The sequence below is a fragment of the Triticum urartu genome, chromosome 1 (genome assembly GCF_003073215.2).
Source record: "Triticum urartu cultivar G1812 chromosome 1, Tu2.1, whole genome shotgun sequence".
Taxonomy (NCBI): domain Eukaryota; kingdom Viridiplantae; phylum Streptophyta; class Magnoliopsida; order Poales; family Poaceae; genus Triticum; species Triticum urartu.
Window position 1 is genome coordinate 483,192,899 of NC_053022.1, and position 72,089 is coordinate 483,264,987.

Below are 72,089 nucleotides of genomic sequence, written 5' to 3' on the forward strand. Positions count from 1 at the left end.
TAAGGATCTAAACTACTAAAAGAACTACGCAAGAGACACAAGATTTATACTGGTTCGGGCCACCGTTGTGGTGTAATACCCTACTCCAGTGTGTGGTTGGTGGATTGCCTCCTGGGGCTGATGATGATGAATAGTACAAGGAAGAACAGCCTCGCGAGGGCCTGTTCTTGTCTGGGGTGATGAACTGCAAGGATGAGTCTAGTCACTTCTCTCTCTCTCTCTCTGTCGACGATTCGGAACCGAACCAACCGAACCGACCCCCCCCAAAAAAACACACACCCCTTGCTATGTGGGTGGCTAGTCCTATTTATAGAGGCCCTGGTCCTCTTCCCAAATATTGAGCGGGAAGGGAGCCAACAATGGCGGGCTAATTTGAAGGGGGACAGCGAGTACACTTATCCTGACAAAAGCAGTCTCCGCCTGCCAAAGGCTCTGGTGATGACGCCGCGCTGGGCTCCATGGTGACCTCCATCTCGTAGTCCTCCTGGTCTTGGTCTCGTTGCACCGAAGTGGCAACCTTTGCCTGATGCCTCGATACTCCGCGGCTGCGCTTGCCCCCTTTGCACCAAAGGGGAAAGAAGGACGCTGCGCGCGCTGGCACCCGCCAGGTGCCCTGAGTCGTCACGGCTTATGTCATGGGCACCTCGCGAGGTACCCTGCCTTGAACTCTCCGCCTCCTCACGAGCCAGCCTGATGAGGCTCCGCCTGAGGATGCGCCATGTCGGCCGCCTCACGAGGCTTGGCCCCTCGCGAGGGTCTTGAGTCTTGTGTTAATGAAGATGGGCCGCGCTGGGCCCCCACTTGAGCCACGCCGCAGGCCGCAGGCAGCCAAGTCTGGGGACCCCCGTTCCCAGAACACCGACACATGCCTGGCAGTTCTTCTGGAAACACATCAGGGTATTCACTGACCACAGGAAGAAATTCCAATTCAGCCACAACGGTGCAAACTAGTTCTGGCTTGGGTATATTCTTGCGAGCGTAGAACTTGGTAAGTTGCCCATTCAGACTGGTCAAAGTGACTTCCCGGGTTGCGCAGTTTATGCAAACTTGATATCGGGTCAACCAATTCATACCCAATATAATATCCAACGTTTCAGACTCAATGATTATCAGAGATGTTGGAAAGTAGACCCCGTTGATATTGATCTCCAGATCACGGCAGACCAGATTGCTCTTGATTATAGATCCCGGAGTTTTGTACCAGCATATTTTTGCCCAAAATCGTGCAAGGAAAATTGTTTTGGGTAGCAAAACTCCGAGAAATAAAAGAATGGGAAGCCCTAGAGTTAAATAAAATTACGCAGGTATGTCAATAACAAAAAACATACCAATGACGACTTCGGGCTTTTCTTGGACTTCATCGGCGGAGATATGATGCACGTGCCTAGTGAAGTTTTGCGGGGTTGGCCATGACTCCATAAAGTTGACTTGTGGCCTGCCTAGGGCATTCATCTTGTTGTTCTTGGGGCACTGTTTGGCATAATGTCCGTGCTGCCTGCAATTGAAACAAGAATTATTGTGCTGCCGCTCCTCATGTGTTGGGTTGGTCACAACATTCTTGACTTGAGTGGTGGTCTTGTTAACATTCTGCTGCCAATTTGGCTTGAATTCCACCTGAGTCTGCTGCCAGGTACGAGCCTTTTGCAGTGGTTGCCCTTCCTTCTTTGGCTCAAACTTACGCTTGTTGTCGTTGTTAACAGTTATCCGCTATAAGCTTGTGCTACCGTTCAACAATGAAAGCCTTGTTCACCAGCGTTTGGAAGCCTACGAAATCAAGCATACTGAGAGTACACCGGAGTTGTGGATTTAGACCTCCAAGGAATTTGTCAATTCTCCTTTCTTCGGTGGCCACGTCATAAAGAGAGTAACGGGCCAGATGATTGAATTTTTGCAAATATTCTGCCACAGACTGATTTCCTTGGACGAGTGTAGGAAATTCATGCTGCTTAGTCTTCATAACTCCAGTAGGGATATGATATTTTTGGAATCGATCCTTAAAATTTTCCCAGGTGATTTCCTCATCAGCCGGCCACATGGCCTTTGTATTTTCCCACCATATGGCAGCTGTGCCCTCAAGATAATGGGTGGCAAAGGGAACTTTATCATTTCCTTCAGTACGAGCAATCGCAAGCTTTTTCTCCATTGTGCGCAACCAATCGTCTGCATCCAATGGGTCAACAATCTGACTGAAGCTGGGTGGATTGGTCCTCTGAAAATCTGACAGCTTTGAGTGATGACCATTCTGATTTCCATTCTGTCCAACCATAGCTTGCACACTTCTCAATATTTCAATCAGATCATTGTTCCTTCTTTCTTCGAACATACGCATAATTTGCTCAGCGGAGGGAGGATCAGGCGGTGGAGGTGGTGGCTGAACGTATGGCTCGGAAGAATGTCCTGCCTGTCGTGCGGAACAACGAACAGGAGTTCCCTCATGAAGGTTGCTACTGCTGCCTCCCCGCGTCATCCTATTGTGGATTTTTTCCAAGACAACACAATCGAGATGAGAAACACCCAAGAATAAAATTGGGGAAAAGCCAGCGACAAATCCCAGAAGAAAGCAGGAGAGCGAAGAAAAACACAGCGAATAAAGTCTCAACATAATTATACATAAACTCATACATGAAAGGTAAACAACATGACTGGCTCACTACTATCATACATGCAACGAAACATCATGACTCATACGACTACATCCGTACATCATCCAGACAACTGCGAATACTCGAAGATACTACTGCTCTGCTGGTGCTGCATCGTCCTCCCCTGAAGCGGTCTCGGATCCCGAACTGACGTGGTTAACGGAAACCTCCGGGTTAAAGGTAACACGACGGCGCTGCCTCAAGGGCTCTCCCTCAGGGGCAGGGGTAGGATGAAGCATCGGGGCTACAGGAGTAGCGAGAAGTGAGACCCACTCGGCAGGAGTACTGAGAGGGTTCACGGCCGAGACGCCCGAGCTACTCGGGGGAGTAACCGGTGAAATAGGGGAGCTAGAGCTGACTGGGACATAAGGGATAAATCCCAGTGAAGATGGAGTAGAGGCGGATCTAGAAGTGACCAAAGTAGCGGCTAGAGCAGTACGGGTACGAGTCAGCTCTCGGGCCAGCTCGTGGATCATGAGATAGCTAGCAGTGACATAACGAGCAAGATGGCTAGCAACACTATCAGACTCCGGATGAATGAGAGGGAAACGAACACGACCGTTGTCATGTAGAGATGGGTAGTAGTAGAAACCTGGGTGGTTCTGCATTTGGACCTCGTTGTAGCGAAGCTCGACAAGGACCTCGAATGCAGCAAACTGGACAGCCTGAGAAGCGGTGGAGGTGTAGCCGCTCCGAGAAGTGCGAGTGTGAGAGCTGGAATCAGAACTAGTGTGCAGAGTGACCACTGCGTGATACTCATACACCGAATCAGCTAGATGCTCCCGGTACACACGATAGACTGGGTCGTCTCCGAGAGGGTACAACCGACGCCACACGTTGTGAAGGAGGTGCGGTGACGTGTACGGCATCAGCTGCAACTGGCACGGATACGGCACCGGAACCATCTACACCCACAACCATTAGCGGGTTAGCATAAAAATATATAAACCGAATGCATGCAATGCAGCAATCAACACAAATTACTATCGGCACTCAACTTAAACTCATATCTAACGTCCAGTTAACGCGTCGCAGTCTAACGTGGCCTATAGTCAGCGGGCTCTGATACCAAGCGTTGTGGCACCCCGACTCAGAGCGACCGGTTTGCCATGCATTGCCAGCCTAGAGACCATGTCTTCTGGCAACACACAACATCTTGGTATAGAAAAACAACCACTTTATTGATGCTAGCGGAACAGAGTTTACACTACAACAACTGTCGAGGCCAAGCGGCACACCCGGTGCGGCTGAACAATATGTACATTATTTAGTGAACATAAAGGGGCCTCGATCCGAACAACTACGTGGCAGCGGAATAACGTCATGGCGGAAGCTCCATATCACAGGGACACCGATGTGGACACGATCTAGACTCGAGCAGCGCTCCTCTCCAATGATACTTTCCTGAAATTTGGCATGACATGCCAGGTCAGTACATTGAATGTACTTGCAAGATCACAACATGCATAATCATAATGGCAAACAATATCATGATATTTAACCAATTATTAATAATGCAATACTATATGTCAACATGCTGTGATCATGCTCGAATGTTCCTCGGGACAGCTTACCAACTATGATAATCCCTGGATCACAAACAAACCACCAACGTGGTCTTTCACAAGAACAACTCGTGATCCTTACGGCGATCACAACCACGACCATCATCTGGTCCCAAATTCCTCGATGGTCTTCCTGCCATCCATCACTAATGCAAAGTTCATAGCTTAGGGTGCAATTTTTATTAAACGTTGACTCATGGTGGACCTACTATGAGGTGTCCGTGACCGTGGACTCGGCTATCGATAGATTATACACTCTGCACAGGTAGCACACTGTACCCACACCACGGAACCCATGGCCTCACACTCCCATTCGGGTGGACCAACGACATTCCGACAAAACCCTCCCATTGCCATGGCACTCTTCCGGCCACTCCGACCCACTCCCCAACGGGCTGGTCCTGGGTGGCCCCGTGTCTACCAAAGACACCCCGACCACCATCGTGGTCAAAACAATCCCACTCGGGGACTCGGTACCATAATCTCATCAACGAGCACACAAGATTATGCCTGCTTACCAGGCTAGGGCAAGCACGGCATAACCTTCCCTAGTTGGAGGCACCGACTAGAGGCCATGTCAATGGACCGAATCAAGGCCTTCCCAAAAAGGCAAATGTGGTTGCACTGGGAAAGAAACTCGATTCAGCGACACCATGACCCAGTCAACGGTATATTCAAGTTGAGTTATATTCAGGTTCAACTTCAAAATGAAAATTACCGGTGTCATAGCATGCCATGAAATGCAAAGCCACACATGCATCACATAATAATAAAAATGACCGAGGTCATCCATATACACACCAAGAATAAACATCAACAACTCATATCACTTTACCGCTCAAAATGACTCACAACTTAACCAAAATATTCTACAACAAGTTTTATTAATTTCTCACACAAGAAAGTAACTCCGATAAATTTCTCATATGCTTGACAAAAGATTTCACTATCAACAACTCTTAATTTCTTTATCAACTAAGTTGAGTTCAAGCATTCTGTAAGACAAGTAAAATGATTAGACAAGTATTTAACAGAATATTTTCTAGCAAATTTTATCAATTTATTTAGGCAAGAACAAAGCTTTAAATAATTTCTAACATGCATAACAAAATCATTTCTAATATCACCACAAATAAACCTTAACTTGCCTTACCCACTAAACTAGTTTCAATCATTATGTAAATCAAGCATAACAACTAACCAATATTTAACAGAATACAAATAACACAATAATTATTTAAATGCATGGATTAATCATTTCATTCAAGTAAGAAAATCACAAATATTGAAATGGCACCATGAAGATGTTGCTGTGTCTTGCCTTAGTGCAGATGAGGTTCACAAGCCTTCTGGTGATCCTCAAGACAAGCCTCACCCTCTAAAAATAAATTTAAACACAAAAAGCAAATATCAAGAACACTTCTGAAAATCACCAGAAATTCTAAACAACTCAGAAAAATCTCATCTTTGGCGAGTTGCTAGATTTCTTTTCAAAGAACACAATGCAAAAAAGAATCAATTCATTTGGACTTATGGTTGAAGAGTTATAACTGTTTGAAGTTCTCTGGAATATAAATGATTTTGAATTTAAATAAACAGCTGTGGGGGGGGGTGACGTCGAAGGCGAAAAACCTCAGGGCGCCACCACTTGTACCGCTTCACGCGCGTATAGGGTGGCTGACTAGCGGGCCCTGCTAGTCAGGTGGGGGAAGGGGGAGAAAGAAACAGTGAAGGCCGCGGCTTTGCCGGAGCTCTCGCCGGCGACGAGGGCTTCTTGGCCCAAACGAGAGGGGACGATGGCGCACATGCCTGTACCTGTAGCGTGGCTAGGGGTGGTCGGACGGCGTCGGAAACAAGCTCGCAAGCAGAGGCAGAACACGGAGGTTGCCGGAGTTGAGGAAGACGGCGAACGGAGGCCACTCCAGGGGCTCCAAGCGGGCGAGACGGCCTCACCGGAGAGAGGCGGAAGCCCTGGAGGGGTTGCCCTGGCCTGGGAGAGGCTAGAGCTTCTGCAGCGAACAGAGGGGATCGCCGGCGAGCTCGAGCTCGGGGACGGCGGCCCGAGGCCTGCCCGGCCGGGCTACGGCTTCCTACGCAGTCGTGGAGTGTGTGGGAGTGCTGGATGGTGCTCGAGGAGGCTGGGGGTGGCCCTATTTATAGGCAAGCGGCGAAGGGGCTTCGGGCTCCGCCGGTGGACACATGTCCACGGCGCCCTACGATGAGCGGCGTCAGTGAGAGGGGGAGAAGGCGACCAAGGTCACCCGACAACTGTGGGCGAAGGGAGACGAGCACATGATCGAGAGGATGGCGACGAGCACAGTGCGCTCCGCACTGTTGGGCTGGCCGGACCTTGCCCGTGAAGGAAATATGCCCTAGAGGCAATAATAAAGTTATTATTTATTTCCTTATATCATGATAAATGTTTATTATTCATGCTAGAATTGTATTAACCGGAAAAATAATACATGTGTGAATACATGGACAAACAATATGTCACTAGTATGCCTCTACTTGACTAGCTCGTTGAATCAAAGATGGTTAAGTTTCCTAGCCATAGACATGAGTTGTCATTTGATTAAACGGGGTCACATCATTATAGAATGATGTGATTGACTTGACCCATTCCGTTAGCATAGCACTTGATCGTATAGTTTGTTGCTATTGCTTTCTTCATGACTTATACATGTTCCTATGACTATGAGATTATGCAACTCCCATTTACTGGAGGAACACTTTGTGTGCTACCAAACATCACAACGTAACTGGGTGATTATAAAGGTGCTCTACAGGTGTCTTCGAAGGTACTTGTTGGGTTGGCGTATTTCGAGATTAGGATTTGTCACTCCGATTGTCGGAGAGGTATCTCTGGGCCCACTCGGTAATGCACATCACTATAAGCCTTGCAAGCATTGCAACTAATGAGTTAGTTGCGGGATGATGTGTTACGGAACAAGTAAAGAGACTTGCCGGTAATGAGATTGAACTAGGTATTGAGATAACCGACGATCGAATCTCGGGCAAGTAACATACCGATGACAAAGGGAACAATGTATGTTCTTATGCGGTTTGACCGATAAAGATCTTCATAGAATATGTAGGAGCCAATATGAGCATCCAGGTTCCGCTATTGGTTATTGACCAGAGACGTGTCTCGGTCATGTCTACATAGTTCTCAAACCCCTAGGGTCTGCACGCTTAAAGTTCGATGATGGTTATATTATGAGTTTATGTGTTTTGATGTACCGAAGGAGTTCGGAGTCCCGGATGAGATCGGGACATGACGAGGAGTCTCGAAATGGTCGAGACGTAAAAATCGATGTATTGGACGACTATATTCGGACATCGGAAAGGTTCCGAGTGATTCGGGTATTTTCGGGAGTACCGGGGAGTTACGGGAATTCATATTGGGCCTTAATGGGCCATACGGGAAAGAAGAGAAAGGCCTCAAATGGTGGCTGCACCCCTCCCCATGGGCTGGTCCGAATTGGACTAGGGAGGGGGGGGGGCGCTCCCTTCCTTCCTTCTCCTTTTCCCTTCCCTTTGCTTCCCTCCTACTCCTAATACTTGGAAGGGCTCCTAGTTCTAGTAGGAAAGGGGGAATCCTACTCCCGGTGGGAGTAGGACTCCCCTAGGGTGCGCCATAGAGAGGGCCGGCCCTCCCCTCCTCCACTCCTTTATATACGGGGGCAGGGGGAACCCCAAAGACACAACAATTGATTTCTTGATCTCTTAGCCGTGTGTGGTCCCCCCCTCCACCATAATCCACCTCGATCATATCGTAGCGGTGCTTAGGCGAAGCCCTGTGTCGGTAGAACATCATCATCATCACCACGCCGTTGTGCTGACGAAACTCACCCTCAACACTCGGCTGGATCGGAGTTCGAGGGACGTCATCGAGTTGAACGTGTGCAGAACTCGGAGGTGCCGTGCATTCGGTACTTGATCGGTCGGATCGTGAAGACGTACGACTACATCAAGCACGTTGTGCTAATGCTTCCGCTTTCGGTCTACGAGGGTACATGGACAACACTCTCCCCTCTCGTTGCTATGCATCACCATGATCTTGCGTGTGCGTAGGAAAATTTTGAAATTACTACATTCCCCAACAGTGGCATCCGAGCCAGGTTTTATGTGTAGATGTCATATGCACGAGTAGAACACAAGTGAGTTGTGGGCGATATAAGTCATACTGCTTACCAGCATGTCACACTTTGGTTCGGCGGTATTGTTGGATGAAGCGGCCCGGACCAACATTACGCGTACGCTTACGCGAGACTGGTTTTACCTCCGTGCTATGCACACAGGTGACTAGCGGGTGTCAGTTTCTCCAACTTTAGTTGAACCGAGTGTGTCTACGCCCGGTCCTTGAGAAGGTTAAAACAACACTAACTTGACAAACTATCGTTGTGGTTTTGATGCATAGGTAAGAACGGTTCTTGCTCAGCCCGTAGCAGCCACGTAAAACTTGCAACAAAAAAGTATAGGACGTTTAACTTGTCTTTGCAGGGCATGTTGTGATGTGATATGGTCAAGACGTGATGAGATATAAGTTGTTGTATAAGATGATCATGTTTTGTTGAAGTTATCGGCAACTGGCAGAAGCCTTATGGTTGTATCTTTATTGCATAAGATGCAAGAGCCAAATAATTGCTTTACTTTATCGTTATGTGATAGCAATAGTTGCAAGAGCAATAGTTGGCGAGACGACCATGTGACGACACATTGATATAGATCAAGATGATGGAGATCATGGTGTCATGCCGGTGACGATGGAAATCATGATGATGCTTTGGAGATGGAGATCAAAGGCACAAGATGATGATGGCCATATCATGTCACATATTTTGATTGCATGTGATGTTTATCTTTTATACATCTTATTTTTCTTAGTTCGATGGTAGCTTTATAAGATGATCTCTCACTAATTATCAAGGTACAAGTGTTCTCCCTGAGTATGCACCGTTGCAAAAGTTCTTCGTGCTGAGACACCATGTGATGATCGGGCGTGAAAGGCTCTACGTTCAAATACAACGGGTGCAAAACAGTTGCACACGCAGAATACTCAGGTTAAACTTGACGAGCCTAGCATATAATAGATATGGCCTCGGAACACTGAGACCGAAAGGTCGAGCGCGAATCATATAGTAGATATGATCAACATAGTGATGTTCACCATTGAAACTACTCCATCTCACGTGATGATCGGACATGGTTTAGTTGATATGGATCACGTGATCACTTAAAGGATTAGAGGGATGTCTATCTAAGTGGGAGTTCTTAAGTAATATGATTAATGGAACTTAAATTTATGATGAACTTAGTCCTGGTAGTATTAGCATATCTATGTTGTAGATCAATAGCTCGCATTTAGCTCCCCTGTTTTATTTTTGATATGTTCCTAGAGAAAACTAAGTTGAAAGGTGTTAGTAGCAATGATGCGGATTGGATCCGTGATCTGAGGTTTATCCTCATTGCCGCATAGAAGAATTATGTCCTTGATGCACCGCTAGGTGATAGGCCTATTGCAGGAGCAGATGCAGACGTTATGAACGTTTGGCTAGCTCAATATAATGACTACTTGATAGTTTAGTGCACCATGCTTAATGGCTTAGAATCGGGGCTTCAAAGACGTTTTGAACGCCATGGAGCATATAAGATGTTCCAACAGTTGAAATTGGTATTTCATACTCATGCCCGTGTCGAGAGGTATCAGACCTCTGACAGTACTTTGCCTACAAGATGGAGGAGAATAGCTCAACTAGTGAGCAAGTGCTCAGATTGTCTGAGTACTACAATTACTTGAATCAAGTGGGAGTTAATCTTCCAGATAAGAGAGTAATTGACAAAGTTCTCTAGTCACTATCATTGAGTTACTAGAACTTAGTGATGAACTATAATATGCAAGGGATGACAAAAGTAATTCCCAAGCTCTTCGTGATGCTGAAATCGACGAAGGTAGAAATCAAGAAAAGCATCAAGTGTTGATGGTTGACAAAGACCACTAGTTTCAAGAAAAGGGCAAAGGGAAGAAGGGGAACTTCAAGAAGAACGGCAAGCAAGTTGCCGCTCATGTGAAGAAGCCCAAGTCTGGACCTAAGCCTGAGACTGAGTGCTTCTACTACAAAGGGACTGGTCACTGGAAGCGGAACTACCCCAAGTAATTGGCAGATAAGAAGGATGGCAAAGTGAACATATGTATATTTGATATACATGTTATTGATGTGTACTTTACTAGTGTTTATAGAAACCCCTCAGTATTTGATACTAGTTCAGTTGCTAAGAATAGTAACTTGAAACGGGAGTTGCAGAATGAACATAGACTAGTTGAGGATGAAGTGACGATGTGTATTGGAAATGGTTCCAAGATCGATATGATCATCATCGCACACTCCCTATACTTTCGGGATTAGTGTTAAACCTAAAATAAATGTTATTTAGTGTTTGCGTTGAGCATGAATATGATTGGATCATGTTTATTGCAATACGATTATTCATGTAAGTTAGCGAATAATTGTTGTTCTGTTTACATGAATAAAACCTTGTATGATCATACACCCAATGAAAATGGTTTGTTGGATCTTGATCGTGGTGATACACATTTTATAATATTGAAGCCAAAAGATGCAGAGTTAATAATGATAGTGCAACTTATTTGTGGCACTGCCGTTTAGGTCATATTGGTGTAAAGCGCATGAAGAAAATCCATGCTGATGGGCTTTTGGAATCACTTGATTATGAATCAGTTGATGCTTGCGAACCATGCCTCATGGGCAAGATGACTAAGACTCCGTTCTCCGGAACAATGGAGCGAGCAACAGATTTGTTGGAAATCATACATACTAATGTATGTGGTCCGATGAATATTGAGGCTCGCGACAGGTATCATTATTTTCTAATCTTCATAGATGATTTGAGCAGATATGAGTATATCTACTTGATGAAACACAAGTCTGAAACATTTGAAAAGTTCAAAGAATTTAAGAGTGAAGTGGAGAATCATCGTAACAAAAATAAAAGTTTCTATGATATGATCGCAGAAGTAAAATATTTGAGTTACGAGTTTAGCCTTCAGTTAAAACAATGTGAAAGAGTTTCACTACTCACGCCACCTGGAACACCACAGTGTAATGGTGTGTCCGAACGTCGTAACCGTACTTTATTAGATATGGTACGATCTATGATGTCTCTTACCAATTTACCACTATCGTTTTGGGGTTATGCATTAGAGACAGCTACATTCACGTTAAATAGGGCACCATCTGTAAGTGCATCTAGTGCCACCCCTAGTTGGTTTTGGAGTATTGATGACAAACCTAGTTGAGGGACTAATGTGTTTGTGAGAATTGCAGGATAACACAGGTAGAAGTCCCTCATTGATTCGGTTTTCCCTCCAGAGATGACCCCTAAAAATGTATGAAGACATTGATGTCAAAGGTGGTATATGAAGATATTCACATTGAAGACTATGACAAGAGAAGACACCGCATGAAGCCTATGGAGCTCGAAGACTTAGATCTTTCGTAGTTCTTTTTCTTCTGTGTTGAGTCATAGGAACCACCGTACTGTTAAGTGGGGTCCAAGAGAACCAGTCAGAATGACTGAAGTGATGCTTAAACAAAAACCTATGTCTTCGAGTGAAGACTATGAGAGCAAATCTTGTCCAGAGTCGGACAAGTCAGCTTTGCTTGTAGCCCAAGTAAAGTTGCCGTGTGAGTTTGAAATCTGACCGTTGGAACACGTGTCAGTTCCTTAGTGACCCAGGGTCATTTCGGACAAATCAGGTCGGGTTGCCTAGTGGCTATAAATAGCCCACCCCCTACAACCATAAACGGTTGGCTGCTCAGATTCAGAGTACGGCTTTTGTCGTTTGAGAGCAACCCACCTCGAAGCCTTTGAGAGAGAATTCCTTGCGAGGATAAAGCCCTAACCACCTAGAGCCAAAGAGAATTAGGCATCACTTAAGTCTTCTTGTCTGAGTGATCTGAAGACTTATTACACGTGAGGACTGTGCATCCTCCAGCCGGTTAGGCGTCGCGTTCTGAGCATCCAAGAGACATTGTGGATTGCCGGTGAACGAAGTCTGTGAAGGTTTGGGAGTCTACCTTGAAGACTTACCAGAGTGATTGGGCGAGGTCTGTGTGACCTTAGCTCAAGGGGAATACGGTGAGGACTGGGTGTCCTGAGCTGCGTGTTCAGGACTGGGTGTCCGTGACTGTGTGTCCTTCAGTTTAAATACCTAGCCGCCCTAACCAGACGTACAGTTGTCACAGCAACTGGAACTGGTCCAACAAATCTTTGTCTTCAACGGGTCACTGGTTTCATCCCTCCCTTCTCTTTACTTAGTGTTACTCTGTGTGAAGTCATTGTATGTTTGCATTATCTTTTGTCTTCACTGAGTGACTGTGTGATCTGTTTGGCTTCTTAATATCTTCCTACCTGATCCTTACTACCTAGCTACTATTAGTCATTGTCCTTTCACTCCATTGAATACATGACGATGGTTTATCTAGTGTAGTCTAACTTCCGCTGCATGGTAATAGGTTTATTTTTGTCATTTGTCTTCGAAACTTCCATGTTTTGTAGACTTTCATAAAAATCGCCTATTCACCCCCCTCTAGTCGATATAACGCACTTTCAATTGGTATCAGAGCAAGGTGCTCCCTTGTTCTGTGTGATTCGGTTTAATCACCTGGAGTTTTAGCTATGTCGACTGCAGGGATAATTAAAGTCTCCGCTGCGTGCCCCGTCTTCGATGGAACTGAATATCCCTACTGGAAGAATAAGATGCGCATGCATCTTGAAGCCATTGACGTTGACCTATGGTATGTCGTCAAGAACGGCATTCCCAAGGCTGGAGAAGGTGTCACTGCTGCTGATGTTAAGAAGTTCGTTCAACTGGACTCTACTGCCAAGAACATTATCTGTGGTCATCTGACCAAAGGATAGTATGGCCATGTGAGCGCTTTGGAAACATCTAAGCTGGTCTGGGACTGACTCTCCAAGGTCAACGAAGGCGTCTCAACCCAGAGAGATCAGAGAATCAGCATTCTTCGCAACCTCTTCAACTGCTTCAAGAGAAATGACAATGAGAATGTCCAGCTCACATTTGACCGACTCACTGACATCACAAATGAGCTTAAAGCCCTCGGCGCCACTGAGATCACCAAGCATGAAGTCGTTAAGACACTATTGAGATCACTTGACAGTTCGTTTGACACCCTAGCCCTGATGATTCAAGAACGACCTGATTTCAACACACTCGATCCGTCTGACATACTTGAGAGGCTCAACACACATGAGTTTCAGCTTTCTGAGAAAAGAGATATCTACGGTCCAAACTATGGGCGAACTCGTGCCCTGAAGGCAAAAGCTGTCTCCTCATCTGAAGAAGAATCTGACAGCAGCTCTGACGATCCTGAAGACATTGGAAAGGAACTTGCTATGCTTGTAAAGAAGTTCCAAAGATTCACCAAGAAGAAAGGCTTCAGAAAGTCTTCACGATCAAGCTCAAGGAATGATGAAGCTTCTGCTCATGACTACATGAAGAAAACATGTCACAAGTGCAAGAAAACTGGCCACTTGATCTCTGAGTGTCCGCAGTGGGACAATGAGAACAAAAAGAAGAAGAAGAGCAAGGAATATGACTCTGACGACAAGAAGAAGAAGAAATACTCAAAGTCCTCTTCCAAGTCTTCCTCAAAGTCTTCATCACACAAGAAGAGTTCATCCGGCAAGGCACGTGCATTTGTTGGCAAGGAAATGGATTCAGAGGAGGAATCCGCTTCTGAGGAGGCGGAGGTGGAGTCTGAGGAGGAGTCCGATTCTGGCGTTGCAAGTCTGGCTACAACATACGTTGCCAAGTCCATCTTCAACACTGAAGACAATGACTTCACCACCGACGCTGATGCAAATGACAAGGACGACTCTGCTCCTACCTACTGCTGCATGGCACGCGGTGCCAAGGTAAACACACACACTACTCACTATCAAACATCTAGTGACGATGACTCTGATTGTGATTCAAGACCCAGCTACAAAACACTTGCTAAAATTGCAACTGAAAAACAGAAAGCCATGGAACATATTCAAAAACTGTTAGACAAAAGCGATGATCTGTTGGGTGCTGAAATGACTCGATCTGAATCCTTAATTGAAGACATAAAAAATCTTCACGTTAAGTATGAGGAACTTGAAAGTCGTCATGAAACACTCTCAACAACTCATGAAAAGCTTTCCTATGATTATCTTCAAAGGAAGCAAGATCTTGAGAAATTGAGAGCGGCTCATGAAGATCTTCAAAAGGAAAACGAGTCACTTCGCGCCGAACAGATCAGTTCTGCTCAGGAAGGATTTGAACCACCATGTCTTAAATGCATTGAGCGTGATAATGCTGCTTCTGTTGCTGAATGTTCTACTGCTGCTACTGTTGCAATATCTTCAACTGTTGATGTGGTAACTAACCCCTCTTCTAAGGATACTACTGCGATTGCTGATGAGAATGCTAGGTTGAAGACATTGCTTGAAACAGGGATGTACAAAAGTCTTAAAGGGCATCATACACTATGTGATGTCCTCAAAAGGCAGATTCTGAACCGAAACCCGAGGAAAGAGGGTGTTGGGTTCATAAGGAAAATGAATGCTGATGGCTCTTACTGGAAACCCGAGCAGTATCCCAAAACCACATGGGTTGCTGCAAAGGAACCTTCAGCAGATCCATCCAGTCTATCTGGCTTCACTTGTGCTAACCCCATTGTCATTGATGAATCCTTTAATGCAAACTATAAACTATTTAAGAATCAGAATGGTGAAGTGTTTGCCAGGTACATTGGTACTAACTACAGGAATGGGCCGCCTATGAAGAAGATCTGGGTGCCCAAACGGTGTTTGGAAAATCTTCCTGTGAATGTCATCATGACACCACAGATGAAGAAGACAAACCCCAGACCACAGGCTTCATATGGCCCAAAGGCTTCATACAGGCAGAGGACTCACCTGATTCGCACTAATGCAAATGTTTTGCAGGGAAACCATACTCAGGCCTATGAATATGAGCGCGGTTCATCGAACCGCCATGTTCATAAGACCAAAAACTATTCTGCTTATTCTTATGAGTATTATTGTCCACCTGCAAGACTTTTTGCTAGAGCCCCAAAGCCAAAGTTTTCAGACGCTGCACTTAGACTTATCGCTTCTAAGCCACCCTTGAAGATGTGGGTGGTTAAGAAGGCTTAACTCTCTTTTGCAGGGAAAGGTCTCCAGCAGAAAACCAAAATCTTCTGACGCTATCGCTGTGGACCTTAAACATCTTATAGGGCGCAAGATCAAATGCCCGAATGGTCTTACTATGTACTTCGTTCCTGAATCGCTTGCTACTCTCCCTATCAGTCCTAATCTGGATCTAAGCTTTCATAACCCACTGGTTCGTCAGATGTTTTTGCTTCACAACTCTCTTCATGAAGCCTATCCCCCTAACTGCACTGTAGGGTACGACACCAGCGTCTACAGAATGGATTATTGATAGTGGGTGTACAAATCACATGACTGGCAAAAGAAGCCTTCTGATGGACTCAACCTTACGTCCATCCGACAAGAGCCACATCACATTTGCTGACACTGGTAAAAGTAAGGTATTGGGTCTAGGTAGAGTTGCAATCTCAAAGGATCAACACATGGATAAAGTCATGCTTGTTGAATCCCTTGGTTTCAACTTAATGTCTGTCTCAATGCTATGCGATTTGAACATGATCGTAATATTTGGAAAATATCGTTGCCTTGTTCTAATGGAATCTGACAAGTCTCTAGTGTTTGAAGGGTATCAGAAAGATGATCTGTACGTGGTAGATTTCTCAGCAGGACCACAGCTTGCCGTATGTCTTCTAGCAAAAGTTTCAGAATGCTGGCTCTGGCATCGGAGGCTTGGGCATGCTGGCATGAGGAACCTCCATACCCTTGCAAAGAAGAAGCATGTCATAGGCATCGAGGGCGTCAAGTTCAAGAAAGATCACTTATGCGGTGCCTGTGAAGCAGGAAAGATGACGAGGGCCAAACATCCCTCGAAGACAATCATGACTACTACTCGACCCTTCGAACTGCTTCACATGGATCTTTTTGGTCCCACTCATTACTCAACTCTTACTACTACTGCTTGTCTCTATGGCTTCGTCATTGTTGATGATTATTCTAGATACACTTGGGTGCATATAATCCTTTACAAGACTGAAGTGCAGGATGTCTTCAGACGCTTCGCCAATCGAGTAATGAACAACTATGGCGCCAAGATAAAGCACATCAGAAGTGACAATGGCACTGAATTCAAGAACACTGGCCTTGATACATATCTTGATACCTTGGGCATCACACATGAATTCTCAGCCCCATACACGCCACAGCAGAATGGCGTCGTCGAACGCAAGAACAGAACACTCATTGAGATGGCCAGAACAATCCTAGATGAATACAAGACTCCAAGAAAATTCTGGCCTGAAGCCATTGATACTGCATGCCATACAATCAATCGTGTTTATCTTCACAAGCTTCTGAACAAGACATCGTATGAGCTCCTCACTGGCAAGAAGCCAAATGTCAGTTACTTCAGAGTATTTGGCACAAGGTGCTGGATCAAGGACCCACATCACACTTCAAAGTTTGCCCCAAAAGCACATGAGGGTTTTATGCTTGGATATGGAAAGGATTCGCACTCCTACAGAGTCTTCAACCTCTTTCATTATAAAGTGGTTGAAACCGTGGATGTGCGGTTCGATGAGACTAACGGCTCACAAAGAGAGCACCTACCAAATGTGCTAGATGAAGTTCCATCCAGTGAATCAATCAAGCTAATGGGAACTGGAGAAATCATACCTTCTGAAGCTCATCCTGAAGAGGAACTCATCATCTCCGCACCAGATCAACCTGAAGACAATGCTCAACCTGAAGACAATCCCTCCAACAACGACAATGATCAGCAAGAGCAAAGTCTTTGCCCTGTACATCCTCGTGTTGCCAATGAAGTGCAGATTGAGAGAATAATTGATAGCATCAATGCACCTGGTCGGCTCACTCGATCAAGGGCAACTCAGCTGGAAAATTTCTGTGGGCACTTCGCATTCGTCTCAATAACAGAACCCAAGAAAGTAGAAGAAGCCTTCATGGAACCTGAATGGATTCAAGCTATGCAAGAAGAGCTTCAACAGTTTGAGCTGAATAATGTATGGGAACTGGTTAAGCATCCTGATCCTCGGAAGCACAACATAATAGGCACAAAATGGATATACCGCAACAAGCAAGATGAGCACGGTCAAGTTGTCAAAAACAAAGCTCGTCTCGTTGCTCAAGGATATACTCAAGTGGAAGGCATTGACTTCGATGAAACATTTGCTCCTGTGGCTAGACTTGAAGCCATACGCATACTGCTGGCCTATGAAAATCATCACAACATACTTCTTTATCAAATGGATGTGAAGAGCGCCTTTCTCAATGGAAAGATTGAAGAAGAAGTGTATGTTGCACAACCACCTGGCTTTGAAGATCCAAAACATCCTGATATGGTATATAAGCTCAACAAGGCACTGTATGGCCTCAAACAAGCCCCTCGAGCCTGGTATGACACACTCAAATACTTCCTAAAGAGCAAAGGCTTCATACCTGGTTCCCTCGACCCCACTCTCTTCACGAAGACATATGATGGTGAACTGTTTGTGTGCCAAATATATGTGGATGACATTATCTCCGGCTGCACCAATCAGAAGTACAGTGAAGAGTTTGGATATATGATGCAAGAGCAATATCAGATGTCCATGATGGGAGAGCTGAAGTTCTTCCTCGGTCTTCAAATACGACAGCAATGCAACGACATCTTCATATCTCAAGAAAAGTATCTCAAAGATTGCCTTAAGAAGTTCGGTATGCAAGACTGCAAAGGGTTCACGACGCCAATGCCAGCCAAGCATCATCTGGGTCCTGACGACAATGGTAAAGAGTTCGATCAAAAGGTATACCGCTCCATGATTGGTTCTTTGCTTTATCTATGTGCATTTAGGCCAGATATTATGCTTAGTGTTTGCATGTGTGCTCGATTTCAAGCGGCACCAAAGGAGTCGCATCACTTAGCTGTGAAGCGAATTCTTCGATATTTGGCTCACACCCCAACTCTAGGATTATGGTATCCAAAGGGCTCAGAGTTTGATCTGGTTGGATTCTCGGATGCTGATTATGCTGGTGACAAGGTGGATCGCAAGTCTACATCAGGCACATGTCATTTTCTGGGACGATCACTTGTGTGTTGGTCTTCAAAGAAGCAGAACTGTATATCTATCTCCACTGCTGAATCTGAATACATTGCTGCTGGATCTTGCTGCGCTCAGCTTCTGTGGATGAAGCAAACCCTCAACGACTATGGCATTGATCTGAAGCAAGTGCCACTCTACTGCGACAACGAAAGCGCCATCAAGATTGCCAACAACCCTGTTCAGCACTCGAAGACAAAGCACATTGAAATTCGTCATCACTTTCTCAGAGATCATGTTGTGAAGGAAGATATTGATATCATACACGTCAACACTGAAGAGCAATTGGCACATATCTTCACCAAGCCCTTGGATGAGAAGAGATTTTGCAAGTTACGGTGTGAGCTAAATATCCTGGAATCCTCAAATGTCCTGTGATCAGGCACACATCCTAACCCTTATGCATATTGATGACTTAGATGTGCAACACACGAAGTAAAGTATATCTTCAATCAATGAAGACATACATTCTAAGTGTGAATACATTAAAATGGAATTTGACTTCGGAGCGCCACGATAATTGTGCGTCGTGTCTGGGTCTAATACTTCCTATACGGTGGGTAACGCCACCACCAAATGTTCTATTTGAAGTGTTTCACTCATGGCGTTACCTTGCTATGTCTTCACATTTGTTTGGTTTCAATCTCAACATGTTTTCATGATTATCTTCACTATGTTGATTATATATATATACTAGTGTTCTTTCCTCTACAGCATTCACTTATAGTTATGTATTATTGTTGAATCTTTTGATCTAAGTGAATGTGATCGGACCCTAACCTCTCTGTGCTCTCTATCTCAAACTCTATCTCTCCAAATCATATGCATTCTATTGAAACTGTCGAATGTCTTCTCTGCGTCCTTGTCAGCAGAAGATACAGAGACAAACATTAAGTCCGTTTTCAATGCTCATTCCTCCACATGAAACCCGGAGAAGTAGGAACGACCACCCGACAATCCAGGCGTGCGTGGGACGTGGAAAAAACCCCAATATACTGCATGATGGCCACGTGTTCCTTAGATGTGAATCGCCAGGGGCACCTATGTAATAACGCAGTGCCGCACCTGTACCTATAAATACACCCTTCACAGCGGTCATTATCTCTTCTTCCACTCTCGCATGAACCCTAGCACCACCGCTAGCCCTCGACGACGCCGGCGACGAAGCGCTTCACTGCCACAACCTCTCCGACGTCGTCTTCACGCCGACCGCGGACATCGTCCTCTCCGCCATCGCGTAGGTGTCCTCCGTCGCCAAGTTAGGGCATGGAAGATCGAACTGCTCGGCCTCCTCTTCCACTCCGTCTAGCAGTTCCCAGTGTGGTAAATAAAACTTCCTTTTACGGCCCCTTTTGATCCTATGGATTTGTCACTTTCTACCACAAGAAGTTTCTATTCACACAAGTTGGATCTCTTTCATACTGCATCTCATAACATGCCTAGTATATTCACTTATGCTTCACAAGTAGTTAGATTCCTCACTTGTACTGATCTCTGGATTCGTACAAATCTGGAACCAACTCCTTATCTATGAGTGAATGTCTTCGCACGATGAGGTCAATGTCTTCTAAACTGATTTATCTTCAAAATCTTCTGAGAATGCATATGACCTCTTCCCCTTCCCTCGCACCTTAATGCTGTCACAGGTACATGTCCGTGGGAGAATCCCTTGGTTCTCATAGTCTGCATTCATTTGTAGAATTCTTACAGCATCATATAAATTCTCTCGAAGCCAGTTCCTATTTGTCCAGCAAGAGAAAACTTTTGAAGCCTTTGAACATTTTGAAGCCTTTCAGTTTGAAGTTCATGGCTGCAGAGAAATCAGTAAGGAAGGGTGGCAGACAGCGTCGTGGGGGAACATCAAGAGATTTGCCTGATGACCTCTCAGAGCTCTACAAGACAGATCCTGAAGAGGATTACAATCAGCGCAAGACCCGAATCCAATGGATTCGAAGATATTGGGCAAAACAATGGTTCAAATATCGGTTTGTGACCCAGGAATATGCTGAGAAAAATGCCGTCAAGAGACCGTGGGGAGATATCCTATACAAGAATCTTCAACCTAGGTCCAGAGAAGAAGCCATTGAACAAGGCTTCTATCCTTGCATGGTCTGTGGGCCACAGCCTGCAGATGCACACCCATCGTCACTACTATGGTGTCGTGATGACAATCTGTTCAAGCGCAAATTCCAGTTTGCCAAGAACTCAGCGAAGCAGAACAAGAAGTCTTTTGGGTTAGACTTCAACCCTGGTCCTTCTGCTCCAAGGGCTGACGGCACACGCGATGCAGAACCCAATGTCGTCGGTCCTTTCTACAACCTTGCAGGTCTCATCACCCATATCTTGGTTCAAGGGACAGCCGTGAATGAGCCTGCAGCTGATGCTGAATCAGATGAAGTGCCTGCAGCACCGACGCCAAAGAAGTTGAAGAAGCCCAAAGCTTCAAAGCCTGCCCCTTCACCAAAAATCTCAAGGGCGAAGCCACTGGCAACTGCACCTTCTGAAGACAGTGTGCAGTATGAAGACTTGTCACGCGTCTCCAAGCCCCAGAAGGTCAAGATGCCTCTGACACACACTGGCTAGGAGCTAACTGCTGCTGCCATTCTGCGCAATGAAGCCATCGATCTATCAAGTGATGAAGATCTTGCAGATGACGCTCTTGAACAACTCATCAAGAGCAAAGAAGAAGCAGAAATCTTCAATGATCTGCCTCTCTTTGATGTAACCATCATCCACAACTTCATTGACGAGTGGTTTGACACGCCAAACATCAGCTTTGATGATCTGCAGCTACCCATTGGCCTCAGTGTCGCCTTCCAAGGCGCCATTGCTTTAGAGCTAGCCATCGCCCAGCGCGTTGTTGAACTGAAGCAGAAGATTGACTATGAAAAGGCTCAGTTCAAGAAGCATATGGCCAAGCTCAGTGTGCAAGAAGTGAAGAACTTCAAGATCATGATGCACGAGCTCAAGGAAGCCTTTCTGAAGAAACGTGCAGAAGCTCAGGGTTCGCATGAGCGCATGAAGGCTCTGGCTGACAGATGTGTGCAAGCCTACAATGAGGCTGAGAAGCGCAAGGCCCTTGGGCATCCTGGCATTGACCCCAGGATGGCCGCAAAGAAGAAGAAGAAGCCTGCTACGGCTGAACCCGATGCACCAAGGCAGGAAGCAGTTCCGATTGTCTTCCCAACTAGACTGACTGGCTCGAAGCCAAAAAGCCGATCAACCGCTTCAGAGCTCAAGAAGACAAGGACTACTGAGGCTGAAGCCAGGAAGAGGAAACATCCTGAAGCCTCTCCTACTGCCCCCTCCAAGAAAAAGAGAAAGACCAAGAAAGATCGGGCTGCTCCCACAGAGCCCTTGGTTGTTGAACCCATTTCCATGGTTCACCCCGACGCCAATCCCCAAGAACGCCAACTGACAATCCATGTGCCTGCTTTCACAGAGGCTCATGAAGCTGAAGACTTTCCAGCAGCTGATCCCATCGCTGCTGAAGACATTGGTCAACATGACAATGTAGAAGATGGTGTAGTCCTTCCTCAGTTCGAGAACAGCGAACTCATCAGCATTGGTCGTCCTCTGACACCAATCGCTCAGGATGCTTCATGGGCGGATCGCCCACAAGAGGAAGAAGACTTCGAGGCCCAGCCAACTCCAACTACACAGGCGTCGCCTGCATTGCGCAGGCTTCGCAAAGGTCCAAGGCCTCAAGTCTCTGCTGAAGACAATCCGGCTGCATCAGCCGCGGAAGAAGAAGTTCCACAAGCTGATACTCCCCTGCCCCACCAAGAAGCGGTTCTCGAGGAGAACGTGATCATGACCGACCCTCCAGCTCGTCAAGTGGAGGTTGAAAATCTAGAGGCTGCCACCAACAACACCACTGAAGCTAATGACGCTGTCATGGCTGAAGCTAATGTGGAGCCCTCCCCAACAAAAGCATCAGAAGACGGCGAAGCCACTGATCCCGCAGCTTCTGTTCCTAAGTCTGCTTCCGGTCCACAGTTCGACTATCATGTTGAGCACATGCCTCAGGTACAGAAGCCAATCCCAAGATTGCCAAGGTTCCCAGGTCCTGCATCAGCACCTGGCTCCTTCAATATCAATGGCTTCAGAGCAGACAACACATTCTTCAATAGCTCCAGGAACCCCTACTCTAGGGAAAGAATATCATCTGATCGGTTCTGGAGCTATCAGCAGCGAAGCTATTACTCATGCATTCTTTACAACCAAGGTCGCATCTTCCCACACAAGCGCCTTGACATTGAAGCTATAGCTAGTCTGCCTTGTCTGGAAGAAGCTTTGGATTGCTTCAAGGAAGTTGGACTGCTGCCGTTCGTTACTGACCAAAAGCATTGGAATGAAGAGCTGCTGCTTCAATTCTATGCCACACTTCACATCCGCGGGTATAGCAGAGATCCGAAGACTTGGGTCCTGGAGTGGATGACTGGAAACGTTCATCACGAAGCCAAAGCCTTTGACATCACTGAGCTCACTGGCTTGCCCACTCCTGGCGATCTCTATGAGCATGGCTGTTAGCTTCACAGTGAAGCTGTTGAGAGCATCTTTCAGAAGACTGAACCCAATATGAGTCAGATGCTTAATATGATGAAGCCACTGCCCCAAGATGCTGCTTATCCCACGGAGTTCCTTGTTGAAGACCTTGAGTATCTACCAAGGACCATTTATCATATCATAAGGCGAACTCTCTGGCCAATCAAAGGACAATCTCCCCATGCCAAGCTCGAAGGTGCAATGAAGACTTTGGTCTTCTATATTCTTCATGGAAAATGCTTCAATACACAGGATTTCTTCATTCGCCAACTTGCTGCATCTGGCTCTGATCTGTTCAGATTGAAGTTCTACGCCCCTTGGGTGATGCGGCTGATCAAACTTCACTCTGCTATCTCATATCAGCCATCTGCCCGCAATCATCGGATCTTTTTGCCTGATGTGGATATGTCTATTGAAGCCATATATCCTGAGCCTGCCAAGGAACCTCTAAGTCTTCAGAATGCAGAGCATCAGAGTTTCACTCAGAACATTGAAGGTGTTGAAGCAGTCGCTCGGGTGTATCCTTTGGCTGGCACTACACGTGCACCACACCCTGCTCTCACTGAAGCCACTGACAGCACAACTGCTCCACGACCCAAGAAGCGCACTTGTGTTCTCAACGACCGAGAGCTTCTTGTGGCTCTTCATCAGAAACAAGACATGCATCATGACTGGCTGAAGCGTCAGATGCAAAGCCTCTTGGTGGATGTTAATCGCATTCGCAATATTGCCACCAAGAATGCTTTTGTTGCCCATGAAACCTCTCGCCGCACATGGAAAGGGCTAACGCTACTGTGTTCTGAAGATGATCTGCAAGAGGATGGCTTCACTGAGCACTTCAAGTTTGACTCCACACCTCCTTGAAGGGCTGTGCTGCGACGAACTCCATCACTAGAAGACTCTGAGTTCTCATCCTCTTCTGCAACCGTGAATGCCAGAGTGATCGAGGATGAAGACGATGCTACTTCATCGCCGCCTCCTTCAGCACATGTCGATACTGCTCCAAGTTCGTCTGCACCGCCAAACATCCTCAACGACCCTGCTGCTTCACCTACTCCTCATGGGAACGAGTAGAGGCTCTATGTCTTCAAACCTTTTTGGTCCTTACTGACAAAAGGGGGAGAAGCATATGAGTTTGATAGTCTTCAAGCGGGTCCATATGGGCGGGTGTTTTATATTTTGCTTCGTGCTTACAACTCTCGTTTTGAAACATTTGGTTCTTTGAGTTGTAACACTTAAACTTGATGGTCGTCTGCTACTTATTTGCCACCTTGTGTTGCGATGATAAATTCCGCATGTGCGACGATAAATTCCGCACTTAGATCATTTTGCAGATGTCCATTTTCCATTATGCATGTCATTATCTTCACATACTTTCACATGCATAGTGGATTGTCATCATAAGTTGAAGTGGATCTCCACAAGCACAACCTGCCATGTGCATTTGCATTCCAAAAGCAAATCACTTATATGCACATCTTCAGGGGGAGCCCTTGCAACTTATGAAGACAATTCCTTATCCTTTACAATTTCACACATTATATTCCCCGTTGAAAACTTCAACTAGTTTGTCATCAATCACCAAAAAGGGGGAGATTGTAAGTGCATCTAGTGCCACCCCTAGTTGGTTTTGGAGTATTGACGACAAACCTAGTTGAGGGACTAATGTGTTTGTGAGAATTGCAGGATAACACAGGTAGAAGTCCCTCATTGATTCGGTTTTCCCTCCAGAGATGACCCCTAAAAATGTATGAAGACATTGATGTCAAAGGTGGTATATGAAGATATTCACATTGAAGACTATGACAAGAGAAGACATCGCATGAAGCCTATGGAGCTCGAAGACTTAGATCTTTCGTAGTTCTTTTTCTTCTGTGTTGAGTCATAGGAACCACCGTACTGTTAAGTGGGGTCCAAGAGAACCAGTCAGAATGACTGAAGTGATGCCTAACAAAAACCTATGTCTTCGAGTGAAGACTATGAGAGCGAATCTTGTCCAGAGTCGGACAAGTCAGCTTTGCTTGTAGCCCAAGTAAAGTTGCCGTGTGAGTTTGAAATCTGACCGTTGGAACACGTGTCAGTTCCTTAGTGACCCAGGGTCATTTCGGACAAATCAGGTCGGGTTGCCTAGTGGCTATAAATAGCCCACCCCCTACAACCATAAACGGTTGGCTGCTCAGATTCAGAGTACGGCTTTTGTCGTTTGAGAGCAACCCACCTCGAAGCCTTTGAGAGAGAATTCCTTGCGGAGGATAAAGCCCTAACCACCTAGAGCCAAAGAGAATTAGGCATCACTTAAGTCTTCTTGTCTGAGTGATCTGAAGACTTATTACACGTGAGGACTGTGCATCCTCCAGCCGGTTAGGCGTCGTGTTCTGAGCATCCAAGAGACATTGTGGATTGCCGGTGAACGAAGTCTGTGAAGGTTTGGGAGTCTACCTTGAAGACTTACCAGAGTGATTGGGCGAGGTCTGTGTGACCTTAGCTCAAGGGGAATACGGTGAGGACTGGGTGTCCTGAGCTACGTGTTCAGGACTGGGTGTCCGGGACTGTGTGTCCTTTGGTTTAAATACCTAGCCGCCCTAACCAGACGTACAGTTGTCACAGCAACTGGAACTGGTCCAACAAATCTTTGTCTTCAACGGGTCACTGGTTTCATCCCTCCCTTCTCTTTACTTACTATTACTCTGTGTGAAGTCATTGTATGTTTGCACTATCTTTTGTCTTCACTGAGTGACTGTGTCATCTGTTTGGCTTCTTAATATCTTCCTGCCTGATCCTTACTACCTAGCTGCTATTAGTCATTGTCCTTTCACTCCATTGAATACATGACGATGGTTTATCTAGTGTAGTCTAACTTCCGTTGCATGGTAATAGGTTTATTTCGGTCGTTTGTCTTCGAAACTTCCATGTTTTGTAGACTTTCATAAAAATCGCCTATTCACCCCCCCTCTAGTCAATATAACGCACTTTCACCATCTAAATCCGTTGAGACGACACCGTATGAACTGTGGTTTGGCAAGAAACCAAAGTTGTCGTTTCTTAAAGTTTGGGGTTGCGATGCTTATGTGAAAAAGTTTCATCTTGATAAGCTCAAACCCAAGTCGGAGAAGTGCATCTTCATAGGATACCCAAAAGTAACTGTTGGGTACACCTTCTATGACAGATCCGAAGGCAAGATATTTGTTGCTGAGAATGGATCCTTTCTAGAGAAGGAGTTTCTCTCGAAAGAAGTGAGTGGGAGGAAAGTAGAACTTGATGAGGTAACTGTACCTGCTCCCTTATTGGAAAGTAGTTCATCACAGAAATCTGTTCCTGTGACTACTACACCAATTAGTGAGGAAGCTAATGATGATGATCATGTAACTTCAGATCAAGTTACTACCGAACGTCGTAGGTAAACCAGAGTGATATCCGCACCAGAGTGGTACGGTAATTCTATTCTGGAGGTCATGTAACTTGACCATGACGAGCCTACGAACTATGAGGAAGCGATGACGAGACCAGATTCCGCGAAATGGCTTAAGGCCATGAAATCTGAGATGAGATCCATGTATAAGAACAAAGTATGGACTTTGATTGACTTGCCCAAAAGATCGGCGAGCCATTGAGATTAAATGGATCTTCAAGAGGAAGACGAACGCTGATAGTAGTGGTACTATCTACAAAGCTAGAATTGTCGCAAAAGGTTTTCGACAAGTTCAAGGTGTTGACTACGATGATAGTTTCTCACTCATATCTATGCTTAAGTCTGTCCGAATCATGTTAACAATTGCCACATTTTATGAAATCTGGCAAATGGATAAACAAAACTGCATTCCTTAATGAATTTATTAAAGAAGAGTTGTATATGATGCAACCAGAAGGTTTTGTCAATCCTAAAGGTACTAACAAAATATGCAAGCTCCAGCGATCCATCTATGGACTGGTGCAAGCATCTCGGAGTTGGAATATACGGTTTGATAAGTTGATCAAAGCATATAGTTTTATACAGACTTGCGGTGAAGCCTGTATTTACAAGAAAGTGAGCGGGAGCACTACAACATTTCTGATAAGTATATGTGAATGACATATTGTTGATCAGAGATAATGTAGAATTATTCTGCAAAGCATAAAGGAGTGTTTGAAAGGAGTTTTTCAAAGAAAGACCTCGGTGAAGTTGCTTACATATTGAGCATCAAGATCTATAGAGATAGATCAAGACGCTTGATAAGTTTTTTCAATGAGTACATACCTTGACAAGATTTTGAAGTAGTTCAAAATGGAACAGTCAATGAAGGAGTTCTTGCCTGTGTTACAAGGTGTGAAGTTGAGTAAGACTCAAAACCAGACCACGGCAGAAGATAGAGAGAGAATTAAAGTCATTCCCTATGCCTCAGCGATAGGTTCTATAAAGTATGCCATGCTGTGTACCAGACCTATTGTATACCCTGCCCTGAGTTTGGCAAGGGAGTACAATAGTGATCTAGGAGTAGATCACTGGACATTGGTCAAAATTATCCTTCGTGGAATAAGGATATGTTTCTCGATTATGGAGGTGACAAAAGGTTCGTCGTAAAGGGTTACGTCGATGCAAGTTTTGACACTGATCCAGATGACTCAAAGTCTCAATCTGGATACATATTGAAAGTGGGAGCAATTAGCTAGAGTATCTCCATGTAGAGCGTTGTTGACATAGAAATTTGCAAAATACATACGGATCTGAATATGGCAGACCCGTTGACTAAACTTCCCTCACAAGCAAAACATGATCACACCTTTGTACTCTTTGGGTATTAATCACATAGCGATGTGAACTAGATTATTGACTCTAGTAAACCCTTTGGGTGTTGGTCACATGACGATGTGAACTATGGGTGTTAATCACATGGTAATGTGAACTATTGATGTTAAATCACATGGCGATGTGAACTAGATTATTGACTCTAGTGCAAGTGGGAGACTGAAGGAAATATGCCCTAGAGGCAATAATAAAGTTATTATTTATTTCCTTATATCATGATAAATGTTTATTATTCATGCTAGAATTGTATTAACCGGAAACATAATACATGTGTGAATACATAGACAAACAGTATGTCACTAGTATGCCTCTACTTGACTAGCTCGTTGAATCAAAGATGGTTAAGTTTCCTAGCCATAGACATGAGTTGTCATTTGATTAAACGGGGTCACATCTTTAGAGAATGATGTGATTGACTTGACCCATTCCGTTAGCATAGCACTTGATCGTTTAGTTTGTTGCTATTGCTTTCTTCATGACTTATACATGTTCCTATGACTATGAGATTATGCAACTCCCGTTTACCGAAGGAACACTTTGTGTGCTACCAAACGTCACAATGTAACTAGGTGATTATAAAGGTGCTCTACAGGTGTCTCCGAAGGTACTTGTTGGGTTGGCGTATTTCGAGATTAGGATTTGTTACTCCGATTGTTGGAGAGGTATCTCTGGGCCCACTCGGTAATGCACATCACTATAAGCCTTGCAAGCATTGCAACTAATGAGTTAGTTGCGGGATGATGTGTTACGGAATGAGTAAAGAGACTTGTCGGTAACGAGATTGAAATAGGTATTGAGATACCGACGATCGAATCTCGGGCAAGTAACATACCGATGACAAAGGGAACAACGTATGTTGTTATGCAGTTTGACCGATAAAGATCTTCGTAGAATATGTAGGAGCCAATATGAGCATCTAGGTTCCGCTATTGGTTATTGACCAGAGACGTGTCTCGGTCATGTCTACATAGTTCTCGAACCCGTAGGGTCCGCACGCTTAAAGTTCGATGACGGTTATATTATGAGTTTATGTGTTTTGATATACCGAAGGAGTTCGGAGTCCCTGATGAGATCGGGGACATGACGAGGAGTCTCGAAATGGTCGAGACGTAAAAATCGATATATTGGACGACTATATTTGGACATCGGAAAGGTTCTTAGTGATTCGGGTATTTTTGGGAGTACCGGGGAGTTACGGGAATTCATATTGGGCCTTAATGGGCCATACGGGAAAGAAGAGAAAGGCCTCAAAGGGTGGCCGCACCCCTCCCCATGGGCTGGTCCGAATTGGACTAGGGAGGGGGGGCGCCCCCTTCCTTCCTTCTCCTTTTCCCTTCCCTTTCCTTCCCTCCTACTCCTAATACTTGGAAGGGCTCCTAGTTCTACTAGGAAAGGGGGAATCCTACTCCCGGTGGGAGTAGGACTCCCCTAGGACGCGCCATAGAGAGGGCCGGCCCTCCCCTCCTCCACTCCTTTATATATGGGGGCAGGGGGCACCCCAAAGGCACAACAATTGATCTCTTAGCCGTGTGCGGTGCCCCCCTCCACCATAATCCACCTCGATCATATCGTAGTGGTGCTTAGGCGAAGCCCTGTGTCGGTAGAACATCATCATCGTCACCATGCCGTCGTGCTGACGAAACTCTCCCTCAACAATCGGCTGGATCGGAGTTCGAGGGACGTCATCGAGTTGAACGTGTGCAGAACTCGGAGGTGCCGTGCGTTCGGTACTTGATCGGTCGGATCGTGAAGACGTATGACTACATCAACCGCGTTGTGCTAACGCTTCCGCTTTCGGTCTACGAGGGTACGTGGACAACACTCTCCCCTCTCGTTGCTATGCATCACCATGATCTTGCGTGTGCGTAGGAAAATTTTGAAATTACTACGTTCCCCAACAGCCCGTGCTCGCTGCGGCGAGCGCCAGAGGGAGGTTAAGGGCTTGGAGACGAAGATGGTGGTGCGGTTTGGCATGCTTGGGCAGGCGAGGGAAGCGAGCATGCGCGAACAGAGCGCTCGGCGACGCTCAGAGCACGTCGACACGCATGCCAACACCCCTGGACGAACGTGGTCACCGCGTGAACTATGAAATCAGGCCGACCTAAGCACAAACTTGATGTCTGGCATGATGTTCGTGGTAGTTTTGAGTGTTACCACGAATTGGTTTGGATCCAGGTGCAGTAGAAAGGTTTTTACAGGCCAAGTAAGCTTCTGATCAGTAACTTTGAACAGTTACTGTGGTCAAACGGCTGGGAGATTGAGGCTGTGCTTTGGAGGCTAGTTATAAGTTACTAAGGTAAAGATGCACAAGAAAGTTCAGGTCAAATGGAGCAAGTAAAATGGTAGTTGCTATAGAAACCACCATTTCTGTCTAGAACAGAAAATATTTTCTATAGCAAAAATATTCCAAAAAGTGATGAAATAATTTTGCTCAGGAAGGTGCCCTAGGGTTCACAGAATATTTGTGAATTATCTCAGGTTTTTTTGAGCCATAAAAATTAGGTTTGTTTTGAAGCAAACAGATCTGGCTAGGGTTTCTGAGAGAAAATGGATATTTTTCATTTAAGAAAAATATTCCAAAGATTATTTTGGGGTGGATCAGAAGTGAAAATGATGATTTAGGAGGGAAGTGAAGCACTTGGGTGCAAACCAAGGATGCCCAAGGGTTTAAGTCCTTATGAAAAGATTCAAGAACTCCAAGTTTCAGAAAATTTTCAAATGAAAATCAAGCAAATTAGAGAGGGCAAAAACCAGGCTGTCACACTGTCAGATTATGATTGCCTCTACGGACTAAACCCTTCGGTTTATATAAACACCGGAGGGGACTAGGGTTGTACAAAGTCGATTATAGAGGAAGGAATCTTCATATCCAAACGCCAGGCTTGCCATCCACGCCAAGGAGAGTCCCATCCGGACACGGGAGAGAGTCTTCTGTCTTGTATCTTCATAGCCCTCCGACTCATGTCATACAGGTCGGACGCCTGAGGACCCCTTAATCCAGGACTCCCTCACTCATCAAGTTCGACTTTCCTCCAACTCACTTCTTTCGAGAGAAACTCCTTCTCTAGAAAGGATCCATTCTTAGCAACAAATATCTTGCCTTCGGATCTATGATAGAAGGTGTACCCAACAGTCTCCTTTGGGTATCCTATGAAGACACATTTCTCAGATTTGGGTTCGAGCTTATCAGGTTGAAGCTTTTTCACATAAGCATCGCAGCCCCAAACTTTAAGAAACAACAACTTGGGTTTCTTGCCAAACCATAGTTCATAAGGTGTCATTTCAACGTATTTCAATGGTGCCCTATTTGACGTGAATGCAACTGTCTCTAAAGCATAACCCCAAAATGATAGCGGTAAATCAGTAAGAGACATCATAGATTGCACCATATCTAATAAAGTGCGGTTACAACGTTCGGACACACCATTACGCTGTGGTGTTCTAGGTGGCATGAGTTGCGAAACTATTCCGCATTGTTTCAAATGAAGACCAAACTCATAACTAAAATATTCACCTCCACGATCAGATCGTAGAAACTTAATTTTCTTGTTACGATGATTTTCCACTTCACTCTGAAATAATTTGCACTATCATTATTAAACTTATATCTTTTGGCTTCAATACTATGAATATGTGTATCACTACTATTGAGATTTAGTAAAAATAGACCACTCATCAAGGGTGCATGACCATAAAAGATATTACTCATATAAATAGAACAACCATTATTCTATGATTTAAATGAATAACCGTCTCGCATCAAACAAGATCCAGATATAATGTTCCTGCTTAACGCTGACACCAAATAACAATTATTCAGGTCTAATACTAATCCTGAAGGTAGACGTAGAGGTAGCGTGCCGACGGCGATCACATCGACTTTGGAACCATTTCCCATGCGCATTGTCACCTCGTCCTTAGCCAATCTTCGCTTAATCCTAGCCCTTGTTTCGAGTTGCAAATATTAGCAACAGAACCAGTATCAAATACCCAAGTACTACTGCAAGCATTAGTAAGGTACACATCAATAACATGTATATCACATATATCTTTGTTCACCTTGCCATCCTTCTTATCCGCCAAATACTTGGGGCAGTTCCGCTTCCAGTGACCAGTCCCTTTGTAGTAGAAGCACTCAGTCTCAAGCTTAGGTCTAGACTTGTGCTTCTTCACTTGAGCAGCAACTTTTTTGTTGTTCTTCTTGAAATTCTCCTTCTTCCCTTTGCCCTTCTTCTTGAAACTGGTGGTCTTGTTGACCATCAACATGTGATTCTCCTTCTTGATTTCCTCCGCGACCTTTAGCATTGCGAAGACCTCGGGAATTGTCTTATCCACCCCTTGCATATTATAGTTCATCATGAAGCTCTTGTAGCTTGGTGACAGTGATTGAAGAACTCTGTCAATGACACTATCATCGGGAAGATTAACTCCTAGCTGAGTCAAGTAGTTGTGGTACCCATACATTCTGAGTATATGTTCACCGACAGAACTATTCTCCTCCATTTTGTAGCTGTATAACTTATTGGAGACTTCATATCTCTCAATGCGGGCATTTGCTTGAAATATTAAATTCAACTCCTGGAACATCTCATATGCTCCATGATGTTTAAAACATCGTTGAAGTCTCGGTTCTAAGCCATAAAGCATGGCACACTGAACTATTGAGTAGTCATCAGCTTTGCTTTGCCAGACGTTCTTAACGTCGTCATCAGCATCTGCAGCAGGCTTGTCACCCAGCGGTGCTTCCAGGAAGTAATTCTTATGTGCAGCAATGAGGATACTCCTCAAGTTATGGACCCAGTCCGTGTAGTTTCTACAATCATCTTTCAACTTAGCTTTCTCTAGGAACGCATTAAAATTCAATGGAACAACAGCACGGGCCATCTATCTACAACTACATAGACATGAAAAATACTATCGGGTACTAAGTTCATGAGAAATTAAATTTCAATTAATCATACTACTTAAGAACTCCCACTTAGATAGACATCCCTCTAATCATCTAAGTGATCACGTGATCCATATCAACTAAACCATGTCCGATCATCACGTGAGATGGAGTAGTTTTCAATGGTCAACATCACTATGTTGATCATATCTACTATATGATTCATGCTCGACCTTTCCGTCTCAGTGTTTCGAGGCCATATCTGCATATGCTAGGCTCGTCAAGTTTAACCCGAGTATTCTGCGTGTGCAAAACTAGCTTCCACCCGTTGTATGTGAACGTAGAGCTTATCACACCCGATCATCATGTGGTGTCTCGGCACGATGAACTATAGCAACGGTGCATACTCAGGGAGAACACTTGTACCTTGAAATTCAGTGAGAGATCATCTTATAATGCTACCGCCGAACTAAGCAAAATAAGATGCATAAAGGATAAACATCACATGCAATCAAATATAAGTGATATGATATGGCCATCATCATCTTGTGCCTTTGATCTCCATCTCCAAAGCACCATCATGATCACCACCATCACCGGCTGGACACCTTGATCTCCATCGAAGCATCGTTGTCGTCTCGCCAGCTATTGTTGCTACGACTAATGCTACCGCTTAGTGATAAAGTAAAGGAATTACATGGTGATTGCATTTCATACAATAAAGCGACAACCATATGGCTCATGCCAGTTGACGATAACTGTGTTACAAAACATGATCATCTCATACAACAATTCATATAATCACATCTTGACCATATCACATCACAACATGCCCTGCAAAAACAAGTTAGACGTCCGCTACTTTGTTGTTGCAAGTTTTACGTGGCTGCTATGGGCTTCTAGCAAGAACCGTTCTTACCTACGCATCAAAACCACAACGTAGTATCGTGATTGCTTTTTGATCTTCAGAAAGAACCCTCTTCATTGAAACCGATTCAACTAAAGTTGGAGAAACAGACACCCACTAGCCACCTGTGTGCGAAGCACATCGGTAGAACCAGTCTCGCGTAAGCGTACGCGTAATGTTGGTCTAAGCCGCTTCATCCAACAATACCGCTGAATCAAGAATCAACTAGTGATGGCAAGAAATATGTATATACTCACGCCCACAACTCCTTTGTGTTCTACTCGTGCATATAACATACATGCATAGACCTGGCTCGGATGCCACTGTTGGGGAACGCAGTAATTTCAAAAAAATTCCTACGCACACGCAAGATCTATCTAGGTGATGTATAGCAACGAGATGGGAGAGTGTGTTGGGGAACGTAGAAATAATTCAAAATTTTCCTATGTGTCACCAAGATCAATCTAGGAGATACTAGAAACGAGAGAGAGGGAGTGCATCTTCATACCCTTGAAGATCTCTAAGCGGAAGCGTTCAAGAGAACGGGGTTGATGGAGTCGTACTCGTCGTGATCCAAATCACCGATGATCCTAGTGCCAAACGGATGGCACCTCCGCATTCAACACACGTACGGAACGGAGAGACGTCTCCTCCTTCTTGATCCAGCAAGGGGAGAGGAGAGGTTGATGGAGATCCAGCAGCACGACGGCATGGTGGTGGAAGCAGCGGGATCTCGGCAGGGCTTCGCTAAGCACCAACGAGAGGGAGAGGTGTCACGGAGGGAGAGGGAGGCGCCAGGGACTTGGGAGCGGCTGCCCTCCCTCCCCCCACCATATATAGGACCCCTAGGGGGCGCCGGCCCTAGGAGATCCAATCTCCAAGGGGGGCGGCCAAGGGAGGGACTTGCCCCCCAAGTCAGGTGGGCGCCCCCACCCCTAGGGTTTCCAACCCTAGGCGCAGGGGGAGGCCCATGGGGGGTGCACCAGCCCACCAGGGGCTGGTTCCCCTCCCACTTCAGCCCATGGGGCCCTCCGGGATAGGTGGCCCCACCCGGTGGACCCCCGGGACCCTTCTGGTGGTCCCGGTACAATACCGATTACCCCCGAAACTTTCCCGATGGCCGAAACTAGACTTCCTATATATAAATCTTCACCTCCGAACCATTCCGGAACTCCTCGTGACGTCCGGGATCTCATCCGGGACTCCGAACAACTTTCGGGTTACCGCATACTAATATCTCTACAACCCTAGCGTCACCGAAACTTAAGTGTGTAGACCCTACGGGTTCGGGAGACACACAGACATGACCGAGATGACTCTCCGGTCAATAACCAATAGCAGGATCTGGATACCCATGTTGGCTCCCACATGTTCCACGATGATCTCATCGGATGAACCACGATGTCGAGGATTTAACCAATCCTGTATACAATTCCCTTTGTCTATCGGTACGATACTTGCCCGAGATTCGATCGTCGGTATCCCGATACCTCGTTCAATCTCGTTACCGGCAAGTCTCTTTACTCGTTCCGTAACACATCATCCCATGATCAACTCCTTGGTCACATTGTGCACATTATGATGATGTCCTACCGAGTGGGCCCAGAGATACGTCTCCATTACACGGAGTGACAAATCCCAGTCTCGATTCGTGCCAACCCAACAGACACTTTCGGAGATACCCGCAGTGCACCTTTATAGCCACCCAGTTACGTTGTGATGTTTGGTACACCCAAAGCATTCCTACGGTATCCAGGAGTTGCACAATCTCATGGTCTAAGGAAATGATACTTGACATTAGAAAAGCTTTAGCATACGAACTACACGATCTTGTGCTAGGCTTAGGATTGGGTCTTGTCCATCACATCATTCTCCTAATGATGTGATCCCATCATCAACGACATCCAATGTCCATGGTCAGGAAACCGTAACCATCTATTGATCAACGAGCTAGTCAACTAGAGGCTTACTAGGGACATGGTGTTGTCTATGTATCCACACATGTATCTGAGTTTCCTATCAATACAATTCTAGCATGGATAATAAACGATTATTATGAACAAGGAAATATAATAATAACTAATTTATTATTGCCTCTAGGGCATATTTCCAACAGTCTCCCACTTGCACTAGAGTCAATAATCCAGTTCACATCGCTATGTGATTAACACTCAAGGTCACATCCCCATGTGACTAATACCCAAAGAGTTTACTAGAGTCAATAATCTAGTTCACATTACCATGTGATTAACACTCAATGAGTTCTGGGTTTGATCATGTTATGCTTGTGAGAGATGTTATAGTGAACGGGTCTGAACCTTTCAGACCCGTGTGTGCTTTACAAATCTCTATGTCATCTTGTAGATGCAGCTACCACGCTCTTTTTGGAGCTATTCCAAATAACTGTTCTACTATACGAATCCAGTTTACTACTCAGAATCATCCAGATTAGTGTCAAAGATAGCATCGGCGTAACCCTTTACGATGAACTCTTTTACCACCTCCATAATCAAGAAAATTCCTTAGTCCACTAGTTACTAAAGATAACCTTGACCGTTGTCCTGTGATCCATTCCTAGATCACACTTGTACCCCTTGACTGACTCAAGGCTTAGCACGCTTCAGGTGTGGTACACAACATTGCATACTTTAGAGCCTACGTCTAAAGCATAGGGGACGACCTTCGTCCTTTCTCTCTATTCTGCCGTGGTCAGGTCTTGAGTTTTACTCAATACTCATACCTTATAACACAGCCAAGAACTCCTTCTTTGCCGATCTATTTTGAACTCCTTCAAAATTTTGTCATGGTATGTGTTCGTTTGAAAGTACTATTAAGCAATTTTGATCTTTCCTTATAGATCTTGATGCTCAATGTTCAAGCAGCTTAATCCAGGTTTTCCATTAAAAACCACTTTTCAAATAACCCTATATGCTTTCCAGAAATTCTACATCATTTCTGATCAACAATATGTTAACAACATATACTCATCAAAAATTCTATAGTGCTCCCACTCACTTCTTTGGAAATACAAGTTTCTCATAAACTTTGTATAAACCCAAAATCTTTGATCATCTCATCAAAGCGTACATTCCAATTCCGAGGTGCTTACTCCAGTCCTTAAAAGGATTCCTGGAGCTTTGCATACTTGTTAGCATCTTTCATGATTGACAAAACCTTCTTGTTGTATCACATACAACCTTTCCTCAAGAAAAACGTCGAGGAAACAATGTTTTGACATCCTATCTGCAAGATTTCATAAATAATGCAGTAACTGCTAACATAATTCCAACAAACTCTTAGCATCGCCACGAGTGAGAAAGTCTCATCGTAGTCAACTCCTTTGAACTTGTCGGAAAACATCTTAACGACAAGTCGAGCTTTCTTAATGGTGACATTTACCATCATTGTACGTCTTCCTTTTAAAATCCATCTGCACCCAACAACCTTACGACCATTAAGTAGTTCTTCCAAAGTCTATACTTTGTTTTTATACATGGATCCTCTTTCAGATTTTATGGCCTCGAGCCATTCGTCGGAATCCGGGCCCACCATCGCTTCTCCAGAGCTCGTAGGTTCATTGTTGTCTAGCAACATGACTTCCAAGACAGGATTACATACCACTCTGAAGTAGTACACATCCTTGTCGACCTATGATGTTTGGTAGTGACTTGATCCGAAGTTTCATGATCATTATTATAAGCTTCCAATTCAATTGGTGTAGGTGCCACAGGAACAACTTCCTGTGCCCTGCTACACACTAGTTGAAGTGACGGTTCAATAACCTCATCAAGTCTCCACCATCCTCCCACTCAATTCTTTCGAGAGAAACTTTTCCTCGAGAAAGGACCCGCTTCTAGAAACAATCACTTTTGCTTCCGGATTTGAAATAGGAGGTATACCCAACTATTTTTGGGTATTCTATGAAGATGCATTTATCTGCTTTGGGTTCGAGCTTATCAGCCTGAAACTTTTCACATAAGTGTCGCAGCCCCAAACTTTTAAGAAACGACAGCTTAGGTTTCTCTAAACCTATAGTTCATCCAGTGTCGTCTCAACGGAATTGTGTGGTGCCCTATTTAAAGTGAATGCGGTTGTCTCTAATGCCTAACCCATAAATGATAGTGGTAATTCGATAAGAGACATCATGGTATGCACCATATCCAATAGGGTGTAGTTATGATGTTCAGACACACCATCACACTATGGTGGTCCAGGCGGTATTAGTTGTGAAACAATTTCCACAATGTCTTAATTGTGTGCCAAACTCGTAACTCAGATATTCATCTCTATGATCATATCATAGACATTTTATCATCTTGTCACTACGATCTTCAACTTCACTCTGAAATTACTTAAACCTTCCAATAATTCAAACTTGTGTTTCATCAAGTAAATATACTCAACATCTACTCAAATCATCTGTGAAGTAAGAACATAACAATATCCACTGCGTGCCTCAGCACTCATTGGACTGCACACATCAAGATGTATTACTTCCAACAAGTTGCTTTCTTGTTCCATCTTACTGAAAATGAGGCCTTTCAGTCATCTTGCCCATGTGGTATGATTTGCATGTCTCAAGTGATTCAAAATCAAGTGAGTCCAAACGATCCATCTGTATGGAGTTTCTTCATGCATGTCTACCAATAGACATGGTTCGCATGTCTCAATCTTTTCAAAACGAGTGAGTCCAAAGATCCATCAACATGGAGCTTCTTCATGCGTTTTATACCAACATGACTCAAATGGCAGTGCCACAAGTATGTGGTACTATAATTACTATCTTATATCTTTTGGCATGAACATGTGTATCACGACGATTGAGATTCAATAAACCATTCATTTTAGGTGCAAGACCATTGAAGGTATTATTCAAATAAACAGAGTAACCATTATTCTCCTTAAATGAATAACCGTATGGCGATAAACATAATCCAATCTTGTCTATGCTCAACGCAAACACCAAATAACAATTATTTAGGTTTAACACCAATCTCGATGGTAGAGGCAGCGTGAGATGTTTGGTCACATCAACCTTGGAAACACTTCCAACATATCGTCATCTCACCTTTAGCTAGTCTCCGTAGCCTTTTATTTCGAGTTACTAACACTTAGCAACCGAACCGGTATTTATTACCCTGGTGCTACTAGGAGTACTAGTAAAGTACACAATAATATACTGTATATTCAAAATACTTCTGCCGACCTTGCCAGCCTTCTCATCTACCAAGTATCTAGGGTAGTTCTGCTTCAGTGACCATTCCCCTCATTATAGAAGCACTTAGTCTCGGGTTTGGTTCAACCTTGGGTTTCTTCACCAGAGCAGCAACTGATTTGCCGTCTCATGAAGTATCCCTTCTTTCCCTTGCCCTTCTTGAAACTAGTGGTTTTACTAACGATCAACAATTGATGCTCCTACTTGATTTCTACTTTCACGGTGTAAAACATCGCGAATTGCTCAAGGATCATCATGTCTATCCCTGATATTTTATAGTTCATCACTAAGCTCTAATAGCTTGGTGGCAGTGACTATGGAGAACTATCACTATCTCATCTGGAAGATTAACTCCCACTCGATTCAAGCGATTGTAGTACTTAGACAATCTGAGCACATGCTCAACGATTGAGCTTTTCTCCCTTAGTTTGCAGGCTTAAGAAACCTGTCAGAGGTCTCATACCTCTTGACGTGGGCACTAGTCTGAAATCCCAATTTCAGTCTTTGGAACATCTCATATGTTCTGCGATGTTTCAAAAACGTCTTTGGTGCCACAATTCTAAACCGTTAGTATTACGCACTGAACTATCACGTAGTCATCAAAACGTGTATGTCAGATGTTTCCCAACATCTACAGACAATGCTCGAGGTTCAACACACTGAGCGGTGCATTAAGGACATAACCCTTCTGTGCAGCAATGAGGACAATCCTCAGTTCACGGACCCAGTCCGCATAATTGCTACTGTCAACTCTCAACTAAATTTTCTCTAGGAACATATCTAAAACAGCAGAACCAAAGCGTGAGCTACGACATAATTTGCAAAGACCTTTTGACTATGTTCATGATAATTAAGTTCATCTAATCAAGTTATTTAATGAACTCCCACTCAGATAGACATCCCTCTAGTCATCTAAGTGATACATGATCCGAGTCAACTAGGTCGTGTCCGATCATCATGTGAGACGGACTAGTCATCATCGGTGAACATCTTCATGTTGATCGTATCTTCTATACGACTCATGTTCGACCTTTCGGTCTTCCGTGTTCCGAGGCCATGTCTGTACATGCTAGGCTTGTCAAGTCAACCTAAGTGTATTGTGTGTGTAAATCTGGCTTACACCCATTGTATTCGAACGTTAGAATCTATCACACCCGATCATCACGTGGTGCTTCGAAACAACGAACCTTCACAACGGTGCACAGTTAGGGGGAACACTTTCTTGAAATTTTAATGAGGGATCATCTTATTTATGATACCGTCGTTCTAAGCAAATAAGATGCAAAAACATGACAAACATCACATGCAAATCATAAAGTGACATGATATGGCCAATATCATCTTGCGCCTTTGATCTCCATCTTGGAGGCGCGGCATGAACACCATCGTCACCGGCATGACACCATGATCTCCATCATCGTGTCTTCATGAAGTTGCCTCGCCAACTATTACTTCTACTACTATGGCTAACGGTTAGCAATAAAGTAAAGTAATTACATGGCGTTTTCATTGACACGTAGGTCATAAATAAATTAAGACAACTCCTATGGCTCCTGCCGGTTGTCATACTCATGGACATGCAAGTCGTGATTCCTATTACAAGAACATGATCAATCTCATACATCACATATATCATTCATCACATCCTTTTGGCCATATCCCATCACATATCAAACCCTGCAAAAACAAGTTAGACGTCCTCTAATAGTTGTTGCATGTTTTACGTGGCTGCTATGGGTTTCTAGCAAGAACGTTTCTTACCTACACAAAACCACAACGGTGATATGCCAATTGCTATTTACCCTTCATAAGGACCCTTTTCATCGAATCCGATCCGACTAAAGTGGGAGAGACAGACACCCGCCAGCCACCTTATGCATCAAGAGCATGTCAGTCGGTGGAACCTGTCTCACGTAAGTGTACGTGTAAGGTCAGTCCGGGCCGCTTCATCCCACAATGCCGCCGAATCAAGATAAGACTAGTAACGACAAGCAAATTGAACAAATCATCGCCCACAACTACTTTGTGTTCTGCTCGTGCATAGAATCTACGCATAGACCTAGCTCATGATGCCACTGTTGGGGAACGTAGCAATAATTCAAAATTTTCCTACGTGTCACCAAGATTAATCTAGGAGATACTAGCAACGAGAGAGAGGGAGTGCATCTTCATACCCTTGAAGATCGCTAAGAGGAAGCGTTCAAGAGAACAGGGTTGATGGAGTCGTACTCGTCGTGATCCAAATCACTGATGATCCTAGCGCCGAAGGGACGACACCTCCGTGTTCAACACACGTACGGAACGAAGAGACGTCTCCTCCTTCTTGATCCAGCAAGGGGAGAGGAGAGGTTGATGGAGATCCAGCAGCACGACGGCGTGGTGGTGGAAGCAGCGGGCTCGGCAGGGCTTCGCCAAGCACCAACAAGAGGGAGAGGTGTCACGGAGGGAGAGGGAGGCACCAGGGACCTGGGTGCAGCTGCCCTCCCTACCCCCACTATATATAGGACCCCTAGGGGGGAACAGGCCCTAGGAGATCCAATCTCCAAGGGGGGGCGGCCAAGGGGGGGACTTGCCCCCCAAGTCAGGTGGGCGCCCCCCACCCCTAGGGTTTCCAACCCTAGGCGCAGGGGGAGGCCCATGGGGGGGCGCACCAGCCCACCAGGGGCTGGTTCCCCTCGCACTTCAGCCCATGGGGCCCTCCGGGATAGGTGGCCCCACCCGGTGAACCCCCGGGACCCTTCCGGTGGTCCCGGTACAATACCGATTACCCCTGAAACTTTCCCGATGGCCGAAACTAGACTTCCTATATATAAATCTTCACCTCCGGACCATTTCGGAACTCCTCGTGACGTTCGGGATCTCATCTGGGACTCCGAACAACTTTCAGGTTTCCGCATACTAATATCTCTACAACCCTAGCGTCACCGAAACTTAAGTGTGTAGACCCTACGGGTTCGGGAGACACGCAGACATGACCAAGACAACTCTCTGGTCAATAACCAACAGCGGGATCTGGATACCCATGTTGGCTCCCACATGTTCCACGATGATCTCATCGGATGAACCATGATGTCGAGGATTTAATCAATCCCGTATACAATTCCCTTTGTCTATCTGTATGATACTTGCCCGAGATTCGATCGTCGGTATCCCGATACCTCGTTCAATCTCGTTACCGGCAAGTCTCTTTACTCGTTCCATAACACATCATCCCGTGATCAACTCCTTTGTCACATTGTGCACATTATGATGATGTCCTACCGAGTGGGCCCAGAGATACCTCTCCGTTACACGGAGTGACAAATCCCAGTCTCGATTCGTGCCAACCCAACAGACACTTTTCGGAGATACCCGCAGTGCACCTTTATAGCCACCCAGTTACGTTGTGACGTTTGGTACACCCAAAGCATTCCTACGGTATTCGGGAGTTGCACAATCTCATGGTTTAACGAAATGATACTTGACATTAGAAAAGCTTTAGCATACGAACTACACGATCTTGTGCTAGGCTTAGGATTGGGTCTTGTCCATCACATCATTCTCCTAATGATGTGATCCCGTCATCAACGACATCCAATGTCCATGGTCAGGAAACTGTAACCATCTATTGATCAACGAGCTAGTCAACTAGAGGCTTACTAGGGACATGGTGTTGTCTATGTATCCACACATGTATCTGAGTTTCCTATCAATACAATTCTAGCATGGATAATAAACGATTATTATGAACAAGGAAATATAATAATAACTAATTTATTATTGCCTCTAGGGCATATTTCCAACAGAGTGTTGTCCACGTACCCTCGTAGACCAAAAGCGGAAGCGTTATGACAACGTGGTTGATGTAGTCGTATGTCTTCACGATCCGACCGATCCTAGCACCGAAGGTACGACACCTCCGCTATCTGCACACGTTTAGCTCGGTGACGTCCCACGAACTCTAGATCCAGCTGAGGTCGAGGGAGAGTTTCGTCAGCACGGCGGCGTGATTACGGTGATAATGAAGTTACCGACGCAGGGCTTTGCCTAAGCACTACAACAATATGACTGAGGTGGAAATCCGTGGAGGGGGCACCGCACATGGTTAAACAATCAACTTGTGTGTCTATGGGGTGCCCCCTCCCCCGTATATAAAGGGGGGAGGAGGAGAGGGCCGGATTAGGAGGAGGCGCGCCCAAGGCGGGCCAATCCTACTCCAAGTAGGTTTGCCCCCTTCCTATTCCTACTAGGAGAAGGAGGAAGGAGGAGGAGAGGAGAAGGAAAGGGGGGGGGGTCATCCCCAAACCCTAAACCAATTTGGTTTGGGCCTAGGGGGCGCGCCTCTCCACTTGCCTGCTGCCCTCTTTCTCCACTAGGGCCCATTAAGGCCGATTGACTCCTCGGGGGGTTCCGGTAACCCCCCGGTACTCCGGTAAATGCCCGAACTCATCCGGAACCATTTCGATGTCCAAACATAGCCTTCCAATATATCAATATTTATGTCTCGACCATTTTGAGACTCCTCTTCATGTCCGTGATCACATCTGGGACTCCGAACTACCTTCGGTACATCAAAACACATAAACTTGTAATACCAATCGTCATCGAACGTTAAGCATGCGGACCCTACGGGTTCAAGAACTATGTAGACATGACCGAGACTCACTTCCGGTCAATAATCAATAGCGGAACCTGGATGCTCATATTGGTTCCTACATATTCTACGAAGATCTTTATCGGTCAAACCGCATAACAACATATGTTGGTCCCTTTGTCATCGGTATGTTACTTGCCCGAGATTCGATCGTCGGTATCTCAATACCTAGTTCAATCTCGTTACCGGCAAGTCTCTTTACTCGTTCCGTAATGCAACATCCCGTAACTAACTCATTAGTCACATTGCTTGCAAGGCTTATAGTGATGTGCATTACCGAGGGGGCCCTGAGATACCTCTCCGACAATCTGAGTGACAAATCCTAATCTCAATCTATGCCAACTCAACAAACACCATCGGAGACACCTGTAGAGCATATTTATAATCACCCAGTTATGTTGTGACGTTTGATAGCACACTAAGTGTTCCTCCGGTATTCGGGAGTTGCATAATCTCATAGTCATAGGAAGATGTATAAGTTATGGAGAAAGCAATAGTAATAAACTAAACGATCATAGTGCTAAGCTAACGGATGGGTCAAGTCAATCACATAATTCTATAATGATGTGATCCCATTCATCAAATGACAACTCTTGTCCATGGCTAGGAAACTTAACCATCTTTGATTAACGAGCTAGTCAAGTAGAGGCATACTAGTGACACTCTGTTTGACTATGTATCACATGTACTAAGTTTCTAGTTAATACAATTCTAGCACGAATAATAAACATTTATCATGATATAAGGAAATATAAATAACAACGTTATTATTGCATCTAGGGCATATTTCCTTCAAAAACTACATTAGAAAACAAGATCATTTCAATGCAAATGTTATGAAACAATTGAAATACAATTCTGATATGATAGCTCGCTTGAGTGACTTGTTATTTAGAATATCAAATGATGTTATAGGTGTTGGAAAGCATGCTTCTATGGTTCAAACCTAGTTAGTACAAGTTGTTAAATCTCAAAGAGAGTTGCTTGAGGAAATGAATAATAATATGCATGAATTTGTTGTTAGAGTTGCAACTAGAGGAGGTAAAATGACTTAGGAACCACTTTATCCCGAGGGACACCCTAAAAGAATTGAACAAGATTCATAGAGCAACACTAGTGCACCTAGTTATTCTAAAAAGAAAAAGAAGACTGATAGGACTTCACATGCTCCTAGTGAACCTGAAATAGAGAAACCTCCTGACATAGATAATGAAGTTTCTATCTCTGATGCTGAAACTCAGTATGGTAATGAACACTCACCTAGTGATAATGAAAAAGATAATGCTGATGTTCATGAAGACTCTCAACCAAATAATAAAGAACGAGACAATGACGTTGAGATAGAACCACTTGTTGATCTTGATAACCCACAACCTAAGAATAAAAGGTATGATAAAAGAGACTTCATTGCAAGAAAACATGGTAAAGAAAGAGAACCGCGCAACTAAAAAGAATGATGATGAAGAATTTGAACGCTTTGCTGAAATGCTAAGGCCAGTCTTTTTGCGTACTCGCTTGACTGCCATCTTGAAAATGCCTCCTTATGCAAAGTATATGAAAGACATCATCAGAAATAAGAGAAAATACCAGAAGCTGAAATCTCCACTATGCTTGCTAATTATACTTCCAAAGATGGAGTGCCTAAAAACTTGGAGATCCGAGAATTCCAACTATACCTTGCTCCATCAAAAAGAATTATGTGAAAACTTCTTTGTGTGATTTAGGAGCTGGTGTTAGTGTTATGCCTTTCTCTTTATATAAAAGACTTGATTTGAATAAACTCATACCTACTGAAATATCTTTGCAAATGACTGATAAATCAACTGCCATACCTATCAGTATCTGTGAAGATGTGCCCGTTGTTGTTGCTAATGTTATTGTTTTGACTAACTTTGTTATACTTGAGATGCCCGAGGACGACAACATGTCGATTATGCTTGGTAGACCCTTCTTGAATACTGCAGGGGATGTTACCGATTGCAATAAAAGCACGGTCACTTTTCATATCAATGGTAATGAGCATACAGTGCACTTTATGAAGAAACAATTCCAAGTGAATGGTATTGATGTTATTGAAAAATCTCCGACAATCACTATTGGAAGTTTTCAAATACCTCTACCTACTGTAAAAAAGAAATATGAAATGCTTATTGTTGGGGACATTCAAATCCCCATTGAGGTAACTTAGTGATTTACAAAAGTTCTTTGGTTTCATGCTAATCGAAAGTGGTTGTTAATAAGACTTGATCAACCTTATTAATGGATCATTTTTGAGCGGTATGAAGTTGATGAATTTAGTAAGCACTACCTTGTGTCCCTACTTTTTATTCTCTATTTTTATTAGTTAAATAAAATAAAATGCCATGTTATGTCTGTTTTCTGAATTTCCCATTGTCGGTGTCAATATCGACAGATATCGAGTAGGGGGTCCCGAACTGTGTGTCTAAGGATCGAGGGTAACATGAGGCAAGGGACATGGTGTTTACCCAAGTTTGGGACCTCTTGATGGAGGTAAAACCCTACATCCTGCTTGATTGACTTTGATGAGTATAGGGGTTACAAGAGTTGATCTACCACGAGATCGTAATGGCTAAACCCTAGATGTCTAGCCTGTATGATTATGACTACCTCTATGGACTAAACCCTCCGGTTTATATAGACACCGGAGGGGACTAGGGTTATACAAAGTCGGTTTACAGAGAAAGGAATCTTCATATCCGAATGCCAAGCTTGTCATCCACGCAAAGGAGAGTCCCACCCGGATACGGGAGAAAGTCTTCTATCTTGTATCCGCCCATTAGTCCGGCCCATGTTAGATAGCCCAGACGCCCGAGGACCCCCTAATCCAGGACTCCCTCAGTAGCCCCTGGACCAGGCTTCAATGATGATGTATCCGGCGCACAAATTGTCTTGGGCATCGCAAGGCGGGTTAACAGTCACAATATCGCGGCCGCAAGGGCATAATAGTTAATCCAAAAAACACAATATGTCTTTACTGACAGCTTTTGCTGGCGAGATGTTACGTCTGGCCTCTTTATTATTTTGAATCACTTTTCAATCTCCTGTTTCGCATTTCGAGACACAGTCTCCAGTGACACATCTTGTCAAAACAGAGATCGTGCCCCTTATCACAGGATCTCCATCAATACGGGCTTGGGTAATCCAACCGTGCCGTCCGCACGACCCCTTGGAAATAGGCGAGTTTTAAGGCTCATGGGGGGACGCTCTGTATTCACTGCCTTTATAAGGAGATAAGAATCCACCTTTTCACCCCACGCCTTCTTGTTGCTCAGCCCATCCGCCCTCAAGCTCTAGAGCCCAAGCTTCGATTCCTTCCGTCCCTAGAGAACATTCGAGTCATGTCCGGATCAGAAGCACAGGGCAAGTGGATGGCCTCCTCCGTCAAGGAGGACATCAAGGGGCTCCGGGAAGTGGGACACTTGGCTAAGGAAATCACCCGCCGTCTCCCGACCAAATAGCAGATCGTCCCTACTCCGAAGCCCCATAAGAGGGTAGTATTTATCCCCCATTTCCTCCATGGATTAGGGTTTCCCCTCCATCCCTTCGTCCGTGGCCTTATGTTTTACTACGGGCTAGATTTCCATGATCTAGCTCCGAATTCCTTCCTCAACATTTTGGCGTTCATCATCGTATGTGAAGCATTCCTACGCATCCCTCCCCACTTCGGCCTATGGCTCAAGGTCTTCAATGTGAAGCCAAAAGTGGTGGATGGTCAACATGCGGAGTGCGGTGGCGCCATGGTGAGCAAACTTCCCAACGTCACCTAGCCAAAAGGCACCTTTGTGGAGACCGTGAAGGGGTGGCAGAAGGGGTGGTTCTATGTCACGGAACCCTACGACTCCACATGGGCCGATCCTCCCGAGTTCAAGTCTCGGCCTCCACTGCGGCTGACATCCTGGCTCAACAAGGGCCTAGACTGGGCGTCATCCGATTAGGTGACGATGTTGCAGAAGTGCATCAAGAGTATGGTAGAAAAGGATACCAGACTGGCCAGCGTAATCCAGGTTATGCTCTTTCGCCGAATTCTCCCCTGCCAAAACTAGACTCAGCACATGTGGGAGTTCGACCCGGCCGGTCCCCGGACCCTGCGGTGATTCTTCAGCACGTAGCACGAAGATATGCGGAAGCTATTGTTCAAGGCACAAAAGACGTGGCCAGAAACGACCGAAGATCTCGGCCTCGACTATACCCATGCATCGTCTCCCGTGAGTTTTTATGATGACTTTATTATTTGCAAATCCAAGGGGCTCGCTAAGCTTTCCATTCTTCTCACAGGGCTGGACGAAGAAGGCGGAGCCAATTCACTGTCCGGCTCCGCTACCCGAAGACCCAACCATCCCTCTTCTAATGAGGATGCTGGTTCCGGCGCCATACCAGACGCCGGAAAAGTTGGCCAAGACGAAGGGCAAGGAGGCCAAAAGTGGCCTCCGCCATAAAGGTGCTTCGGACGTAGTGTCAGAAGACACCGAGACCCACTCCTCCCCTGACGAAGATGAAGGGGAGTAGGAAGAGAGTAAATCTCCCCTTAAGGGGGAAAGAAGAAAAGGGGGGCTCCTGTGGATCTGGAGGCGGAGGCGTCCAAGAAAGGGAGAATCTCCCTCACGGATGACTCCGAATCGGACGCCGATGAATGGCGCCCAGGCCGAAGCCCCTGGCCGGATCGTAAGTACCCCCAATGGCACTTGTACTTATATATCTATCCGGCTTTCCGCTTTGTGATCTTAATGTACTGTATTATGTGTTGCAGTCCGGCCCGCATCCTCCCCAACAATCCTCATCTTCGGGGAATTCGCTGGATCCGAAAGTGATGGACAGTGGGTCACCTCCGCTGGCATCCTCCCCTAAAGTTACAGATAACGCCGAAGTGTTGTCCCGAAGGACCCTTCCGGGCCAGGGGAAGGTGCGGGGAGCTGCCACGGCGGCGCCAGAGGGCGATATACTTGCTACCAGAAACATGGGGGAATCATCCCCCATGGAGACTGATGGCGGGGGCCATGTACATTTGGGCCCCAACTGAATGTTATTCCAGAGACCTATATGGCTCCGGAATCAGGCGGGCAACCTCCTTCGAAAGAAGGGGGTGCGCAAATCCCACCGGCAACCTCTGTCAATCCAGAGGCGTCGGATACCCTGATGGAAGCACTTCAAAGTGCCATCATTGTAGAAGAACATCGTACCCTTATGGGTACGGTGATTGTAAGTGTTCGGTTCACCAAAAGAGGATTGAATGAGGCCTATACTAGCCTTCTGAGAGGCTTTGAGGTATGTAATATAATACCTTTTGGCTATATGAGAAAAAGTGTCTATGTATAGATAGAAGCCCCTGAGACTTGATAACCCACAAGTATAGGGGATCAATTGTAGCCCCTTTCGATAAGTAGGAGTGTCGAAGCCAACGAGGAGCTAAAGGTAGAACAAATATTCCCTCAAGTTCTATCGACCACCGATACAACTCTACGCTCGCTTGACGTTCGCTTTACCAGAAACAAGTATGAAACTAGAAGTACTTTGTAGGTGTTTTTGGGTAAGCTTGCAAGAAAGTAAAGAGCACGTAAATAAAGGCTAGGGGCTGTTTAGATAAAGACACAACTAAATTAGTTTTAGTAAAGAGCTTTTGTCAACAAGAAAGTTATTTGTCCCTAGGCAATCGATAACTAGACCGGTAATCATTATTGTAATTTTATTTGAGGGAGAGGCATAAGCTAACATACTTTCTCTACTTGGATCATATGCACTTATGATTGGAACTCTAGCAAGCATCCGCAACTACTAAAGATTCATTGAGGTAAAACCCAACCATAGCATTAAAGCATCAAGTCCCCTTTATCCCATACGCAAACAACCTACTTACTCGGGTCTGTGCTTCTGTCACTCACGCCACCCACCATAAGCAAATCATAAGCATATTGCAAACCTTACAGCGGGAATCCCTCACGCTTGCGCGACACAGAGAGCACCATAGTACAGCACCAATAATAAAACATACAACTGAAACCAATCACGATCATCAAATAGCCATTAGGACAAAACATATCTACTCAAACATCATAGGATAGCCATACATCATTGGGAAATAATATATAGCATTGAGCACCATGTTTAAGTAGAGATTATAGCGGGTAAGAGAGAGGTTACACTGCTGCATAGAGGGGGGAACAGTTGGTGATGATGGCGGTGAAGTTGTTGGTGAAGATGGCAGTGATGATGATGGCCCCGACAGCGCTCCGGCGCCACCGAAAGCAAGGGGGAGAGGGCCCCCCATCTTCTTCTTCTTCTTCTTCCTTGACCTCCTCCCAAGATGGGAGAAGGTCCCCTCTGGTCCTTGGCCTCCATGGCATGCGAGGGGCGAGAGCCCCTCCGAGATTGGATCTATCTATCTGTTTCTCTCTGGTTCTGCGTTCCTTCTGTCTCTGTTTCACCGTTTCGTATATATATGGAGATTCGTAACTCCGATTGGCCTGAAACCTTCGCTGTGATTTTTTTTCCGAATATTAGCTTTCTTGCGGCAAAAGAAGAGCGTCAACCGCCTTACGGTGGGCTCACGAGGGTAGGCGGCACGCCCTAAGGGGGGGGGTGCCCCCCTGCCTCGTGACCACCTCGGGCACTGGTTCGCGTTGATTTTCCTTCCGAATTTTCCATATTTTCCAAAAATAAGCTCCGTCCATTTTTATCCCGTTTGGACTCCGTTTGATATGGATATTCTGCGAAACCAAAAACATGCAATAGACAGGAACTGGCACTGGGCACTGGATCAATATGTTAGTCCCAAAAATAATTTAAAAAGTTGCCAAAAAGTATATGAAAGTTGAATAATATTGGCATGGAACAATAAAAAATTATAGATACAACGGAGACGTATCAGCATCCCCAAGCTTAATTCCTGCTCGTCCTCGAGTAGGTTAATGATAAAAAAGATAATTTTTGATGTGGAATGCTACCTACCATAATCTTGATCATATGTCTAATCATGGCATGAATATTAAGACACGAGTGATTCAAAGCAATAGTCTATCCTTTGACATAAAAATAATAATACTTCAAGCATACCAACCAAGCAATTATGTCTTATTGAAATAACATAGCCAAACAAAGCTCATCCCTACAAAATCATATAGTCTGGCTATGCCCCATCTTCACCACACAAAATATTCACATCATGCACAACCCCGATGACAAGCGAGCAATTATTTCATACTTTTGACGTTCTCAAACCTTTTCAACTTTCACGCAATACATGAGCGTGAGCCATGGGCATAGCACTATAGGTGGAATAGAATATGATGATGGGGGCTATGTGGAGAAGACGAAAAGGGATAAAGTCTCACATCAACTAGGCATATTAACGGGCTATGGAGATGCCCATTAATAGATATCAATGTGAGGAGTAGGGATTGCCATGCAACGGATGCACTAAGAGCTATAAGTTTATGAAAGCTCAAACTGGAAACTAAGTGGGTGTGCATCCAACTTGCTTGCTCATGAGGACCTCGGGCATTTGAGGAAGCCCATCATCGGAATATACAAGCCAAGTTCTATAATGAAAATTCCCACTAGTATATGAAAGTGTTAACTCAAGAGACTCTCTATTAGAAGAACATGGTGCTACTTTGAAGCACAAGTGTGGTAAAAGGATAGTAACATTGCCCCCTTTTTTGCGGGCTTCTTTGCCCCCCCTTTTTAGGCTTCTTTGGCCTCTTTTTTTTGGGCAATGCTCTAATAATGATGATCATCACACTTCTATTTACTTACAACTCAATATTACAACTCGATACTAGAACAAAGATATGACTCTATATGAATGCCTCCGGTGGTGTACCGGGATGTGCAATGATCTAGCATAGCAATGACATCAAAAAACGGACAAGCCATGAAAACATCATGCTAGCTATCTTACGATCATGCAAAGCAATATGAAAATAAATGCTCAAGTCATGTATATAATGATGATGGAAGTTGCATGGCAATATATCTCGGAATGGCTATGGAAATGCCATGATAGGTAGGTATGGTGGTTGTTTTGAGGAAGATATAATGAGGCTTATGTGTGACAGAGCGTATCATATCACGGGGTTTGGATGCACCGCCGAAGTTTGCACCAACTCTCGAGGTGAGAAAGGGCAATGCATGGTACCGAAGAGGCTAGCAATGATGGAAGGGTGAGAGTGCGTATAATCCATGGACTCAACATTAGTCATAAAGAACTCGCATACTTATTGCAAAAATATATTAGTCATCGAAACAAAGTACTACGCGCATGCTCCTAGGGGGATAGATTGGTAGGAAAAGACCATCGCTCGTCCCCGACCGCCACTCATAAGGAAGACAATCAATAAACACCTCGTGCTCCGACTTCGTTACATAACGGTTCACCATACGTGCATGCTACGGGACTTGCAAACCTCAACACAAGTATTTCTCAGTTTCACCATTACTTGACTAGCATGACTCTAATATCACCATCTTTATATCGCAAAACTATTGCAAGGAATCAAACATATCATGTTCAGTGATCTACAAGTTTATGTAGGATTTTATGACTAACCATGTGAATGACCAGTTCCTGTCATCTCTCTAAATAGATATAAGTGAAGCACGAGAGTTTAATTCTTTCTACAAAAGATATGCCCATGCTCTAACAAATATAAGTGAAGCAAAAGAGCATCCTACAAATGGCGGCTATCTAAGTGAAGAGAAACATGCAATCCAAACTTCAAATGATATAAGTGAAGCACATGAAGCATTCTATAAAGCCATACTCAAAAGATATAAGTGAAGTGCAATGAGCATTCTATAAATCAACCAAGGACTATCTCATACCAGCATGGTGCATAAAAATAAAAATAAAAACCTAAATGCAAAAGACGCTCCAAGACTTGCACATATCGCATGAACGAAACGAATCTGAAAACATAGCGATATTTGTTGAAGAAAGAGGGGATGCCTCCCCAGCATCCCGAAGCTTAGACGCTTGAGTCTCCTTGAATATTTACTCGGGGTGCCTCGGGCATCCCCAAGCTTGAGCTCTTGCCTCTCTTCCTTAGTCTCACATTGAGACCTTCTCAATCATCGAACACTTCATCCACACAAAACTTCAACAGAAAACTCGGTAAGATCCGTTAGTATAATAAAGCAAATCACTACTCTAAGTACTATTGCAAACCAATTCGTATTTTGTTTTTGCATTGTGTCTACTATAATATAACTTTTCCATGGCTTAATCCACTGATATAAATTGATAGTTTCATCAAAATAAGCAAACTATGCATCAAAAATAGAATCTGTCTAAAGCAGAACAGTCTGTAGCAATCTGAACATTCACCATACTTCTAATAGTTGAAAAATTCTGCAAAAATTAGGAAAAATAAACAATTTGTACAGCAAGATAGTGCAAAAAGAATCAGAACCATTTGACGTTCCCGTAAAAAAAGTTCACGCACTACAACCAAAGTTTCTGTCCTGCACCGCACAAACCAACAAGCATTGTAACCATCCTAAAGGCAAACCTTGGCACATTATTTTTATAATACAATGGAATTGTACAAGGGGATAATTATTTTTATTGAAAAGTTTCTGTAATCAAGATTCACAAAGTTGCCGTGAGCATGAACAAAGTTCAAGGAGCTCTCCCACTTCAACAATGCTTGTCTTTCTCACTTTCGCTTTCCTTTTTGAAAAAGTTTTGGGTTCCCCTCTTTATTTTTGTTGTTTTTAAACTATATGAAAGCACTCAACAGAAATAAATGACTATCTAAAACTTCCGGGTTGTCTCCCAAGCAGCGCTTTCTTTAAAGCCATTAAGCTAGGCATATAGTGCTCAAGTAGTGAATCCACCAGGATCCTAAGGTATATCAAAGCCAATTTTAATTAACAATGATTTGTAATTTAGTGGTGAGCACAAGGTAACATATATCATATAACAACGAAGTCTAATTCTCTTCCTATGCATCGGCATGTCATAAAAGAACAATTCAGGCACACAAAGTAAAGGCCAATGCATAGTATAAACAGTTTCTTGCAATTTTATCGTATTGGAAACATAGAGAGGTGGAGATATAGTTCCTCTCTCATAATAATTGCAAGTAGGAGAAGAAAGCACATGCATATTGTATTCATCAAAATCATCATGTGCAAAGGTAAAAAGCAACCCATCAATGTAATCCTTAATAAGGGCAAACTTCTCCGATATAGTGTAGTCGGGAGAATTCAAAAAGATAATAGGACTATCATGTGTGGGTGCAATAGCAACAATTTCATGTTTAACATAAGGAACTATAGCAAGTTCATCTCCATAAGCATAATTCATATTGGCATCTTGGCCACAAGCATAGCAAGCATCATCAAAAAGGGATATTTCAAGAGAATCAACGGGATCATAACAATCATCATAGCAATCATCCTTCGGTAAGCACGAAGGGGAATTAAACAATGTATGAGTTGAGGAGTTACTCTCATTAGAAGGTGGGCACTGGTAGCTAATCTGCTCTTCCTCCTTTTGTTCTTCGCTCTCTTCCTCATCTTTTTCATCCAATGAGCTCATAGTTTCATCAATTTCTTCTTCCATAGACTCCTGCAAAATATTAGTCTCTTCTTGGACATCGGAGTATTCCTCAATATATGGTTTAACATAAGCATTAGAAGCATAATTATCAACGCAATATTTAAGTATGGCAAAATTTTCAGATTGGTAAAGAGTAGCATCATACTTTTCAATCAAATAAGCAATTTCATAAGCACCCTTAAAAGCAACAAATTCTTCAATTTGTTCAACATCATAGTAACTATAAACACCCTTAGCATACGAAGATACGATTCCATTATCACTAAACAAACATTGGTAGGGAAGGTGTTTCTTAGGGTCTTCAGAACAACAAGTATAATCATATATTTCACATAAATTCCAAGCATAGCATTGCAAACGATGAATTTGATCCAGTAAAGTTTTCCCTGTTTCAGATATTCGGTGTCGCACAAAACAAGCATGCTCATCTAAAGATTTGCCCTCAACTAAGCTAGTTGGGGTTTCAGCACGAGCACATAGGGATCGAAGATGATCCAAGTAATAAGCTTCAGCAGTGTGATAGATTTTGAGCGGTTCTTCAACCATTGGTTTAGTAGATACAACTAATTTTTTTGGTATTTTGTGTTTCCTACCCATAACTAAAGATAGAAAACAACTAAGAACGGCAAATAAAAATTACTTAGTGATAAAGCAAACAAGCACACACGAGAATATTCACCCCACGCTATTGCTCCCCGGCAACGGCGCCAGAAAAAGGTCTTGATAACCCACAAGTATAGGGGATCAATTGTAGCCCCTTTCGATAAGTAAGAGTGTCGAACCCAACGAGGAGCTAAAGGTAGAACAAATATTCCCTCAAGTTCTATCGACCACCGATACAACTCTACGCACGCTTGACGTTCGCTTTACCGGAAACAAGTATGATACTAGAAGTACTTTGTAGGTGTTTTTGGGTAAGCTTGCAAGAAAGCAAAGAGCACGCAAATAAAGGCTAGGGGCTGTTTAGATAAAGACACAACTAAATTAGTTTTAGTAAAGAGCTTTTGTCAACAAGAAAGTTATTTGTCCCTAGGCAATCGATAACTAGACTAGTAATCATTATTGCAATTTTATTTGAGGGAGAGGCATAAGCTAAAATACTTTCTCTACTTGGATCATATGCACTTATGATTGGAACTCTAGCAAGCATCCGCAACTACTAAAGATTCATTAAGGTAAAACCCAACCATAGCATTAAAGCATCAAGTCCCCTTTATCCCATACGCAAATAACCTACTTACTCGGGTCTGTGCTTCTGTCACTCACGCCACCCACCATAAGCAAATCATAAGCATATTGCAAACCCTACAGCAGGAATCCCTCATGCTTGCGCGACACGGAGAGCACCATAGGACAGCACCAATAATAAAACATACAACTGAAACCAATCACGATCATCAAATAGCCATTAGGACAAAACAGATCTACTCAAACATCATAGGATAGCCATACATCATTGGGAAATAATATATAGCGTTGAGCACCATGTTTAAGTAGAGATTACAGCAGGTAAGAGAGAGGTTACACCGCTGCATAGGGGGGGAGAGTTGGTGATGATGGCGGTGAAGTTGTTGGTGAAGATGGCGGTGATGATGATGGCCCCGGCAGCACTCCGGTGCCACCGGAAGCAAGGGGGAGAGGGCCCCCTTCTTCTTCTTATTCCTTGACCTCCTCCCTAGATGGGAGAAGGGTTTCCCCTCTGGTCCTTGGCCTCCATGGCATGGGAGGGGCGAGAGCCCCTCTGAAATTGGATCTATCTATCTGTTTCTCTCTGGTTCTACGTTCCTTCTGGCTCTGTTTCACCGTTTCGTATATATATGGAGATCCGTAACTCCGATTGGCCTGAAACCTTCGCCGTGATTTTTTTTCCGAATATTAGATTTCTTGTGGCAAAAGAAGAGCGACAACCGCCTTACGGTGGGCACACGAGGGTAGGGGGCGCGCCCTAAGGGGGGCGCCCCCTTGCCTCGTGACCACCTCGGGCACTGGTTCTTGATTTTCCTTCCGAATTTTCCATATTTTCCAAAAATAAGCCCCGTCCGTTTTTATCCCGTTTGGACTCCGTTTGATATGGATATTCTTTGAAACCAAAAACATGCAACAGACAGGAACTGGCACTGGGCACTGGATCAATATGTTAGTCCCAAAAATAATATAAAAATTTGCCAAAAAGTATATGAAAGTTGAATAATATTGGCATGGAATATTCAAAAATTATAGATACGACGGAGACGTATCAAGACTCTGTTCGGTATTCACAAGGAAAGGCCGAACAGAGGATCTAATGTCTCAATCAGGAGTTTAACGCACATATCTCTTTGAACCAATCAGGCTGCGATGCAGGCGTCAGCTACCCAGGCCGTCGAAGCGTCTGAGCTGAGGTGGAAGTTAGCGGAAAAGCAAGGTATGTGAAACCAAAAATGCTTTTAAAATAATATAAGCAATAGTTTGCCATCTGAATGAGTCTTATAGTTTTGCTCATAGCTAACGCGTCTGAGGTCGATACCCTCAAGAGCGCGCTGGCCGAGGCCAAGAAAGAGGCGGAGGAGGAACGAGCCGCCCGCCTAAGACATGAGTCAAGGGTGGAGGAAGTCCAGCAAGAGCTCAAGGATGCTATAAGCAAATGTGGTCCTTAGAGCATAAAGTGTCGGATCAAAAATCCGATCTTGCAAAGGCCCTCCAAAGTGCTCAGGAGGCCCGGACCAAGGCCCAAAACGTCTGCTGGGAGATCTAGGAGGCGAAGCAAATTGCGGCTGGTAAGGCCTTTAACATGCAGAGCATATTTGTGAAGAAAAAATACATCTTACTAACCCGGGTTTGGAGTTCTCCAGGAGCGTTTGCAGACCTGCCCCGGAGTGTTGCTGATGCTGCGGAGTTCTTCCGAGCTGAAGAGGGGAGCTCGATGGAAAAGTTATTCTGGTCGTAGTACCTTGCGCCCGAACATCCTGTACCCCTTAGCGATTAGCTGAAGCAGTTGGCCGAACTGCATAGGGTGGCCGGATTGGCCATGAGGGATTTTATAACCCGTTTGTGGCCTGCCGAACCCATACCCAGCAGCTACTTCAGGCTCGTGAAGCGATTAGTTAGTGCCTGCCCTCGGCTTGATGCCATGAAGTGGTCAGTCTGCATCGAAGGTGCGCGGATGGCCTTCGCCTGTGCTAAAATGCAGTGGGCGAAGATGGACGCCGTCAAGCTCGCAACCGAGGGACCACCCGCAGGCAAGGAGCACCGCACGCCGGAGTGGTATTTTGCTGATGTCCTGGAAGGATCCCGCATTATAGAGGGCCAGTGTTCGAAGGACATCATTTTTGAATGAATGAGTCCTATGTTGTCTGATCCTGTATTATGAAACAAGGCTTATGTATGATATGTTGCTTGCTTTATTTCAAAATATTGTCCTCTTGTGCGGCCGTTTACGATATCTGAGAGTTGGCCAATCGTCGGCTTCAGCCCCCACATAGGTAGTATGGGGGTGTTCAGGATAGCACCTAAACACACTTGACCAAGTGTCTTGGTCCGTGAAGGAGGTGCTAGTGCAGCGAACCAGGCAATCAGACTATATGGCTTTATCGCCATAGGAGTTTTATAATGGCAGTATAGGCACAACCCCTAGTATTGTTCGGTTATCCGAACTTGAGCGCTATGGGTGCCCGGCCGATTGAAGGTCGGCCTATCGTGTAATGGGGAAAAATCGCAAGAGATTTATACTTAGTCACCGAATAGCTGACCAGCTTTCTCCACATCATGACAGTCAGTTTTCGGCTTTCTCTACTGAGGTGTCTGTCCAGATGAATCGAAAACACAATCACGGTAGTTCTCCCTTTACTACTCTAGCCGAACAAGTGGAACGGAGGGTAGTAACCACAGGAGCCGGGCAACCCAACTATTGACCAAAGACATGATTCGGAGCCGATGCATATAATGCTATATTCGGGACGCCGAATTGCATTGTGAAAGTGTTCGGACTTTGTCTAGTTTTGAAAATAACGTACGTGGCTCAATAGAGCCCCTGGCGATTTAGGTCGTACCGAGGTATACATGACAATCGGACAAAAACAGGGAGAGACAGATTAAGAAATAGGCCAATACCGCATAGGTTGGGCTAGAAACTGTTTCCATTATAGTCTAATTGATATGTCAAAACGTATTGGTACAAGTAGTGCAGTAAGCAACAAGGCTATTTTACATGCCAAGCACAAGGGAAAGCTGTGTATATGTCCTGAAAACGGACAAGGTGATCTTCAAAGACCCTGTAGGTACTCTGCCACGCGTCTACGCTGCTTTTTCCCTTTGGTGTATTGTCCTTCGAGAGGATCATCGATCAGTGTTTTCATGATAGGCCTCAAAAGGAGGCTTTGGTACCGTCAAAAAGGCGACATGGGTTGTAAGGAACCTGAAAAAATAACAATAAAGAAGGAAATATGAGTGTCCTGATAGGGTCTAGCCGTATTGTGGACTTTATCTTTATTATGCCTCCATCCTTTCCCATGGTATCTTTAGTTCGTAATTATGCATGCGTGGTACATATGCCACAATTTGATAGGGACTGAGATGGAGGCCGATGTGCTAATTGAGCTCTCGACGAGCTGGACTGTCGTACTGTGGGGTAGTCCGGACTCGTTTGGCAGTGTCCTGTGACTTGGCCGCCGATGTCATGGTCGGCTTGATAGGGCCGCCCTGTACTTCTGCTGCCAGGGCCGCGGTGTACTCCTTAGTGCGGAGGGAGCACTCCATGTTTCTGTTGACCGTTATCACACCGCGTGGTCCGGGCATCTTGAGTTTGAGATAGGCATAGTGTGGGACCGCATTGAAGCAGGCGGACGCGGTTCGTCCGAGCAGTGCATGGTAGCCACTGCGGAAGGGGACGATGTCGAAGATCAAGTCTTTGCTTCGGAAATTGTCGGGCGAACCAAAGAAAACCTCCAATGTGATTGAGCTCGTGCAACGGGCCTCTACACCGGGTATTACTCCTTTAAAAGTAGTTTTGGTAGGCTTGATTCTTGATGGATCAATACCTATCTTGCAAACTGTGTTCTGATAGAGCAGGTTAAGGCTGCTACCGCCGTCCATGAGGACTCGTGTAAGGTGGAATTCGTCAATGATTGGGCCAAGGACCAGTGCGGTTGAACCTCTGTGACGGATATTGGTCGGATGGTCCCTACAGTCGAAGGTGATCGGACAAGCCGACCATGGGTTGAATTTTGGGATGACTGGCTCTATCGCATAAACGTCCCTTAGCGCGCGCTTGCGCTCCCTCTTGGGAATATGAGTGACGTATATCATATTTACCGTTTTGACCTCGGGAGGGGGGGGGGGATTTTGTCTGCCCCCTGTGTGTGGTTGACGAGGCTCCTCGTCGTCATCCTCGCTCAGCGACCCTTTCTCCTTATGCTCGATATTTAACTTTATGCCTGTTTAAAGACCCAACAACTTTAGTTGGTATGATTGGCAGGCTTGTCGGAGGTGCCGTGGATCTGGCAGGGTCGATCGAGTATTCGGTCCAAGCTGGATGAACCCTCTCTATTTCTTTTGAATGGCTTCTTCTGCTGATTGGGCTTGGAGCCGCTGAATCCGGCATTGACTATCGTGTTTGTTGTGTCGGGGCCTCCTGTTGTTATCCTTAGCTTCAGAAGTGCCAGGCTCTCTTGTGTATTACTGCTATGGACTAGCCAACTGTCGTCGCCCACGCAAAAGCGGGTCATGAGTGCTGTGAGGGCTTCCATGGACTTCGGCTTCTCTTGGCCGAGGTCTCGGGCGAGCCATTCGTCGCGAATGCTATGCTTAAAGGCCGCTAGGGCTTTGGCATCTGGACAATCGACAGTCTGGTTCTTTTTAATGAGGAACCTAGTCTAGAATTTTCGGGCGGACTCTCCAGGCTGTTGGACAATATGACTGAGGTCATCAGCATCTGGAGGCCGGATGTAGGTGCCTTGGAAGTTATCTCTAAAGGCGTCCTCCAGGTCTTCCCAGCTTCCGATAGAGTTTTCTGGGAGGCTGTTTAACCAGTGCCGAGTTGGCCCCTTAAGGTTTAGGGGGAGGTATTTGATATGTCTCCAACGTATCTATAATTTTTTATTGCTCCATGCTATATTATATACTGTTTTGGACTATATTGGGATTTATTTTGCACTTTTATATTATTTTTGGGACTAACCTATTAACTAGAGGCCCAGCCCAGAATTGCTATTTTTTTGCCTATTTCAGTGTTTCGGATAAACAGAATATCAAACGGAGTCCAAACGGAATAAAATCTTCGGAAACGTGATTTTCTCGCCGAACGTGATCCAGGAGACTTGGACCCTACTGCAAGGGATCAAAGAGGTGGTCATGAGGGTGGGGGCGCGCCCCTGCCTCGTGGGTCCCTCGGTGCTCCACCGACGTACTCCTTCCTCCTATATATACACACGTACCCCCAAACGATCAGAACGGGAGCCAAAACCCTAATTCCACCGCTGCAAATTTCTGTATCCACGAGATCCCATCTTGGGGCCTGTTCCGGAGCTCCGCCGGAAGAGGGCCGTCATCACGGAGGGCTTCTACATCATCCTAGCCCCTCCGATGAAGTGTGAGTAGTTTACCTCAGACCTTCGGGTCCATAGTTAGTAGCTAGATGGCTTCTTCTCTCTCTTTGAATCTCAATACAAAGTTCTCCCCCTCTCTTGTGGAGATCTATTCGATGTAATCTTCTTTTTGCGGTGTGTTTGTTGAGACCGATGAATTGTGGGTTTATGATCAAGTCTATCTATGAATAATATTTAAATCTTCTCTGAATTCTTTTATGCATGATTGGTTATCTTTGCAAGTCTCTTCGAATTATCCGTTTGGTTTGGCCAACTAGATTGGTAGTTCTTGCCATGGGAGAAGTGCTTAGCTTTGGGTTCGATCTTGCGGTGTCCTTACCCAGTGACAGAAGGGGCAGCAAAGCACGTATTGTATCGTTGCCATCGAGGATAACAAGATGGGGTTTATTTCATATTGCATGAATTTATCTCTCTACATCATGTCATCTTGTTTAAGGCGTTACTCTGTTTTTAACTTAATACTCTAGATGCATGCTGGATAGCGGTCGATGAGTGGAGTAATAGTAGTAGATGCAGAATCGTTTCGATCTACTTGTCACGGACGTGATGCCTATATACATGATCATGCCTAGATATTCTCATAATTATACACAAGTCTATCAATTTCTCAATAGTAATTTGTTCACCCACCATAGAATACTTATGCTCTTGAGAGAAGCCACTAGTGAAACCTATGGCCCCCGAGTCTATTCTCATCATATCAATCTCCATTACTTTTATATTGCTCTGCTATTTACTTTGCCTTTACTTTTTACTTTGCATCTTTATATCAAAAATACCAAAAAATATTCTATCTATCAGATCTCACTCTCGTAAGTGACCGTGAAGGGCTTGACAACCCCTAATCGCGTTGGTTGCGAGTAGCTACCGCTTTGTGCAGGTACGAGGGACTTGAGTGTGGGCTCCTACTGGATTGATACCTTGGTTCTCAAAAACTGAGGGAAATACTTACGCTACTCTGCTGCATCATCCCTTCCTCTTCGGGGAAAACTAATGCAAGCTCAAGACGTAGCAAGAAGGATTTCTGGCGCCGTTACCGGGGAGTCTATGCAAAAAGTCAATATACCAAGTACCCATCACAATCCCTATCTCTCGCATTACTTTATTTGCCATTTGCCTCTTGTTTTCTCTCCCCCAATTCACCCTTGCCGTTTTATTCGCTCTCTCTCTCTCTCTATCCTCCCTCTCTTTCTCTATTTGCCTCCTTTTGCCCGTTTCTTGTTTGCTCGTATGGTTGGAATAGTTGTTTATTTATTACTAAACAGAGAACTTAAGATCTATGGATCCTCATCTGCTTGCCAATCTTTTTAAGGGATCCAATTATGATGAACCATTTCCTAGTGATTTGGATGCACTAGATTATCTTTATAAGCTTTTGCCTGAAATCCGTAAATCTGAAAATCGTGATGAAGTGCTTTATGAAGTGACTCATGATAAATATTTGAATAAAAAGAATGATTGCAATGATTTTATTATAAATTCTATTGATGTCAATTGTGCTAATAAGATGCAAAACCCTAAGCTTGGGGATTCTAGTTTTGCTATGTCTACTACTTGTTGCAATGATTATGATTGGGGTGATTCTTCTTATGATCTTGAAAATTTATTTAAACCCCATGATGAATATGAGATTGATAATAGTGTTTGCAATATTATTTAAAGTGGGTTTGGAAGAGTGTCAACTTTAGATCCCACATATTGGGAGAATGTTCAATCTTATGAAAATCTTGATAAAAGTGGGTTTGGAGAAGTCATGACTTTAGTTAATGTTAATCCCACTATTTTGGAAGAGTGTCCACTTTGCATGCATGTGGATCATGTTGAAAATATTCTATGTGATAGCTATTTTGTTGAATTTGCTTATGATCCTACATGTAATTACTATGAGAGAGGAGGTTGTAGAAATCTTCGGGTTACTAAATTACCTCTCGTTATGTTGAGATTGCTATTGTTTCTTTCCGCTTCCTTGCATCTGCTAGTTTTTGCTTGCCTTGACAATTTGTTTGCCTATAAGATGCCTATGCATAGGAAGTATGTTAGACTTAGATGTGTTTGTCACATGTTTTATGATGCCCTCTTTGTGCTTCAATTCTTGTCTTTCATGTGAGCATCATTAAAATTATCAATGCCTAGCTATAAGGCTTTAAAGAAAAGCTCTTGTTGGGAGTCAACCCAATATTTATCCTTGCTGTTATTCAATAAATAAATTATTTAGCCTCTATTTTGGTTGTGTTTTTTGTGTTTAATTAGTGTTTGTGCCAAGTAGAACCGTTGGGAAGACTTGGGGAAAGTCTTGTTGAACTTGCTGTAAAAAACAGAAACTTTAGCGCTCACGAGAACTGCTGTCATTTTTATTTGAAGAGTGCTATTTAGTTAATTATTTTGAAGATGATTAACAGATAAATACCTCATGTCCAGCAATTTATTTTAGAATTTTTGGGGTTCCAGATCTTGCGCTAGATACAGATTACTACAGACTGTTCTGTTTTTGACAGATTCTGTTTTTCGTGTGTTGTTTGCTTATTTTGATGAATCTATGGCTAGTAAAATATTTATAATCCATAGAGAAGTTGGAATACAGTAGTTTTAACACCAGTATAAATACAGAATTAGTTCATTACAGTACCTTGAAGTGGTCTTTTGTTTTCTTTCGCTAACGGAGCTCACGAGTTTTCTATTTTGTGTTTTGTGTTGTGAAGTTTTCAAGTTTTGGGTGAATTCTTTTGATGGATCATGGAAAAAGGAGTGGCAAGAGCCTAAGCTTGTGGATTCCCATGGCACCCCCAAGATAATCCAAGGACACCAAAAAGTCAAAGCTTGGGGATGCCCCCGGAAGGCATCCCCTCTTTCGTCCACTTCCATCGGTAAATTACTTGGAGCTATATTTTTATTCACCAACATGATATGTGTTTTGCTTGGAGTGTCTTGTATTATTTGTGTATTTTTTTGTTAGTATGCCACAATCATCCTTGCTGTACACACCTTTTGAGAGAGCCATACATGAATTAAAATTTAACAGAATGCTCTATGTGCTTCACTTATATCTTTTGAGCTAGATAATTTTGCTCTATGTGCTTCACTTATATCTTTTGAGCTAGATAATTTTGCTCTATGTGCTTCACTTAGATCTTTTAGAGCATGGTGGTGGATTCGTTTTAAAGAAGCTATTGATCTCTCATGCTTCACTTAAATTAATTTGAGAGTCTCTTAATAGCATGGTAATTTGCCTAATAACAATATGCTTGGTATTCAAGATTTGTGAAACTTTCTTTTGAGTGTGTTGAATACTAAGAAAAGATTGAAGCATGATAATTGTTTTGAGATATGGAGGTGATAATATTAAAGTCATGCTAGTTGAGTAGTTGTGAATTTAAAGAATACTTGTGTTGAAGTTTGTGATTCCCATAGCATGCACGTATGGTGAACCGTTATGTGATGATGTCGGAGCATGATTTATTTATTGATTTTCTTCCTTATGAGTGGCGGTCGGGGATGAGCGATGGTCTTTTCCTACCAATCTATCCCCCTAGGATCATGCGCGTAATACTTTGCTTTGATAACTTCTAAATTTTTGCAATAAGTATATGAGTTCTTTATGACTAATGTTGAGTCCATGGATTATACGCACTCCCACCCTTCCACCCTTGCTAGCCTCTCTAATACCGCGCAACTTTTGCCGGTATCATACACCTACCATATACCTTCCTCAAAACAGCCACCATACCTACCTATTATGGCATTTCCATAGCCATTCCAAGATATATTGCCATGCAACTTTCCAGCATCTAGTTCATCATGACACATCCATCATTGTCATATTGCTTAGCATGATCATGTAGTTGACATAGTATTTGTGGCAAAGCCACCGTTCATAATTCTTTCATAATTGTCACTCTTGATTCATTGCACATCCCGGTACACCGCCGGAGGCATTCATATAGAGTCGTACTTTGTTTTAGTATCGAGTTGTAATCATTGAGTTGTAAATAAATAGAAGTGTGATGATCATCATTCAATAGAGCATTGTCCCCCCAAAAAAAAGAGAAAGGCCAAAGAAAAAAAGAAGGCCCCAAAAAATAAAAATAAATAAAGGGGCAATGCTACTATCCTTTTTCCACACTTGTGCTTCAAAGTAGCACCATGACATAGCGAGTCTCATATATTGTGCTTCAAAGTAGCACCATGTTCTTCATATAGAGAGTCTCATATGTTGTCACTTTCATATACTAGTGGGAATTTTATGTTATAGAACTTGGCTTGTATATTCCAATGATGGGCTTCCTCAAATTGCCCTAGGTCTTCGTGAGCAAGCGAGTTGGATGCACACCCACTAGTTTCTTTTGTTGAGCTTTCATACATTTATAGCTCTAGTGCATCCATTGCATGGCAATCCCTACTCACTCACATTGATATATATTGATGGGCATCTCCATAGCCCGTTGATACGCCTAGTCAATGTGAGACTATTTTCTCCTTTTTGTCTTCTCCACAACCACCATTCTATTCCACCTATAGTGCTATATCCATGGCTCACGCTCATGTATTGCGTGAAGATTGAAATTTTTTTTTGAAAAAGTTAGAGCATGAAACAATTGCTTGGCTTGTCATCGGGGTTGTGCATGATTTAAATACTTTGTGTGGGGAAGATGGAGCATAGCCATACTATATGATTTTGTAGGGATAACTTTCTTTGGCCATGTTATTTTGAGAAGACATAATTGCTTTGTTAATATAAACTTTTGTCTTGAATCTTTCTAATCTTAATATTCATACCACAATTAAGAAGATTTGCATTGAAATTATGCCAAGTAGCACTCCGCATCAAAAATTCTCTTTTTATCATTTACCTACTCGAGGACGAGCAGGAATTAAGCTTGGGGATGCCTGATACGTCTCCAATGTATCTATAATTTTTTATTGCTCCATGCTATATTATCTACTGTTTTGGACTATATTGGGCTTTATTTTCCACTTTTATATTATTTTTGGGACTAACCTATTAACCGGAGGCCCATCCCAGAATTGCTATTTTTTGCCTATTTCAGTGTTTCGGATAAACATAATATCAAACGGAGTCCAAACGGAATAAAATCTTCGGAAACGTGATTTTCTCGCCGAACGTGATCCAGGAGACTTGGACCCTACTGCAAGGGATCAAAGAGGTGGTCACGAGGGTGGGGGGCACCCCCCCTAGGGCGTGCCCCCTGCCTTGTGGGCCCCTTGGTGCTCCACCGACGTACTCCTTCCTCCTATATATACACACGTACCCCCAAACGATCAGAACGGGAGCCAAAACCCTAATTCCACCGCCGCAACTTTCTGTATCCACGAGATCCCATCATGGGGCCTGTTCCGGAGCTCCGCCGGAAGAGGGTCGTCATCACGGAGGGCTTCTACATCATCCTAGTCCCTCCGATGAACTGTGAGTAGTTTACCCCAGACCTTCGGGTCCATAGTTAGTAGCTAGATGGATTCTTCTCTCTCTTTGAATCTCATAGAAAGTTCTCCCCCTCTCTTGTGGAGATCTATTCGATGTAATCTTCTTTTGCGGTGTGTTTGTTGAGACCGATGAATTGTGGGTTTATGATCAAGTCTATCTATGAATAATATTTGAATCTTCTCTGAATTCTTTTATGCATGATTGGTTATCTTTGCAAGTCTCTTCGAATTATCCGTTTGGTTTGGCCAACTAGATTGGTAGTTCTTGCCATGGGAGAAGTGCTTAGCTTTGGGTTCGATCTTGCGGTGTCCTTACCCAGTGACAGAAGGGGCAGCAAGGCACGTATTGTATCATTGCCATCGAGGATAACAAGATGGGGTTTATTTCATATTGCATGAATTTATCTCTCTACATCATGTCATCTTGCTTAAGGCGTTACTCTGTTTTTAACTTAATACTCTAGATGCATGCTGGATACCGGTCGATGAGTGGAGTAATAGTAGTAGATGCAGAATCATTTCGATCTACTTGTCACACACGTGATGCCTATATACATGATCATGCCTAGATATTCTCATAATTATGCACAATTCTATCAATTGCTCAACAGTAATTTTTTCACCCACCGTAGAATACTTATGCTCTTGAGAGAAGCCACTAGTGAAACCTATGGCCCCCGGGTCTATTCTCATCATATCAATCTCCATTACTTCTATATTGCTTTGCTATTTACTTTGCCTTTACTTTTTACTTTGCATCTTTATATCAAAAATACCAAAAAATATTCTATCTATCAGATCTCACTCTCGTAAGTGGCCGTGAAGGGCTTAACAACCCCTAATCATGTTGGTTGTGAGTATCTATTGCTTTGTGCAGGTACGAGGGACTTGAGTGTGGGCTCCTACTGGATTGATACCTTGGTTCTAAAAAACTGAGGGAAATACTTACGCTACTCTGCTGCATCATTCCTTCCTCTTCGGGGAAAACCAACGCAAGCTCAAGACGTAGCAGTATTTGATGGCGTGTAGATCGTCACGGTAGGCCATGTGAATGTGGAGAAGAAAATCTTCAATCCATACTGCGGGATCTGTTGTGCCGTTGTATGATTCAATGTTCACAGGTTTAAACCCTTCTGGGAACTGGTGCTCCATTACCTCATCGGTGAAGCATAGGGGGTGTGTGGCGCCTCTATATCAGGCCATGTCACGACGCAGTTCGGATGGCGTCCGTATGCGGTTTTCGGCCCGAGCGTGATTGTGCTTGTCGCGCCAGGATTGATAACCGTCCTCTCGCGCCAGAGCACTCCCCCTTGATCCATAGATTGACCTAGTCAGGCCGACTCTATTGTCCAGGTCCTGACGTAGGTCATAAGTGTATCCCCGAGCTGCTGTTTCTTTGCTTTTACGGCGAGGTGGTGCGGGCTGGTATTCGGCTTGAGTTGCCATTCTGTCCCGGCCACGTGGTGGTCGGTCTGGTCCGTCAGCCGCGTTGCGCGTGGGTGGTATTGGCTCTAGCGCCTCATCGTCGAATTGGGGTAGCAGTTTGCGCTTTGGGTAACTCTTTATTGGACGTTCGAGGTCGTATTCTTCGGTTGCCAGGACATTAGTCCATCTGTCGTTGAGCAGATCTTGGTCATCTTAAAGCTTCTGCTGCTTTTTCTTTAGGCTTCTTGCCATGGCTATTAGCCTGCGCTTAAAGCGCTCTTGTTCGAGGGGTTCTTCTAGCATGATAAAATCTTTGTTGCCGAGGCTCATGTCATCCTTGGAGAGTGGTAGATAGTTGCTATCCTCCGAGTCTTCGTTCCCTGCTTGCTCGTCAGGGTCGACTTGCCCGTCGTCCCGATCATCCTGTTTGGATGTTGGTTCGATGGGGTCTTCTTGGTCTTCGGTGTTTTCTGGAGTCCCATCATCTCGGGTGCTGTTATTGCTGTCCTTTCCGCGACGCGATTTAGAGCGGCGCCGCTGATGTCGACGCTTTGGTGGTATCTTAGGAGGTTTGTCCTCGACTGGACACTTCTCATCATCGCCGTCGCCTTCTTTAGGTGTGCCCACCATGTACACATCATATGAGGAAGTGGCCGTCCAGCGTCTGGTGAACGGCGGGTTTTGGGCCTGCTCTTCTCCGGCATCATCGTCCATACCGTCGATGTCTTCGGAGGCGTAGTCGAGCATGTCGGTTAGATCCTCGACAGTGGCTATGAAGTGGGTGGCGGGTGGGAAGTAAAATTCCCTATTTTCAGCACCAAGTCCGGGCTGGGCGCGGTTCAGAAGTGGTTCCTCTGTGATGGTGATGGATCACATTAAGTCCAGAGCCTCGTTTAAGAGCGAGGTTTGGACGGGGACCGAAGTTCCCTGGCCTGGCTTACATGAAGCGGACTTTGAGGGTTCGGAGCTAGTGTCCGGAGAAGAGTCCGGCTTTGTGATGACTGTCGGTGGCGCTATCCTCTCTGGTTCTCCAGTGCTGAGCTCTATAGCCGCAAAGAGTCCGGCAGGCTCTAGACTCCCGCCTTCGGACTTGGTGACGCGCTCTGGATCTAAGGCCGGAGCGGTGGTTGGAGCCGCGAACCCTTGGAAGCTCAAGTCTCCTTGGATATCAGTGACATATTTAAGATTTCCAAAACTGATCTGGTGACCAGGAGCATAGCTGTCGATCTGCTCCAGGTGACCAACTTCCCGGCTATATTGTTGTAGATGATCGATGGAGACATCGAGCCTTTTGACGACGGCACAGTGGAACTCTCAATGAAAGCACCAATGTCGGTGTCAAAACTGGCAGATCTCAGGTAGGGGGTCCCGAACTATGTGTCTAAGGATCGAGGGTAACAGGAGGCAAGGGACACGATGTTTACCCAGGTTCAGGCCCTCTTGATCGAGGTAAAACCCTACGACCTGCTTGATTGACTTTGATGAGTATAGGGGTTACAAGAGTTGATCTACCACGAGATCGTAATGGCTAAACCCTAGATGTCTAGCCTGGATGATTATGACTGCCTCTATGAACTAAACCCTCCGGTTTATATAGACACCGGAGGGGACTAGGGTTATACAAAGTCGGTTTACAGAGAAAGGAATCTTCATATCCGAATGCCAAGCTTGCCATCCACGCAAAGGAGAGTCCACCAGGACACGGGAGAAAGTCTTCTATCTTGTATCGGCCCATTAGTCTGGCCCATGTTACATAGCCCGGACGCCCGAGGACCCCCTAATCCAGGACTCCCTCACCCATGCAATAAAAAATGACCCACAAATAAAAGTTCTGAGAATGCCATGACAATTTAATATGATTTTTTTATATTTAAGAATTTTTGGTGCAAATAACATCAGAGGGAGGTGCACCAGGTGGGCACAACCCACCAGGGCGCGCCAGAACCCCCAGGCACGCCCTGGTGGGTTGTGGTCCCCACGTGGGCCCCCTCACTTATCTCTTCATACCACATCATCACCTACCTCCAGAAAAAATCTCCCTTGCTCTCTCTCCCATGTTCTTGCTCTCAAGCCCATGAATTTTGATCTGTTTGATTGGAGCTCCATTTCTGAAACTGTTTCGGGGGATTGTTGCTTGGTATGTGACTCCACCATTTGTCCAATTAGTTTTTGTTTTAGTATTTTATATTTTGAATAATTAGCTACTCTTGGTGCTGCTGTAGATGAGCTTGCATGTTGAATTCTTAGTGTTCTAAGTAGTTTGAATGCTTGCTATGGCCTCTATGTATCCCTATGAGTAGTTGGTATCATTTTTGTGAAGTTTTGTTGAGAAAATTTCGTGGGCTAATAAATTTCAGAATTTTGTTAATAGGAAAACCATGAATATCTTTAGGAAGTTTGGCTCTAAGAAGAACTCCAAGGGTGTTATTGGGGAGTTACCTGATAGTGATCTCCATCCTTGGAGGTTGGCGGAAGTACGACCGTGTGAATGGCCGCACACCCCGTTCCTGGAAGAGGCTAGAATCCGTCAAGAGTTCATGCAATATGCTGCTAATGCCGGCCTTACCGACTTCATCGTAGATGAGTGTGAACAACACCAAATCCTCACAAACATCTTTGTTCAGAGCTTTACTTTCCTGCCTAGGAATAATCCTCCTGAAGTGGGCTTTGATTTATATGCTGAAAACCATCAGATACCACTCACTGAATTTTGTAACACGTGCATGATCCCTTCTGATAGGAGCTTAGCCGAGCCTAGGCCGGCTGAGTTTGAGGCCTTTTATCGCACTTTGACAGTGGGAGATGAGTGAGGGGTGTCAGCTATCACTGCCGCTGGCTTGCATTTTCCTGCTGTTCATTACTTTGCTCTTTTCATTACAAAATGCTTGCTTGCTAGGGAGAAGGTGGGTGCACTCAGCTCACCAGACCTTGCTATTTTGCATCATGCATTAGAGGGCGACAACACTTATAGCTTGCGAGCTATTGTGGCTCGTCGCCTCCACCTTAATAAATCCAAGGGTTAAGTTCATGGTGGGATGCTACTCGTTTGGCGGCTCACTTCAAGGTTGAGATACGCCCTCATGATTATCCACTGACCAATGTATACCTAGACCGTGCTGCCTTGGATCACCACCATTTTACTGATGATAAATCTCCTGACATTCCTATTCCTTATAACCTGGTTTTTAGCATTGAAACTCATGATATTATTCCATTTCCTGCTCCTACTTTGTTTGATTCTGTTGCCAGGGGTGGATATAAGATCATGCTTGCGGACATCATTGCCTACCGGAACGCTCAGGCTGCTGCAGAGGCAGAGGAGGAGCCTCCGCAGTGGGTGAGGGAGTCCTGGATTACGGGGTCCTCGGGCGTCCGGGCTATGCAACATGGACCGGACTAATGGGCCGCGAAGATACAAGATAGAAGACTTTCCCCATGTCCGGATGGGACTCTCCTTTGCATGGAAGGCGAGCTTGGCGTGCGGATATGAATATTCCTTTCTCTAGAAACCGACTCTGTACAACCCTAGCCCCCCTCCGGTGCCTATATAAACCAGAGGGTTTAGTCCGTAGAGGGAGTCACAATCATACAGGCTAAACATCTAGGGTTTAGCCATTACGATCTCGCTGTAGATCAACTCTTGTAACCCCTATACCCATCAAAGTCAATCAAGCAGGACGTAGGGTTTTACCTCCTTCAAGAGGGCCCGAACCTGGGTAAACATCGTGTCCCCTGCCTCTTGTTACCCTCGATCCTTAGACACACTGTTCGGGACCCCCTACCCGAGGTCTGCCGGTTTTGACACTGACATTGGTGCTTTCATTGAGAGTTCCTCCGTGTTGTCGCGGAAGGATCGATGGCTCGCCTCGTCATCAATGACAAAATTACCTCTCGAAAAGCCCTAGTTCCTGGGCAGATCCTCCAGATTGGCAATTTCACCATGGGCGCCTGCCCGGCCATAGAGCGTGAGGCAGCTCCCCAGATTGCCAAAAATCACCTCCGCATCGACCCCGAAAGCGTCGATAAGATGGATCCAACAGATGTTTCATCTTTAAATGAACTACTAGATCACATCGCCGCCCTGGGGCTCTCAACAGATTATGATCTGATCGGGCTTAAACCGGACAAGAGAGAAATCATATCCCCGCCGGTCACCCACCTGGTGACCGTTGTGGAAGAGCAAGGTGAGGATACCACTCCTCCTACGCTAAAAACAAGCTATGTTCGGATCTCCGATCTCTGTGAGCCAGACGCCCATCTTCGAGAAACTATCCGTCCTCCGAACATAGAATCTGGCTTCGAGCCTAAAAACTCGCAGGACACTCCGGATCCGGGGCCATTAAACTCAGAAATTCTTCAAAACCCGGATTCTAGAATGGGCCACGGGTCAGATTTAATCCCACCCGCCCACCACAAGCAATACTCCCCAAGCAATTCCGGTCCCCCGGACATATGTCATCTAATTTATATACGTCAGCAACCTCAGGAAATAGTCCATCACTTTTGGGCTAGATTCCTACTTGTTAAAAACAAGATTAAAGATTGCTGCGACGACTAGGCGATCTCAGTATTTCGCAACAACTGTACGGATGAGGGAATCCT